At 48.8% G+C, this 72089-nt stretch overlaps 1 protein-coding gene across 1 annotated transcript; it reads right to left on the bottom strand.

Annotated features, from left to right (window-relative positions):
• LOC110432666 (neurofilament medium polypeptide-like) lies at positions 32167 to 68561 on the bottom strand. The gene is made up of 5 exons (XM_021453446.1): positions 68258 to 68561; positions 67995 to 68062; positions 33419 to 33507; positions 32682 to 32758; positions 32167 to 32603 (listed from the first exon to the last, which is right to left on the bottom strand). The coding sequence occupies exons 1-5, from the start codon at positions 68559 to 68561 to the stop codon at positions 32167 to 32169; spliced, it is 975 nt and encodes a 324-aa protein (XP_021309121.1).

Raw genomic sequence — 72089 nt, 5'->3', positions numbered from 1 at the left:
AAATTCGGAAATAGGAATCCAATTTTTACGGAATCGAATACGTCCATGTGGTCTGGGACAGGAATCAGGCAGCAGATGCGTTGTCGAAGATAGGATCATCCCGGGCTCAGATACCGCAAGGTGTTTTCGTCCTAGATATTCACACGCCAAACGTCGGTACAGACCTGGTCGACAGGCCACCCAATGAGGCAATGCTCATAGACGATACTACCCCGACAACTAGCAGCCATGACTGGCGCTCTCCCTTCATCAAGTATCTATCGGACGGTTCGGGGTTTCAAGATAAGACGGAGAACGAGCGCCTTATCCGGCGATCTAAGAATTACATACTGGTCGGTGGCAAACTTATGCGTAAGAACGCAAGTTTAGAAGTATTGCTGAAATGCATATCCCAAGATGATGGCATCAAGCTACTGGATGACATAAACGCTGGGTCCTGTGGCAACCACGCCGCCTCCAGAACGCTGGTCGGGAAAGCCTTCCGAGCAGGTTTTTACTGGCCAACAGCCGTTGCCGACGCCGAGAAAATGGTCCAACATTGTGAAGGATGCCAGTTCTTTGCTAAGCAGACCAACGTACTTGCTCACGAGATCCAGACGATTTCATCATCCTGGCCGTTCACCTGTTGGGGCCTCGACATGATCGGGCCATTCAAGCAGGCCCCCGACAACTTCAAATTCGTGTTCGTACTAATCGACAAATTCTCGAAGTGGATCGAGTACATGCCACTTGTCAGAGCAACTTCCAAGAAGGCCGTGGAGTTCCTTAATCAAATCATACATAGATTCGGGGTTCCAAATAGCATAATCACTAACCTGGGCACTCAGTTCACCGGCACTACATTCTGGGACTTCTGTGATGACAGAGGCATAGTCATAAAGTACGTGTCGGTAGCCCACCCACGGGCCAACGGTCAAGTGGAGCGAGCAAACGGAATGATTATCGATGCTTTGAAGAGAAGGCTGTATACTGAAAACGACAGAGTGCCAGGATGATGGATGAAAGAGTTACTAGCCGTGGTCTGGGGTCTCCGAACATAGGCTAGTCGCAACACGGGTGTATCGCCCTATTTCATAGTCTATGGCTCCGAAGCAGTGCTCCCTTCGGACGTGGTCTTTGGATCTCCAAGAGTCGAACATTTCGACCAGTCTTCGGCTGACCTCGCCAGAGAACTCGAAATCAACTACACAAAAGAAAAGCGCCTGAGCTCGTGCCTTGGAACAGCGAAGTATCTCGAGACTATTAGGCGGTACCACAACAGGAACGTCAAAGACCGTTCCTTCATGGTCGGTGATCTGGTACTCAAATGGAAAACAATCCAGGAAGAAATGCACAACTTGTCTACACCTTGGGAAGGACCCTTTGTGGTCGCCGAAGTCACACGCCCTACATCTTACAGACTGGCGTACCCAGATGGAACACGCTTGCCCAACTCCTGGCACATAGAAAAACTACGACATTTCTATCCCTAAATTCCAGTACATTTCATTTGTAAATCTTTTATGGTGAGTAATAATAAAATTTGTCTTTCTTGCTATATACTTGTTCATACGCGGAATATTCGACAAGTGCTACAATTACTTTCAAGGACAAAGGTCCTCAAAAGCCATCAACTAGACTCAGTGATGCATCACTCAATCAGTATTACAGCGCTCAAAACCATGGTTATGATAAATTGAGCTTTATTACAAACTTTATACACAAAGTTTACAATAAACACCCGCCTGGGCGGTCTCTAGTCTACTCCTACAGACTACTTTAAAGGCCTACTGCTAGGGCTGATCACCCGCACAGCTCTGCTGTCCAGTCGAAAGGGTCGGGGCCACCGGCGTCTGGCTGGTCGAGACCGCAGGCGTCGACCGCCCATCTCCTGCATTGGACGCTCCCAACAACTCCCTGGCTGACCTGTCTGATCCAGGTTGGTTGAGGGGAGTTGATGTCCCACAGAGGTTTATGTCACCGATCACTGTCGATGACAGGTCGAGCAGGCCGACACGAAGGTCATCTGCCTCCTGCGGACCGACCTCCTTGGGATACCCCCTCTCCAGCTGGGACAAGTCGACCAGGGGGTAGTGGGCACATACCATGCTGAGGACGTGCGCCCCAGCAAACTCCCCGGCGTCCTTCACGAACTGCTGAAGCCAGCCCCACGCCTATTGCGCCTTCTCAACCGCGGTCAGCCTCGGTGCGTGGGGCTGGTCTTCGGGGAGCTCGGGGCTGATCAAGTCGAGCACTGGGGCCACTCCTTTCCAGATCTTGATACAGTTGGTCCTCCAAGAGTCCCGATCCTTGACAAGCTCGTCGAGGTGCTTCTTAGTATTAACTTTAAGCACTATGATAGAATTTCCAAAGAATACTGAGCAAGAAGTCAGTATAAACAGGAGAAATGGAACGTTGCGTAGTCAAAAAGGGCGAAACGGCTCTTACCAGCCAACTCTTGACTCTTGTTTTTCAGCTCCTCGCCAGCGTGGCGCCCGGCCTCTAGCGCATCGGCACGCTCCTGGTCGAGCTGCTCCTTTTCTTCTCGGAGGCGCCTAATCTCCTCCTCCAGATCAACAGAAATAATCGCTGGTCAACAAAACCGACCACATAGTTAAATGCAACTGCTCGGAATGCATGACTTACCTTTCTTCTCCCGATCCTTGTCACCTAGTCGAAGATTAAGATCGAGCAGGCGCTCCTCCTGAGCCGCCTTCTCTGTCGCCTTCTCCTCGGCCTCCGACCGAAGGCGATCCACCTCTACGACGAGAGCCTTATTCTCAGCCACGATCCCTTCAATTTGGTCGAAGCACCTTTTACGGTACTTCGCAGTCTTCATTGCGCCCTACAAGAATTATGCGTATTGCGAAGCAAACAAAGAACAATACATACACATTTCGGCAAAACACAAGACCACTTACCTTGACTTCATCGACGAGCCGCTTGGCAGCGCGCTCTACCCTTGCCGCCTCCTCGGTCTCGGCGAGCTCTTCGTGACCGATGAAGTGGTCCCCACGTTGGCGCCACACGAAAACGTGTTGGCAACCATCATGGGGGCACCCTTGGATCTCTTCCACTTCGTCGTCGGAGGCTGCCTGGGCCTCCTCACCCTCCGCGCTCCCCCCAGTCGTGGTCACGGGCATCAACGGACCCTTACCCCGGCCAGGGGAGCCGTTTGGTGAAGAAGCTTCTCCTCGGGGAGGAGTCGGGGTCCTCTTTTCCCCAGCTGGCAGGGAAGTCGAAGCTCTATCTCCCTCCTCCACGATGCTGCTCGGGGGAGGCGTCCTTGCAGCCTCATCATCCCTGATCGGGGTGCTCGCCCCAGTCCTCGCCTGATCCGGGTCCTCCTCGGCAGTCTCCACCACACTCACAACCACGGGCTGCTCCTCGGTTTGTCCCTAGGTGGTCTGCTCGGCAGTGTTTTCAACAACAGCCGCCGGCTCGGCCGTTTTTTGGCTGGTGACGTTGCCCGGATCAACATCCGACGCCACACTGGCAATAGAAGATATCATGCTGATGTCACAACTTGCATCAAAAAAAAGGCAAGTAGGAGGAAGTGCAGAAGACAGGTCGTAGAAGTCACAGGTCGGAGCGCTTGTGCGTCGCCGCGAAGAACCTCCTCCTGGTCCTACCAGTCGCCGCTGCTGCCTGTGCCCCCCCACGTCGCGTCGGCTCGGTGTGCGGGGCTGGAGGATCACTGGTCATCCGACCAGTGGTGATCGGCACAACGTCAGGCCGACTGCACGGTCTCCTGACCAAAGATGGCGCAGCCTCCTCCTCTTCGTCCTCGTCGTCAGCGATCCTCACGAGCCGACGACGCTTCGGAGCCTAGCTGGTCTCCACCGGCAATGCCTCTGTAGGGGATGGCCCTACGGCCATTGGCCTTTTTCCCGCCACCCTGTCCTCGGTGGTCGGTGCCGGTCGGTTTTGCTCTTCTTCGCTGCTGGTGTATTGGGGACACCGAGCAGCATCGTCCACTGGCGGGTCCACCCCAGCAGGCTGGTCCATACCGGGTGCCAGTGATATATACACCGAGCAACGGTCAATGTCTCCAATCTGCAGTAGAACCAACGACAATTCATCAACCAAGAGACAACAGTATTCACATGGCGATACAAATCAATAACAATACTCGTTTACCTTAGGAGCTGGTCGTCCTAGTTTGAAGGCATGCATCCGATCATCGCTTCAAACGAAACTGTCATCAGACAAGTTGAACAACAAGTTCATCAGCTGCTGGAGCTCCGTCTTTTCCGGACCATCCAGGCACATCCTGGTCGGCTCTTGACTCCCCGCATACTCATACACCGAGTGCACCCTCCTCTGGCAGGGCATCACTCGTTGCACAAGGAAGTTCCCGACCATTCCTGGCCCGTCTAAGCAGGACCAATCGATCAGGCTCATCAGCTCTGCCACTTGACCGTTGTACTCTGGACGATCAGTCCAGCTAACCCTCTTCTCGGGGATGTAGCCCACGTCACAGAACGTGGCGCTGCCCGGCTCTTCCCTGATGTAGAACCACTTCTTGTACCATTCACTGAGAGAAGTGTTGCATGGGCAGCTGAGGTACCGGTTCTTCATCCCGTCGCGCAGAATGAGTTATACTCCACCTGCAATCTTGGAGCCTCTAACTGCTCCTTTCTTCCGCAAATAGAAAAGATAGCGAAAGAGGTCAAAGTGCGGCTCTATTCCAACATAGGCTTCGCACAAGTGAATGAAGGTAGAAATGAGGAGAATGGAGTTCGGGATTCCGACGAGGTCGTTGAGGGACCTCGTGCTGCTCCGGGACTTCTGCCACTCCTTGGCCATCAATTCGGCCCTTTTCTTTGAGTCGCTCTTCGCCATTGGCGCAACAGAAAGAACTTTGAACTGGATGTTAAAGATGGCAGTGGAAGTAGGCACCAATGGCAGGAGCAGAAGGCTTGTAGGCAAAGGCTGGGTAAAGAGTATGGATGCCGCATTGACCTTTTTATAACCGCGGCACCACCTCTACCACTTTCCGTGTTATGGGGAAGTGGGCGGATCTTGCGGCGGCCACGGCGTTTCGGTTTTCAATAATTATCGCAGTAAATGTGGTGTTTTATTGGCATGATTGGTGGTTTTCTTTTCTTGGACTACGCAAAGAGCGGCTGCACAGTTACCAGGCGCACCTTTTTACACAACAGCCTGACAATGTGCCAGAATGCCCCGTCACATCATGCATTAATGCGGTGATTTGCTTTTTTCAAAGACAAGTGGGTCTGTTGGAGGAACGAGCATGACATGCTCGGGGACTGGTCGACCAGTCTGTTTATTCGACATTTTGATTGACTGTACCGACCACCGAGCAAGACATGCTCGGGGACTGGTCGACCAGTCTGTTTATTCGACATTTTGATTGACTGTACCGACCACCGAGCAAGACATGCTCGGGGACTGGTCGACCAGTCTGTTTATTCGACATTTTGATTGACTATACCGACCACCGAGCAAGACATGCTTGGGGACTGGTCGACCAGTCTGTTTATTCGACATTTTGATTGACTGTACCGACCACCGAGCAAGACATGCTCGGGGACTGGTTGACCAGTCTGTTTATTCGACATTTTGATTGACTGTACCGACCACCGAGCAAGACATGCTCAGGGACTGGTCGACCAGTCTGTTTATTTGACATTTTGATTGACTGTACCGTCCACCGAGCATGAAATGCTCGAGGACTGGCTGATTAGTACACTCATTTGAAAATCTGGGGACTGGTTGACTAATCTCTATGTCGTGCTCGGGGATTGATTGACCACCGAACACGATTACGTTCCCAACCGTGCTTGAAGAGACATCAATCACTCCCTGTGCTATGCTCAGGACTTGTTTTGATAACTCTCCAGCTACAACTTGGGGATTGGACGGGATAATTTTAACTTTTTAGACCTTGCTACAAGGCTCATACTTCGCCTTGCAGCAAGCTCGGGGACTACATCGGTACGATGCATCTAGCGATGCATCTTAGGGTTAAAGATTTTGAGATCATTTTCTTTTTTAGACCCTGGCACCACGTGCCTACGTCACCTACTACCAGGTTCGGGGACTAAGTGGGCACACTTCACCTTGCGGTGAATGTGCTTGCTTTTTGAAAATTTGTACTTTTCAGAAAAGTAAAGTGGGCACACTTCATCAGGAAGAAAATCTTTTTTCTCAAGAGCACCATGCATTCTTCGAACAACCGGCTTCTTCGATGATGATGTTGGTCAACTGGTTTTCAAGTTTGATCGAAATACCGTTGCAACTGTTTGGGTGATCTTTCCGGTAGTCAAAAAAGTCAAGTCTTGCTGGTCGAAGAAGCTCAAGACGGCGTGTTGCATCATAATATATGGTGCTCGGGGACTAGCTGTAGGGGTATAAACCCCTATACCCTTACGGCTAGACTTGGGCTAGGAGGCTTGGTCCATCACGAAGGCAGTCAGAGGCTTGATCTAACTGCTTGGAGTTTCGGGCAAGGAAACAAGACGTGGAGATCAAGCCGGATTCTAGTCGGTTAGAATAGGAATTGATAGTGTACTATCTATGGCAATTGTAACCGACTAGGATTAGTTTCCAGATCTGTAATCCTACCCTCTGGACTATATAAAGAGAGGCAAGGGACCCCCTAGGATAATTAATATCAACTCAACACAATCCACAGCAATACAATCAGACGCAGGACGTAGGTATTACGCCCACACGGCGGCCAAACCTGGATAAAAACCTTGTCCGTGTCTTGCGTCACCATCAAGTTCGTAGCTTGCGCATCGTCTACCGATAAACTACTACTGTGGGTATACCCCAAGGTAGACTGTCGACTAGCTTTCATCGACATCTAGGATGTTGGGAAACACCCAAGAGTAACAAGAATTCCACAGCAAACTCAAGAATCATGTGCCATTAGATGCAACTCTCAAAGCAATGCACTTGAATCACACTTAATCTCACTAGGATTAGCAAACAAGCAAGGAGATGAGTGGAGGGACTGTTCTCTAGCTCAATGTATGCCTCAAGTAATCAAATGTGCAAGAGTGAACCTCCCAAAGCCGGCCACCTCCTATTTATAAGCCCCCTCAACAAATAGAGCCGTTGGCTCTTTTCACTGGGCTGAAATCGGGGGCACCGAACGCTACCAAGTGAGCACCGGACGCTCAACCCCCTGCGTCCGGTGCTCTGGGGTTGGCCACGTGTCCTCCTTTGAATCTCGCGTGTCGAACTCTAATGGTCACCTGCGGACCACGGGACGTGACTAAGTGGGCACCGGACGTGTCCGGTACTCACCGGTCTCGTGCGTAGAGAGTTTGTCAAACTCACGACCTCAACGGACTCGAGGCATCGGACGGTCCGGTGCTCACCAGACTTATGCACATAGAGGGTTGCAAAACCCCCTCACACCGGACGCACACCATGGGATGCACCCAGAGCGTCCGTTGCTCTCAGTCAGACACCCTTTGCTTAAGTCAGGCCACACCGGACGCACGAACAGGGAACACCCTGCGTCCAGTACAGTGCGTCCGGTGCTCAACTCTAACAGGGCCAAGCACTGACAGCACACCAGATGCTAAAGGCCAGCGTCCGGTGCCTCTACGCACTACGTCCGGCGACTTCCCCAAATTTCCCATCGGTGCAATAGAAAATATACACTTAATTTTCTCAAAAGTGTCCACAACCAAAGTGCATGTGTGTTAGCTTTTCACAAACATTTTACCAAAGGAGTTAGGTTAGCACTTTACTAGATCCTAATGCATATGCTCAAGATATGGACCTAGTAGCACTTGATTCGAGAGATGACCGTGATTTCCCCTCTTGATAGTCGGCTATCTATCCTAAACCCGATCAATCACTTCTCTACTCATCTTAGACCGGCAAAAGTAAAACCCTATGTTTATACCTTTGCCTTGATAATTTTGCTCCTCGTCTAACACCATGATCTTCACTTCATGCTTCATCTCTTTGTAACCATGTGGCCACCTTTCCATGCCACCTTGCACCTTCATCACATGTGTTGCTATGCCTGACTCAAATCACTTAAACACAAGGCATTAGCAACTTGATGTCATTAATTACTAAAACCAAACTTGGGCTTTCAATCTCCCCCTTTTTGGTAATTGATGACAACCATCACAAAGATATGAAATGAAATCATAATGAACTTGAATTGCTTGTCCAAAGCATTTTAATCATGAGACAAGGTTGGACAAACATTTCAATTTTGGTTTTGGTAGTACTAGCTCCCCCTACATATGTGCTTCCATGAGTTTGGTTCAAGCTTGCACATATGCATGAATTAGAGTTTTGGTAGATTTATTACTACCAAAATGATGCTAAGTTATATATAATGGACCTTTGAAGCATGATACCAATTGGAGTTGCCAATATACCATCCTTAGCACCAATGTAGCTAGACATACATAAAAAACTTAAGATACCTCGTTAGATCACATAATATGTCTAGATACCACAAGGAAATAAAACTCTATGCTAGAATTCAAAGCATCATTCAAGTTCTATTTCTAGCAAGCACCAATCAAACAAGAGTAGTATATTTAAACTTGCAATGCAACACCTCATTATGTTAGTGCACATTCAAATTCAACAAGTGGTTCATGAGCTTGCTCCCCCTATTTGTGTGCTCAAGTTTAAAAAGTTTTCTCTTCTTTTCTCTCCCTATCTTTGTTTCTCTCCCCCCCTTTTGACTTTGTCTTTGTTTCTCTCCCCTTTGTCATCAATGACCACAAAGGTTCAAATTTTAGTGAGAATTAAGTTAATCAATGTGAGGGTCAAATTATGGTCCAATCTAGATTGCTTGCCTAGAACATGTAACTCGGTTTGATCCAAGGACAAGCTTTTTCACACCTCATGAAGTATAAGGGTTATCTTGACCATGTTGAATTACACATCATAAGCTCATATTCTAGATTCAACACTAGGCTTGCAAGGTCACCAACATGTCATATGCTACCACTAGATCAATCAAACATAGAAACAATAGTGGTACCATACATACATCAAATCCTATTTGATTTCATGAAGGAGCCTACTGTCATGCAAACATGTCTATATGTTCTAATCATGTCCTTAACAAAGTATGAATGCTATGTCAACCAACTTTACCTTGCTTTGTTGGAGGAGAGGGATGTCATATATAGATGTAGGGGTGCACTCATCTCAAGTTGGAGAAGTCAAGTATATTCAATTCATTTCTCAACTTGCAAAATCTCTTCTCATCAAGTGGCTTTGTGAAGATGTCGGCTAGTTGATCTTCAGTGCCAATGCTTTCAATGCTAATATCACCCTTTTGTTGATGGTCTCTTATGAAATGGTGCCTTATGTCAATGTGCTTGGTTCTTGAATGTTGAACCAGATTTTGTGTCATCTTGATTGCACTCTCATTGTCACATAGCAAAGGCACATTCTTGAATTCGATTCCAAAGTCTTTCAAGGTAGCTTTCATCCAAAGCAATTGTGCACAACAACTACCGGCGCTAATGTATTCGGCCTTGGCAGTTGATAGTGCAACACTATTTTGTTTCTTTGATGACCATGAAACTAGAGACCTTCCTAGCAATTGACAAGTGCCACTTGTGATCATTCTATCAATCTTGCATCCACCATAGTTAAAATCCGAATATCCAATCAATTCAAAGTTAGACCCCTTGGGATACAATAATCAAACATCATGAGTTCCCTTGAGATACCTTAATATTCTTTTGGTTGCCTTCAAGTGACTTTCTCTAGGTGAAGCTTGGTATCTTGCACATTTGCACACACTAAACATTACGTTCGGCCTTGAAGCGGTGACATAGAGCAAACTTCAAATCATGGATCGGTATATCTTTTGATCTACCATGTTGCCACTTGCTGCACTACCTAATTGATCATTTGTGCCCATAGGTGTGCTCATTGGTTTAGCTTCTTGCAACACAAACTTCTTGATCATGTCCTTGGTGTACTTTCCTTGACTCACAAAAGTGCCATCCTTCATTTGCTTGATTTGAAGTCCAAGGAAGTAACTAAGCTCTCCTATCATGGATATCTCAAACTCATTTGCCATCATTTTTCCAAACTCTTCACAAAAGTCTTGATTGGTTGATCCAAAGATGATATCATCAACATAGATTTGCAACACAAACAAGTCATTTCCTAGTTTCTTGGTGAAGAGGGTAGTGTCAACCTTTCCCATCTTGAACCCTTTAGAGTGAAGAAAGTCTCTCAATCTCTTATACCATGCTCTAGGTGCTTGCTTCAAACCATACAATGCCTTCTTGACCTTGTAAATATGGTGTGGTTTCTTGTCATCTTTAAAATCGGGAGGTTGTTCAACATAAACCAACTCATTGATGTATCTATTGAGAAATGCACTCTTCACATCCATTTGATAGAGCTTAATGTTGTGGGCACAAGCATAGGCTAATAAAATTCTAATTGCCTCCAATCTTGCAACCGGTGCATATGTCTCTCCAAAGTCAAGACCTTCAACTTGAGTGTAGCCTTGTGCTACTAATCTTGCTTTGTTTCTCACAACTACACCATCTTGATCTTGCTTGTTTCTAAAGACCCACTTGGTACCAATCACATTGTAGTTCTTTGGCCTCTCAACAAGCTCCCACACTTGATTTCTTGTGAAGTTCTTTAATTCTTCATGCATGGCATTTACCCAATCGGAATCCTTCAATGCATCTTCTATTCTCTTTGGTTCTTCAAATAAGACAAATGAATAGTGCTCACAAAAGGATGCTAGTCTTGATCTTGTTTGTACACCACTTTGAATACCACCAATGACTTGATCCAATGAATTATCCCTTGCTATGCTTGTTGGTTGGAGAATTGGGAGTTGATTGCTTCCACTTGCTTGATTTTGATTTTGATCATCATCATGAGAGCCACTAGTACTTGCTTCATTTGCATCAAATTGCACTTCTTGATTGATCATGTGAATGTCACCATTATCATTAACTTGCCTTGGCCTTATGTCACCAACATCCATGTTCTTCATTGCATTTGCCAATTGATCTCCTCTCACATCATCAATATTTTGAGCTTCATTTGGAGATCCCTCGGTTTCATCAAACTCAACATAATGGACTTCTTCCAATGTGCCACTTGCCAAGTTCCAAACTCTATATGCTTTGCTTGTGGTGGAATAACCAAGTAAGAACCCTTCATCACATTTCTTCTCAAACTTGCTCAACCTAGTGCCTTTCTTGAGAATGTAGCATTTGCAACCAAACACTCTAAAGTATGCAATGTTGGGCTTTCTTCCATTCAATAGCTCATATGGTGTCTTCCCAAGCTTTCCATGGCAATAGAGACGGTTGCTACAATAGCAAGCCGTGTTGATAGCTTCACTCCAAAATGAATGGCTAACATTGTATTCACTAAACATTGATCTAGCCATGTCAATCAATGTTCTATTCTTTCTTTCAACTACACCATTGGATTGAGGAGTGTATGTTGGAGAGAATTGATGTCCAATGCCAATATCATCACATAATTCTTCAATTCTTGTGTTCTTGAATTCACTACCATTGTCACTTCTAATCTTCTTGATAGTGGTTTCTAACTCATTTTGCACCCTCTTGACAAAAGACTTGAATAGATCACAAACATCACTCTTGTCATAGAGAAAGAACACCCAAGTGTATCTAGTGTAGTCATCAACTATCACAAAGCCATACTTGTTGCCACCAATGTTAGTGTATGTTGTTGGCCCAAATAAGTCCATGTGCAATAGCTCAAATGCCTTTGATGTGCTCATTCACTTTTCTTAGTGTTGAGGATATCAATAAGGGGTACCCCAACTGATGTCCATGTCGGGATTATCCATACACAATTCGAGGCCCCACTACTCGACGCTCTGCCCAGTCACACATACGGCCATCGACAACCGCATCCTCGAAGACGGGAAGGGCGTCGAGCGAATCAATCAGGGCTCGAGTGCCGGATTACCGTCGAATACGGAAACAGGCTCGAGCGAATTAGCAGGCGTCGAGCGCAAGGACGCCGCCCGCCGCCTGACACGGGCACGGGAACCAGGGCATTTAATGTGCCTGTCGTGTTCTCACCTAACATGCCAGTCACGGGAAGCGTGATAGGGAACAGGCACCCGTCCCGTCATTCTTTTTGCAGCCTTCCCCACCAAATAACCCAGAGCGTGTCAGGATGCAGGAAGCATGGTCGGAACGTCTAATCAAGACCCCCCCGAGACATCCAAGGTCAGCGCTTGGGCAAACAAGGCGTTGCACGGCAACCGACCCTCGACCAGACACGTTTCCTTCCTGGGGAAGGGTTGGGCATCGAATGACAACACCACAGCCGCTCCGACGTATCCGCCGCCGTGATGTACAGGCGTGCAGCAGACAAACCAGCCCAAGACGGCGTACAGAGCGGAATACAGGGGCACGCGTAATCATCATCAAGCTACCAGGACGGGACGGCTCGAGGCCATGCCGGTACCGAGGCCTCGAGTAGGTCAGCACGCCATGCCCCTATCGACCTCTACACCAACGCCTACACATGTACCCTAGGCCCCTCCTTGGAACTATAAAAGGGGAGGCCTGGGAGCGATCAGGGGACACAACACTCACACGTAGTTGTAAGTGCAATCAAGCCTATTGTGGGTTTTGGCGTTGATGACCACCGAATTAGGGAACTAATGAGTTTTGCTGAGATGACAAGCAGGGAATATAGCAAAGAGGTTGTTGAATACCATGGAGGATCCCCCATTTCTAAAGGATGGTTTTCCTAGCTCCAAAGGAGGTTTAATTCATTTTCGGTTTGAATTTGAGTATAGGAAAAGCCGTACTATAAAGAGGGACTCCAAGGTTGTTGATCAAATTGTGAACCAAATGCTCAAAAGCTCATCAACATCCTCAGACCCAAGCCTAACCAGCATATCTTTCTCTCTACACTTTGGTGTTTTCAGGCTGGTTCAGGCAAGGGCGGCACTGCCGCCCTCTAAGGGCGGCACTGCCACCCTACCCTGTGACAGTTGGAGAGCTGGGTATAAATACCCTTTTAGACCGTCTCAAACGGTAACCTGCTCTTCTTCCTCGCTCCCAACCGTTGCAAACAGACTAGAGCTCACTTCTCTCTCCCTCCATTGTTGCTCCTCAAGCCCCCAAGCCAATCCTTGATTCCAACCATCAAAACTTGAGGGAAAAGGTAGCAAACTTCGATTGGAGAGCAGATCCATTGTTTCCCACTGTCAAAAAGAGCTTTTGGTTCACGTTTGGCTGGCAGCCTTGAGTTTGTTACTCTTGGAGCTTGCTCCTAGCCGGCTAGGCGTCGCCCTAGAGCTTGCCAACTTGTGTGGCAGCCAAGGGAAGGTTTGTAAGGTTACCCTTGCAGCTAATACATTCTTCACTCTTTGCAAGGGGTAAAATCCTTGCTTTGAGAACGAGGAGAAGGTAAGCCTGTGTGGCTAAGCCGGTCCTAGTGTGGGCGCCTCAACAACGTGGAGTAGGCCAAGCCTTTTTGTGGCAATAGCTGAACCACGGTAAAAATCGTGTGTCTTGTGTGCTTTCACTTGTGTATGAGTTTGTGTTAGGATTTGAGGCCGATCTACTTGGTGGGGAGGCTCCAGCACATTCTAGCTACATACTCGTGCTCTACGATCTTGCAGGAAGCTTGGAAATTTAGTTGATCTAAATTTCTCTGGGTAAACTTTGAATTAATTCAGTTAAGCTTCTGTTTGTTTTTCTGCTGAGGCCGGCAGTGCCGCCCTGGGAGGGCCTCACTGCCGCCCTTGCCTGTGTGACTGATAAAATTTGCTGAAAAAGTTTGAACAGGCCTATTCACCCCCCCTCTAGGCCACTTCCTGTACGTCCAGAGATCCTACAAGTGGTATCAAAGCCAAGTTGCTTCGTATACGCTTCACCGCGTGAAGTATGGAAGTTGCGGGAAGCTCGGGGGCGAAGGATAAGTCCATTCCAGCTGCACAAGCTGAGGATGTGCTGGTTGAGAGTGATAGCAGTGAGCTATCAGTCTCAACAGCCAGCAACTCCACCCTCAAGCCTGATGGTGGTATGACTACCGACCCCGAGAGAAGGCAAAGGAGGCAAGCAAGAAGAGAAGCTAAAGCAAAAAGAAAAGAAGATGAAAAGCTAGCTGCCAAGAAGAAGAGAAAAGAAGAAAGAAAAGCCAAAAGAGAAGAGCAAGCCAAAAGAAGGGCAGCAAAGAAAGAAGAAGAGAAGAAGAAAGAAAAGGAGGTGTATGATGCATCATCAAGTGAGATATCATCTAGTACGGATGATGGTGATGATGATGAATCATATAACCGCTCCAAGAAGGACAAGAAGGGCAAATCAACGAAGGAGGACAACAGCAGCAAAAAGAAATACTCTGCTGTATCCTTTAACTATTCTTATTTGTCTAACCGAGACAAGAAGTGTCTTGTCAATGTGCCCGCTGGCAAGTTGCCTCATTTCGATGGGACCGACTTTGCTAAGTGGAAGCATTTGATGAGTCGCTATCTAGGAGCTCTTCACCCCGGTCTTTGGGATGTTGTTTGTGATGGATTTCAGGAACCTGCAGATCTAGAGAATCCAACAAATGAAGAAATGATTGCTGTCCACTTCAATAATCAAGCCACAAGCATTCTCCTAAGTGCTCTCAATGGAAATGAGTACAACCGAGTGATGAATGTGAATGTGGCCAAGCAGATTTGGGATACTTTGGTTTTAGCTCATGAAGGTGTTGACAAAGTGAGGAAGGCCAAAATTGATTTGATGATGGCCAAGCTCAATAGGTTTGTGATTGTTGGTGATGAAGGGCCACAAGAAATGTTTGATAGGTTGATGGTGCTAGTTGGAAAAATTAGAGGCTATGGTGGTGACCTTGATGACCATAAAGTTGTGAAAGTAATGTTGGAAGCATACTCACCGAGGAATGAGACCGTGGTCACTCTCATTAGAGACAAGAAGAATTTCGAGCACTTCACCCCAAGTGATGTGCTTGGAAGATTGTTGACATTTGACATGCAAAGAGAAGAGGCTAATGAGAGAAGAAAGCTTGGCGAGCTGCAAGCCAAGTTAGAAGGCATGAAGGTCAATGATATAGCACTCAAGGCAAAGCAATCAAACAAGCAAGGTGGCTGTAGCAAATCCAAGAGCAGCAAGCAAGTATCAACAAGTCAGCCCAAGAAAGCAAAGCAAGTTCAAGAATGTGATCCATCTTCATCCTCTAGTGATAGTGATGGTGATGATGGTGATTATGAGAAGATAGATGATATTGCTCTCTTCATAAGCAAGCATAGACGAGGGCTGAAGCAACATGGATTCAAGTTCACTCCAAGGAAGTTCCAAAACAAGAAGAAGAGATTGTGCTTTAACTGTGGTAGCACCGAGCATCTTGTTGCAGAATGTCCAGAGGCAAAGAAAAATAAGAAACAAAGGCATGACAACAAGAGAAATTACAAGAGGGTTGGAGAAGCACATATCGGGCATGAATGGGACTCAACTCAAGAGACCTCAAGTGGAGATGAGAAGGTGGCTACCATGGTTGTCCTCAAGTCAACATCTTCACCAAGGCTCTTCGACAACATGACCGATGATGAGCAAGATGGCAGCCCCCACATTTGTCTTATGGCAAAGTGTGGGAAGGTACAAATCAAATCCAAATCTTCTCCAATCCCCAAAGAAATCTCTAGTAGTGAACTAAGTGACTCCTCTAGTGATGATGACTCTAGTGATGATGAATTTAATGAAATGACTAAAAAGTGTGATCATAAAACTAAAGTCTACATCTCTAGGCTAATGAAGGAAGTACTAGATCTCAATAATGAAATTGATTTAAGAAATGATGACATCAAGGAGCAAGCTAAGAAAAATCTGGCTCAAATTAAAGAAATTGACTCATTGGAGAGTGAGGTGGCTGCACTAAAGAAAAGTATAAAGAAAGAAAAAGAAAGCCACACTCTCACAAAAAGGAAGTAGATGCACTCAAGCAAAAGTATTATGGCTTAGATGAAAAGCATAAAAGTCTTGAGCAACAATACAATCTTCTTTGGGAGAGTACCTCACAGTCCTCTAAGTCAAATGAGACTAGTACTCCCTCCATTAGTGAAAGTTGTGGAAAATGCAATAATCTTGACTTAAACATGTATTCCACAAATCTTGCAAACATGGAGGCTATGAAAAAGGAGATCACGAGGCTCACACATCTGTTGAACACCAAGTGTGAGAACAAACCACAAGGTAAAGAAGTTCAGCAAAATAGGCCAAACTACAAGGATGGGAGAAATCCCAAAGTCAAGGATGGACTTGGCCACACAAAACGAGGAAAGACCAATGGAAGAGACCTGGTGAATGGCATTGAGTGTGTTAAATTCAGGAGCAAAGGCAAGGTTGGTGTAGAGCAGCCTGCACAGAAGGGGGTACAAAAGCAGTCCCGAGCCCACTGGCCAGCCAAGGGCGGCAGTGCCGCCCTCCCCAGACAAGGGAAGGCTACCAACCACAAACCTGAGCCTGTGAAAGCACAAAAGAAGGTATGCCAGCCTCAGGGGGAGTCCCAGCAACCCAGAAAGCAGAACAGGGGGACTCCAAAGAAAAGTTTCTATCAACCAAAGGCAAAGACACAAAGCCCAATTGTGAATACTTCCTTTGTGTTGAAAAATAACAGCAAAGGGGAAGTGATTGCCAAATATGTTGGCAAGGGCAGAAATGTGTATCTTAACACTTCCATTTGGGTTCCTAAAATTTTTGTGACTAACATGCAAGGCCCCAACAAAGATTGAGGACCTAAACCAAGGAACTAAACTTGTTTTGCAGGCATACTCCTCCGGTGGGTCAAGTTGGGTGCTTGACAGCGGCTGTACAAATCATATGACTGGAGAGAAGAGTATGTTCTCAACGTATTCCCCAACTACAAATTCAAAAGAATCTATAATTTTTGGTGATAACTCCAAGGGGGAAGTTGTCGGTCTTGGTAAGGTTGCTATCACAACAAATTCTTCCATTTCAAATGTCTTGCATGTGGATCCGTTGGGATACAACTTGTTATCAGTTTCACAATTGTGTGAGGCTGGTTACAATTGTCTCTTTACGGAGAAAGGTGTGGAAGTCTTTAAGAGGGAGGATTCCTCTATTGTCTTTACGGGTCGCTTGAAGGGCAAGCTTTACCTAGTTGATTTCAACAAAGGTAAGGCCAAGCTTGAGACCTGTTTAATGGCAAAATCTAGCGTGGGCTGGTTATGGCATCGCCGTCTAGCACACGTTGGCATGAGGAACTTGGCCAAACTCCAAAAGGACAACCACATCATTGGACTAACAAATGTTGAATTTGAGAAAGACAGGATATGTGGTGCTTGCCAAGCCGGGAAACAAGTAGGTGTATCACACCCACCAAAGAGTATCATGACGACCACTCAACCATTGGAGTTGATACATATGGACCTCTTTAGACCGGTCGCCTACCTAAGCATCGGGGGTAACAAATATGGATTAGTTATTGTTGATGATTATTCTCGCTTCACTTAGGTATTCTTTGTCTTTGAGAAATCTCAGGTACAAGAGAAAGTAAAGATCTTTGTGAGAAGAGCACAAAGGGAGTTTGGGCTGCCCATCAAGAAAATAAGAAGTGATAATGGCAGCGAGTTCAAAAACACCCAAGTAGAAGAATTTCTTGATGATGAAGGCATCAAGCATGAGTTTTCCACTCCATACACCCCTCAGCAAAATGGTGTAGTAGAGAGGAAGAATAGAACACTCATTGACATGGCAAGAACAATGCTTGATGAATATAAGACTTCGGACCTATTTTGGTGCGAAGCAATCAACACCGCTTGCCATGCAATCAACCGCCTCTACCTACACAAGAAACTCAAGAAGACTTCATATGAGCTGCTAACCGGTAACAAACCAAAGGTGTCATACTTTAGAGTGTTTGGGTGCAAGTGTTTCATACTCAATAAAAGGCCCAAAACCTCTAAGTTTGCACCTAAAGTTGATAAAGGGATTCTTCTTGGTTATGGAACAAATGAGCATGCCTACCGCATCTACAACAAAACCTCTGGTAGAGTTGAAGTTGTTGTAGATGTCTCATTTGATGAGTCTAACGGCTCTCAAGTAGAGCATATTGATGAAAGTGTTGCAGAAAAGGAGGATCCACCATGTGAGGCAATCAAGCAATTGGCTCTTGGTGACATAAGGCCACAAGAAGAAAAAGCCACTGCTCAGGAGGATCCCCAAGATGCTGCTGACAAGTCTTCCGCTGATGCACTCGATGCAAATGTGTCAGCCACACCTGCTGCTCAGCAACAGGGCGGCAGTGAGGCTGTCCAGGGCGGCAGTGTCCCCCCTCCCTCAGCAGCAGCAACCTCCTCAACACCTCAAGGGCTGGATCTTGCACCAGTTTTTGAGCTTGAAGCTGATGAAGAGTTAGATGAAGAACAAGACGGTGTTGAGCATCCAAGACTACGCCAAACAATTCAAAGAGATCATCCCGCCGACAACATCCTTGGAAGTCTTCGAAAGGGAGTGTTGACACGTTCACATTTAGCAAGTTTCTGTCAAAATTTCTCTTTTGTGTCTTCCATTGAACCAGATAAGGTAGAGAAGGCGTTGGCGGATGAGGACTGGGTCTTGGCCATGCAAGAAGAGCTCAACAACTTCGAGAGAAACCAAGTGTGGACTCTCGTTGAAAGGCCCAATACCAATATGATTGGCACCAAATGGGTCTTTCGCAACAAGCAAGATGAGAATGGCGTGGTGACAAGGAACAAGGCAAGATTGGTGGCTCAAGGTTACACTCAAGTACAGGGCTTGGACTTTGAAGAGACCTTTGCACCGGTGGCAAGGCTTGAAGCAATTCGAATGCTTTTAGCCTTTGCTGCCCATCACGACTTCAAGCTATTCCAAATGGATGTCAAGAGTGCATTCCTCAATGGCCCTATACAAGAGTTGGTGTATGCTGAGCAGCCACCAGGTTTTGAAGATCCCAAGTTTCCAAACCATGTCTATAAACTCCAAAAGGCGCTCTATGGGCTTAAGCAAGCACCAAGAGCATGGTATGAATGCCTTAAGGATTTCTTGCTCAAGAAAGGCTTTGAAATAGGCAAAGCTGATTCTACACTCTTCACTCGTAAAATTGGCAATGATATATTTGTGTGCCAAATATATGTCGATGACATAATATTTGGTAGTACTAATCAAGTGTTTTGCGAGGAATTTAGTAGGATCATGACAAAAAGATTTGAGATGTCCATGATGGGTGAGCTGAAGTACTTCCTCGGGTTTCAAATCAAGCAATTGAAGGAAGGGACCTTCATAAGTCAAACCAAGTACACCCTTGATAAGCTGAAGAAGTTTGACATGGAGAAAGCGAAGCCTATCAATACTCCCATGCCAACTAATGGACATCTTGATCTTGATGATAAAGGGAAGGCCTGGACATCAAGGTATACCGCTCCATGATCGGCTCTTTACTTTATCTGTGCGCATCTAGGCCTGATATTATGCTTAGTGTGTGCATGTGTGCTAGATTTCAAGCTAATCCGAAAGAATGTCACTTAGTGGCTGTTAAGAGAATCTTGAGATATTTAGTACACACTCCTAACCTTGGCTTGTGGTATCCTAAGGGCTCCAAGTTCAATCTACTTGGCTATTCAGATTCTGATTATGCCGGTTGCAAAGTAGATAGAAAAAGCACTTCGGGGACATGTCAATTCCTTGGACAGTCCTCAGTGTCTTGGAGTTCTAAAAAGCAAAATTGTGTAGCCCTTTCCACAGCTGAGGCCGAGTATATTGCAGCCGGTGCATGCTGCGCTCAATTACTTTGGATGAGGCAAACCCTTCGTGATTTCGGATGTCAATTCACCAAAATCCCACTTTTGTGCAACAATGAAAGTGCCATAAAACTTGCAAACAACCCTGTAAGTCACTCAAGAACCAAGCACATAGACGTCCGACATCACTTCTTGAGAGACCACGAAGCCAAAGGAGATATCGAAATTCGCCATGTGAGCACCGAAAAGCAACTAGCCGATATCTTCACTAAGCCTCTAGACGAGACAAGGTTTTGTGCTTTGCGTAGTGAATTGAATATCCTGGATTCTCGTAACGTGGTTTGAACTCCAGCACACACCTTGTTTGATTAACTAGTATGCATAGGAGAAAATACTTGAAAAGATTTAATTATGTCTTTCAAAACCTCTTAAAAATTTGTCTCAAATATCATGACTATAGTTTGATTGTTTCCTTGTGTCTAGTCATGGTGTTTCGGCTGTATGTGTTCATATCTAAAGCAATAGAGAAAAGTTAATTTCTCTTAAATCCCTCTGCTGTCAAGGAGGGCGGCAGTGCCGCCCTAAGCGGTTCAGGCTAAATTGCCTTGGACTGGTTCTCACGGGCCCACTTTTTCTTTCCTTCTCTAATCGTGCCCGTGGTCTCTCTCCCCTCTCCTCCTCATTGCGCCGCCTCTCTCTCTCTCTCCCTCACGCAAGGCTCCAGGGAACTTCTCCCCTTCGGCCACCTCTCTGCCGTGAGGAAGAAGGAGAAAGGGGAAGGCCTCCTTGGTCTTCTCCAGTGGTGCATTGGGTGTGCTGCTCCCTCTCCAAGGAGGGGCATTCTTCTCTCATCCTCTCAATCCAAGGAAGCAAAGCAAGGTGAAACCCTAATCTATCCCGATCTATGCAATGTCTCTTTTTGGGCAAAAGTTTCAGTTTCTAGGGGATGGATGATGAATTAGGAAGAGGTTTAGTGGATGGATTTGAACGGATTTGATTTCTCTCGACATATTGAAAGATGCCCTCCGGCAGTGCCGGAGCTTAAGGTCGGCAGTGCCGGCCTTGGCAACTGCTTCTCTGCAGTTTCAATATGTTGAAGGGAAAGTGAATCGATTAAAGTTCATAGATTGAATCTATCCTAGTTTGTTTGTCCATCCTTTTTAAGCTCATGCTCATCTAGACTCAGTCTGCTTATGAACTGTCTTAGAGATTGTATGATGGACAGTAGGGCACATGTGTATAAGTTGAATAAGTGATGAAGTGTGGAGTAGGGACTGCAGAAACTCTGCAGGGCGGCAGTGCCGCCCTCACCTGACCAGTTTGGTTAGGGGGAGTTCCCACAGTCCATATTCTACACATCTCACTTGATCAATTGACTCTACATATGCTCTACTATATGCCAGATGTACAGTTTCTAATTTGGCTCATTTTTGGCATAGATGGACCGAGGAAAGAGGAAAATAACCACCAAGCAACAAGTTCGCAGAGGCAGGGGTAGAGGCAGCAGCTCTGGAGTATTCTTTGGAGATGATAGAGCAGCAAGGCAGCAGTATATTCAGCAAGAAGAAATGTTGCAGCAGGCTGGTTTCACCATCTCTCCCATAGGTTGTCCTAGTACTCCCCTGCACATTATAGAGTTTGATGACAGCTATATGAGAGACAGCACTGATGAGTTTGAACTCATGGCACCAAATGACACAGTGGATCATCCCTTAGTCAATTATGCAGCAAGCTGGAAAGCTGTGGAGGAAGCTAGAGAGATGGATCCCTATGCTCACAGCAAGATAAGTGGTGTTGATTATCGTTTCTGGAATGTTTTTCATTCAAATTTCTATGCCACTGCTATCCTACCAGCTAGAAAGGGAAAGATTTGTGAGGAGCCTGATTTTGATGCTGCAATTAAAGTATGTGATAAGTTTGAGCTGTCCACTCTCATGTCCTTTAAATATGACTGGAATAGAGAGATACTTGCCCAGTTTCATGCTACCTACTTCTGGAACAGAGACAATGATGAGGTTCATTGGATGACAGATGGTACACATTATAGGATTGATTTCATTACCTTCTGCAGGATATTGGGTTTTGGAAATGACCATAGAACCTACTCTCGAATTCACAATGAGAGAAGGTTTGAGCCACAAGAGGTGAGTTTTATGTGGGAGGATCCAACCCAAGTGAACAACAGGAGGACTGGGTTGAAGAGTTTCTATTATGTGATGAACAATCTTATCGAAATGACACTCAACCCAAAGGACAATGCCACTAATCTAAATGGCCATATTACTAATGTGCTGTCCAGATTTCCAGAAGGGGATAAATTTAATATCCCAAGGTTCATATGGGTAGAGCTGGCATATGCTATGGATGATGGGAGGAGGTCACTTCCTTATGCTCCTTATCTGATGTTTATGATTGAGAGAGTGACTGGAATCAGATATCCTAAGGATTGTAGCCACACTGTGTGTAACATCAAGAAAACTAAAGGTGGTAAAACAGCTCCACCTCCTGCAGTAGAGAGCTCATACCATAGTGAGGGAGGCCACAGTGTGCCACAGAGGAGAGACGGAAGGAAGAAGAAGCGCTTTCAGAAGTTGGCAGAATGGGTGAAGGCTATTTTTGGCACTTGCTCTTACATGGCACAAAATCAGTATGATGACAGGATGGAGAGCAGGCATGCAATAAATGCAGCTAGAGAGGTTCAGGGTCTACCTCTTCTTCCACCCGTGGCTCCACCTCCTCAGTTTCCAGACCTTCCTCACCTATCTGACACGGAGTCTGATGAAGTACATGGCAGCTATGATGAGCACTAGGGATATGATGATGATCCAGATCTTCAGGAGACACTAGGCAGTGTCTATCGGCAGTTCAGGGATGATGCTAGACAGCGGTGGGCTAGTACTTCAGCGGCTGCTCCTCAATGTTCCACGCGTGCCTCTCGCTTCACAGCTACTACTCATAGGGCTGGTCATGCCGTGGTTTCCAGTGACGATGACGACGATGATGAGTGAGTTGTTCTCTCTTCTTTCTCTTTTCTTTTCTCTTTTTGGTACTTGATGCCAAAGGGGGAGAAAATTAGAGAAATTAGAGGGGTCAATTCTTTTCGACTGGACTTCGTTACTGCAGCTGCAGATCTTCATGTTCAGATCCGATGAGAGTGTTAGTTGTTAGTTTGTGAGCATGAGTGCTTCTTCAAAAACTATTTTTAAGTTGTAATAATGCTACTTACTTGTCTCTATTTGCTTCGGATGTGAACATGTACTTGTGAACTGCTTGTTAGGCTTAATTATTAGTTTAAATTCTGTTGGTTAACCTGTTTGTGTGGTGTAATGCTTTTTGAAATTTCTGTCAGCTTGCTGGTGTAGCAAGGGCAGCAGTGGCGCCCTACCAGGGCGGCAGTGAGGCCCTCTACTACAATAGCATGTTGTCCTGCTTGTATAAACTGTCATATGCATACACGGTTATTTTGTGACACAGTTTGTTGCACCCCACAGAGGTCATGGACATAGGGAGAGGTCCTCCATCACTTGCTAAATGTATGAAGCTTGAACTTCATGTCAAGTTTGAGTATTCAAAACTCCAATCATACATTTAGGGGGAGCTCCTATGCCCATGACCATTTAAATCTCAGTTATGATTATTATCTTTTGTAAGCTCTAATTTGGTTGTCATCAATCACCAAAAAGGGGGAGATTGTAAGTGCAATCAAGCCTATTGTGGGTTTTGGCGTTGATGACCACCGAATTAGGGAACTAATAAGTTTTGCTGAGATGACAAGTAGGGAATATAGCAAAGAGGTTGTTGAATACCATGGAGGATCCCCCATTTCTAAAGGATGGTTTTCCTAGCTCCAAAGGAGGTTTAATTCATTTTCGGTTTGAATTTGAGTATAGGAAAAGCCGTACTATAAAGAGGGACTCCAAGGTTGCTGATCAAATTGTGAACCAAAGGCTCAAAAGCTCATCAACATCGTCAGACCCAAGCCTAACCAGCATATCTTTCTCTCTACACTTTGGTGTTTTCAGGCTGGTTCAGGCAAGGGCGGCACTGCCGCCCTACCCTGTGACAGTTGGAGAGCTGGGTATAAATACCCTTTCAGACCGTCTCAAACGGTAACCTGCTCTTCTTCCTCGCTCCCAACCGTTGCAAACAGACTAGAGCTCACTTCTCTCTCCCTCCATTGTTGCTCCTCAAGCCCCCAAGCCAATCCTTGATTCCAACCATCAAAACTTGAGGGAAAAGGCAGCAAACTTCGATTGGAGAGCAGATCCATTGTTTCCCACTGTCAAAAAGAGCTTTTGGTTCACGTTTGGCCGGCAGCCTTGAGTTTGTTACTCTTGGAGCTTGCTCCTAGCCAGCTAGGCGTCGCCCTAGAGCTTGCCAACTTGTGTGGCAGCCAAGGGAAGGTTTGTAAGGTTACCCTTGCAGCTAATATATTCTTCACTCTTTGCAAGGGGTAAAATCCTTGCTTTGAGAATGAGGAGAAGGTAAGCCTGTGTGGCTAAGCCGGTCCTAGTGTGGGCGCCTTAACAATGTGGAGTAGGCCAAGCCTTTTTGTGGCAACAACTGAACCACGGTAAAAATCGTGTGTCTTGTGTGCTTTCACTTGTGTATGAGTTTGTGTTAGGATTTGAGGCCGATCTACTTGGTGGGGAGGCTCCAGCACATTCTAGCTACATACTCGTGCTCTACGATCTTGCAGGAAGCTTGGAAATTTAGTTGATCTAAATTTCTCTGGGTAAACTTTGAATTAATTCAGTTAAGCTTCTGTTTGTTTTTCTGCTGAGGCCGGCAGTGCCGCCCTGGGAGGGCCTCACTGCCGCCCTTGCCTGTGTGACTGATAAACTTTGCTGAAAAAGTTTGAACAGGCCTATTCACCCCCCCTCTAGGCCACTTCCTGTACGTCCAGAGATCCTACAGTAGTAGAGCTTCCATACTCCATCTCCCTCCATACCACACTTGTATTCACCCCTGTACAAGTACTTAGGTGCAAAATAATACAAACTTCCCCCCGCTGGATGTAGGGCCTTCTCTTGCCTGAACCATGATAAATCTTTGTGTCTTTTTGCATCACCATCTGGAAACGGGAGCACGCATACAAATTCACTCGTTGGTGTGACCCCCCGTGGGGAAAACACCGACAGTTGGCGCACCAGGTAGGGGTCCTGCGTGTTTTTCACCGATTTCCCATTCTTTTCCAGATGGCCACTCTCACTTCGCCGATTCCGCGCTCCACGGTGATATGATCTTTCCCATTCTTTTCCAGATGGCCACTCTCACTTCGTCTCGAGTTCATGTCTACTGGCCCCGGCTATGATATGATCTTGCTCTCGATCAAAGGACCGGGAGGAGCCCGCGTCGCACCAGTACGATCGAGGGCCCCGAGACGTCCTCGCCATCACGCCTGCCCACCCAAGAAGAGGCGTGGACACCACCGCCGTAGCCTTTCTGCCTCGTCACGACCAACAGTTCGTGCCAGGCAGGAGGAGACACGGGAGCCGACAGCACTGCACGCCAGAACCGTGGGCATGATGGCTCAGCGCCGCGAGGATCACGCGACGACAGGAGGTGACGCGCCCCGCGCGCTCTCCCCCACCGCCAGGCTACTTCCACACAGGCTGTTCGCCCCAGGAAGAGCATTGCCATTCGGCTTGGACAATACCACGGCGTCGCTCGCCAGGACAATATGTCCAAACGCCCAGACGTACGTGGAAAGACCAATGGTCCTCCCGCGTGCCCCTGGAGCACAGCGACCGACGTCTAAGCTGCCGGATTTCTCCTAGGTGCGAGGCCTCCGCCACCTAGGCCCTGGGCAATACACGATTACCTCTCTCAGGCAGCGGCTGCTGGAGGAAGGACGTGGATGCTTCTACGCTGCCGAACTGGACTCCTGCTCGGAATCTGACAGCTATGACCCTACAAGGGAGTGCTTCCATGTCGACGGGGCGGTGGAGACCACCGACGAGACACAGGACGCTATTGCAGGCAGTCGAGCCCCTGCAGCAAGGGAAGACCCCAGGACGCCTGGGAACGACGGGCAGGTCGACCCACCTCCACAGGAAGAAAGAGCCGTGCAACTTGCGCAGCTACGAGAGCTCAAGACAAAACTTGACGAAGATCTTGAGCGCCTCGTCCTACTCGAACAGATCCTTGAGCAGGACCTGCCTTACCCGCCTGGTGGAAGTGTCCGCAGAAGGGCTCGAGAGGTGCATCAACAGATCGTCGGGGACGGGGAGCCAGAACAACCTGTCAGCCGCTTCCCTCGAGCAGGCCAAAATATTGTGGCAGCAACGATTCATGTTGCGCAACATGCCCGAGCCCTCGAACTCCCAAGCACGGCGCATCCGAGACGAGGTGCAGACTCTACTCCAGGTGGTGGCGGTTCAGCAAGCAGAGAGCTCGGCCTCCCGACATCGAGGGGCAGCTACTGAAAAGCCCAACTACACCTACCTGAAGCTGAAGATGCCCAGTCCCTGGGGCGTCATCACCGTCAGCTCCTCTTCCGAGCACGCATACGAGTGCGACGTCGAATGCGTCGAGTATAGGGAGGCGGTCGAGAGGTTCACCGAGCTCGTCTCGAAGCTCGAGGTCCTAGCCGCTGAGGCTCCAGAGCCCAAGCGCCACGCGGGCAGCTTCGAGCCGGCAGAAGGAACCAAGAAGATCCCGCTCGACCCCAACAACTCTGACGGCAAGGCGCTGACGATCAGCGCCGACCTCGACCCCAAATAGGAAGCTGTGCTCGTCAACTTTCTCTGTGCAAACGCCGACATGTTTGCATGGAGTCCCTCGGACATGCCGAGCATACCGAGGGAAGTCGCCGAGCACTCCTTGGAAATTCGAGCCGGTTCCAAGCCAGTGAAGCAACGGTTGCGCCGATTCGACGAGGAGAAGCGCAAGATCATTGGCGAGGAGATCCACAAGCTTTTGATGGCTGGATTCATCAATGAGGTTCACCATCCCGACTGGTTAGCAAACCCTATACTAGTTAAGAAAAAGAATGGGAAAATGAGGATGTCCGAAAGTTCCTTTTCCATTACCACGTATCGATCAAATTGATGATTCTACTGTGGGATGTGAAAACCTATATTTCCTTGATGCATATTCTGGTTACCATCAAATAAAAATGAAAGAGTACGACCAGCTCACGACATCTTTCATTACGCCTTTTGGGATGTATTGTTATGTAACCATGCCGTTCGGGCTTCGAAACGCGGGAGCTACATATCAGGGTTGCATGCTCCACATGTTTGGCGAGCACATAGGGTTGACGGTCGAAGCCTATGTCGACGACATCGTCGTTAAATCAAAGCGACGGGGAGACCTGATTCAGGACCTCGAGATCGCTTTCAGTTGCCTACGCGCCAACCAGATCAAGCTCAATCCCGAGAAGTGCGTTTTTGGCGTGTCTCGAGGTATGCTCCTAGGTTACATTGTTTCCCAGCGCGGCATTGAGGCTAATCCCGAGAAAGTCTTGGCCATTACAAGAATGGGGCCAATCCGAGACGTCAAGGGCATGCAGAGAGTCACGGGATGCTTAGCGGCGCTAAGTCGCTTTATCTCAAGATTGGGAGAAAAGGCATTGCCACTATATCGACTTCTGAAGAAAGTCGAGCGTTTCTCCTGGACTCCAGAGGCCAAGGAAGCCCTCGATAACTTGAACAAAAACGCTAACCTCTGCACCAGTCCTAGTCCCGCCTCAACCCGCAGAACCTCTGATTCTGTATGTCGCCTCGACGACCTAGGTCATCAGTGCAGCGGTAGTGGTCGAGAGGCAGGAGGAGGGGCACACGCTGCCAGTCCAGAGGTCGGTCTATTTCGTCAGCGAGGTGCTCTCGGAGACCAAGACGCATTACCCACAAATCCAGAAGCTAATCTACGCCATAATCCTCGCCCGACGCAAGCTGCAGCATTACTTCCTCGGCCACCCTATCACGGTGGTCTCGTCTTTCCCCTTGGGCGAGATCATCCAGAATCGGGAGGCTACGAGAAGAATCGCCAAGTGGTTGGTCGAGCTCATGAGTGAGACCGTCACCTATGCGCCCCGAAAAGCTATCAAATCACAAGCCCTGGTGGACTTCGTCGCGAAATGGACAGACTCCTAGCTCCCCCCGGCTCAGGTCCAGTCAGAGCTGTGGACGGTGTACTTCGACGGGTCTCTCATGAAGACGTGGGCTCGGGTGGGCCTGCTATTCATCTCGCCCCTGGGTGTTCATATGAGGTATATTATCAGGATTCGTTTTGCCGCATCCAACAACGTCGTGGAGTACGAGGCCCTTGTCAACAGCCTGAAAATCGCCATCGAGCTAGGAGTCCGACGCCTCGATGTTCGAGGCGACTCCCAGCTCGTCATCGACCAAGTGATAAAGACCTCGAGCTGCCATGACCCGAAAATGGAGGCGTACTGCAAGGAGGTCTGTCGACTCGAGGACAAGTTCCATAGCCTCGAACTCGTCCATGTCGCCCGACGCTACAACGAGGCGGCCGACGAACTCGCCAAGATTGCGTCGACTCGTGGAACGGTCCCACCTGACGCGTTTTCAAGAGATCTACATGAGCCTTCCATCGACTTGGGCCCGGGGGCTGGTGTCGAAGCCGCTCCTGCCCAGCAGACCGACGCCATCGAAGCGCTACTAATGGCAGCTGAGGTAATGGGGGCGGAGCAGCGGCCCAGTCGACCGTTCGACTGGCGCACGCCGTTCCTCGATTGCCTGATCCGCTGCGAGCTACCAGAGGATCAATCCAAGGCCCGCCGTGTCGCTCGAAGGGCCAAATCATATGTGATCTACAGCAAGGACAACGAGCTATACCGACGGAGCCCAACAGGGATCTTGCAGTGTTGCATCACCATAGAAGGAGGCCGAAAACTCCTCGAGGATCTACACTCGGGGGCTTGTGGCCACCATGCTGCCCCACGAACCCTCGTTGGGAACACCTTCCGACAAGGCCTCTACTAGCCAACGGCCGTAGCTAACGCCATCGAGCTCGTGTGCTCATGCCATGGGTGCCAATTCTACGCAAAGCAGACGCATCTGCCCGCCCACGCTCTCCAAATGATCCCCATCACGTGGCCGTTTGCGGTGTGGGGACTCGACCTAGTAGGACCTCTACAGAAGGAAAAAGGAGGGTACACCCATTTGTTGGTAGCCATCGACAAATTCTCCAAATGGATCGAGGCTCGACCCATCACCAACATCCGCTCCGAGCAGGCCGTCCTTTTCTTTACCGACATCATCCACCGGTTTGGGATCCCCAATGTCATCATCACCGACAATGGCACTCAGTTCACCGGCAGAAAGTTCTTGGACTTCTGCGATCGGCATCACATCCGTGTGAACTGGTCTGCAGTGGCTCACCCTCGAACTAACGGCCAGGTCGAGCGTGCCAACAGCATGATTTTATAGGGGCTCAAACCAAGGATCTACAACCGCTTGAAGAAATTCGGCAAGAAGTGGGTCGAGGAGCTTTCTTCGGTCCTATGGAGCTTAAGAACGATGCCGAGCAGGGCCACAAAATACACCCCATTCTTCATGATCTATGGCTCTAAGGCCGTGCTCCCAACGGACCTCGAGTATGGATCCCCTCGACTCAAAGCTTACAACGAGCAATCAAATAAAGAAACTCAAGAGAATACTGTCGACCAACTCGAGGAAGCTCGAGACATGGCCCTCCTTAACTCCGCCGGACACCAGTAGAAGCTTCGACGCTACCACGACAAGCACGTACGCAAGAGAGATCTGAACATGGGCGACCTCGTCCTACGGCGGCGGCAAAGCAATCAAGGACGCAACAAGCTAACTCCACCTTGGGAGTGCACATACGTGGTGGCCGAGGTCCTGAAGTCGGGGACATACAAGCTCGCGGACGAAAAAGGGGCAATCTTCACCAACGCATGGAACATCGAACAGCTACGTTGATTCTACCCCTAGAATTTCAGAGCTTTATGTTCCCATGTACTTTCTGTACCAAGTCTTTATGAATGAGTGCGTGAATGAATGAGATCTTTCCCTCGAGTAATTTATTTTTTCATGACGTTAGAAGGGAGTACCAACTATGACCCATCATAGTCGATACCCCCTCGGGGGCTAGCAGGGGGGTGCCCCCCCTCCCAATATCGAAAAAAATCAAATAATCCTTTCGTTCCTATCTGTAGACTTCATACGGTCGAATAGTAGAGGCACCTCGAGCCCCTTAGGGGCCGAGAGACTACGAGCCTGAGAACTCCTATGCCCCCGGGCTACAGAAACTCTACTCGCGTCCTCACCCTTGAGGCTATCGAGGTCGCCTTAAGCAAAAGACCAAACGAGGAATACAAACATAGGCGCAAAAGGAAAAAGAGCCTCGAGTGGAAAGACGCGCAAACATTCACAAGATCTCTTAAGTCACTTAAAAACACAATATTACATAAGACAGAATGACAAAATACTATACAAAGGGGCCTAAGCGCCCAGAAAAGGCTCACAGGCCTCAGTCCGCGTCTCGGCCCTCGCCACCGCCACCCGTGCCCGTGCTAGTCTCGGGGGGAAGTACTTCTAGCTCGAACAGCTTAGCCAACCTTTCTCCAGGGACCTCTACGTCATCGATCAAGGCGTGGAGCCTCTCCTTGTTCTCTGCATCAGTCTTAGAGATGCCGGTGACAAAGCCGTGGGACACCACCTCCATGTCGTACGAAAAGCCCGAGCAGACTACCGCCATCGCCCGCTTCATGCCGATATGAAGAGCGTCCCGCACTCGATCCCTCAGCGCCGCGCCTAGATAGCACAGTTGATCGACCAGTGCGTCGCCTCAAGCTTCCTCCGTCGATTCGTCCATAGGCTCGACCTCCCAAGAGGTCGAGAGATCGCTTATCGCCGTCCGCAGCCGGCGGTTCAGAGCGACCTCCCCCTCGAGCTGACCCTTGGCGGAGCGAGCCTCGACTTGGGCGGCCAGCAGCTCGTCCTTAAGCCCTGCAAAGACCAACACGAGGAAATTAGCTAACGACCAACACACCTCGAAATGAAAACTCAATAGTAGAAACATACCGCGGATGCTCTCCTCCAGAGCCGTGTTCTCGCCAACCAAGTTGGTGTTGGCCCTCTCGACCTCCCTGTTGGAGCGCGCCAGCTTGGTGTTGGCGACACGAAGATCTTTGATCACCTTGCCGGCTGGCGCAATGGCCCCATCTTTTTCCAGCAGTGCCCTCTTCAGACGATCAACGTCGTCAGAAAAGCTGCGGGATCGAGCCCGCTCCACCTCGAGATCTTCGAGGGCCTTCCTCTTTGCCTCCTCAGCGGCGCTCCTGGCAATCTCGCTGTTCACACACTCCACCTTCATCCTTTGAAAGGTTTCCCGGGCAGAGGCGAGTTCAGTCTGGAGGAGGCCCTTCTCCTTACCTAGGTCAGCAGCCGCGCTCTTGTAGGTCAGGGCCTCATCCCGGGCTTTGGACGCAGCTTCCTCGACCGTCATAGCCCGCTCCCTCAGCAGCGCAGCCTCTTCCACCGCCTTCCTCGAGGCCTCTCGAGCCTCGACCAGGGCAGCCTCCCTCTCCTTCTCCTTCTCAAGTGCCAAGAGCTCCTTATAGGCCTTGAGGAGTTTCTCCTGCGACTCTAGGAGTTTGTCCTTGAGGATGGGGAGCTGCTCCCAGCCGCCTCTCGTGGCATGGATGAAGCTCGACTTGATGTGGGAAGTTTCTTTCAGGTCCTGCGAGCCGGTGATCGAGCAGTTAGGACACAAAACCTATTGTTCTATAAGGATTAAGGACTGAAAACACTTACCAAGTATGCCGGTGCGAGCCCTTTGTTAACCATGTCAGACAGGAGCCCCACCGTGTGCTTCATCCACAGGCGAAGCTCCTCAACGTGCTCCCACTTCTCGGCCTCCTTCCGGTCGTCCAAAAAGATATTGGGTTCGGATGGATCGGTGGAAGCCTGGATGCGGATCCGGTCGGGACACCAGTTCTCCATCTCCTAGTCGGTGCGCGCCTTGACACCTCAGATGAGCTCCTCGACAGTTTCGAGAGACCCCCCGTGGCGCAGGAACTCGTCGACGAGAGAGGGGAACCGCCCGTCATCATCCACCGTCTTCCACGTCCCAGTCTCGCTACCGCCACCGCCTTCCGACATCCCGATCTCGTCTTCCTTGGAGGGGACGCGCTCCTCCCACGATCGACGCCCCCGGAGGAACCCCGGAGCATTTCCGTCCATACCGTGGATCGTCCTCCTGATCTCAGAATCGGGGTCGGCGGGAGTACGCATCATGCAGGCGAGCGCCACCACGCCGTCCGCCCGCCCCGACTCCGCTGGGATCGTGGCAGGCGCCCCCGGACGGAGCCACGCCGGGGTTGGAGGACCGAAAACTGGCAGTCCCTCCTCCTGGTTCCCGGGCTCCTGCGGCGCCGGTGGTACCGGTTGGGGCAGACTGTGAGGAGGAGGCTCGAGCAGTTCCTCCAACTGCTGGGCCCTCTGCTGCTACTCCTGGGGCTCCCGCGGCTCCTAGCGACGGTCCTGCTCCAACAGCTCCTCGAGCTGGGGATCTGCTGACGGCTGCCCCACTTCTCCTTCCTTCAGGTGCAGCTGTTGTTCCTCCTGCGGCTGTTGCCGTGTCTTCTGCTCGCGCTCTCTTTCTTCTTTCCTCCTCTGCTCTTCGATAGAGTGGACCCCGATGGGCCAAGGCGTCCGCTTCGCGATGGGAAAGGCCTCGACCTCCTCGTCCATAGGGCAGGCGTCCCTCGAGGACCCGTCGCCGCCTGACCCGTCACTTATAGTGATAGGATCGGCCTCAACCCCCGATCGGGGAGGCTCGGGGGCTCCCTCCTGCCCTTGAGGGTGATTCGCATCGACCCGCTTTGGCGACGACGGGGCAGACTCACCCGCTAGGGGACGAGGCGGGGCGCTCTCAGCACCGGTCGGCGGACGAGGGTCGGAGGAGCCTGAAGTACACACATAAGCAAAGGTCAGTCGTCACTAGAGTGACATAACTCCCATAGCAATGGGAATAAGCCACTAACCCGAATCTCTGGAGGCCGCGCCCGCTTTAAGCCTTTTCTCCATTGAAGGTTGGGCCTGCTCAAGCGTCCGCTTCAACCTGAGGAAAGAGAAATGGACATAAGGGAGACTGTTATACAAGAAAACACAAAGAAACAGGAGAATGAAAGTCACAGCGTCGAAGAACTTACCCCACAGGGAGAACAGCTCTCCTGCCGGTGCCTCGACCGGCAGGCCTCGAGCTGCCCCATGTCAAGGCTCCGGACCCCTCACGGGCAGGCGCAGGCCTTGGTCCAGTATCTCCCACCTGGCGAGCACCGGTGCTAGCGCTCCTACGGCCAGTTTCTCCCTTCTCGGAGGCTGCGGCGCGGCCACGGGTCAACAGCCCCGTCGCCTGGGGCTTAGCCCGGCCACCCGCCTTGGGTGCAGGGGGAGGTTGGGGTGCGGGACGGCCCGACTTGGCGCAGGCACGGGAGGGGTGTCAGCGCGGGGGCGGTGAGATCCACCCGGCCCCTCCTTGGGCGCTCCCGTCTGCGGGGCGTCGACGTCGCCTCGAGGCTGAGCCTCGAGGATCCGGTCGAGGCGAGACGCCATCCCCTCGGAGTCGTCGCTGTCATCATCACCGTCTCCGCCGTCGTCCTCACTGGGGGATTCTTCCTCAGGCTCTCCCCTTTGCCTGGACTTGGCTCGACGCGGCTCTAACGATTGGCGATCGAGATTCTTCTTCTTCTTCTCTTTCTTTTCTGAGTCCTTTGCGGACTTCTGCTTTTCCGCGGATTGCCGCCGCTTGTCACGGTCGACCCCGTCCTCCTTTACTGGAGGCCTTGAGGACTGAACGTCGATCGGTCCCTGCGAGAGCGAAAGACAGTCTTAAAGAGGGATCAAAGGAAACCCATGATCGAAACCATGTACAGTAAGAGAACTTACCAGATTGACTGACCCCTCATCAGGCCTCATGGGGAAGCCATTGACGTGCTCTGCCTAGAAGTCACCGGCGACGGCCGCCCGGACCCGGGCCGCAACCTCGTCATCTGCCGGAGCCTCGTTGGACATCCAGCACGCCTCGAGGTCCCGAGATGAGACACCAGGACCCATCTCGTCCATCCTTAGCGGCCGAGGCATCAACGGAAGAACCCTCCGATGATGGACGGCCGAGAGGATGAGAGCGGCGATCAGGCCTTCCACGCGCAACTTCTTCAAGGCATCAAGGAGGGGGTCGAGCCGCGACTGATGAACTTGGACGACGCCGTATGTCTAGTTCTCCAGGCGCTCCGTGATCAGGCGACCGTTGTAGGCAGGGAGGAGATCGTCGTCATTCCTCAGGTAGAACCACTGGGAGTCCCATCCAGCGTGTCATTCAATGCCCAACCCTTCCACAGAAAGACATCCAAGGTCAGCGCTTGGGCTAGCAAGGCGTTGCATGGCAACCGACCCTCGACCAGACACGTTTCCTTCCTGTGGAAGGGTTGGGCATTGAATGACAACACCACAGCCGCTCCAACGTATCCACCGTCGTGACGTACAGGCGTGCAACAGACAAACCAGCCCAAGACGGCGTACAGAGCAGAATACAGGGGCACGCGTAATCATCATCAAGCTACCAGGACAGGACGGCTCGAGGCCACGCCGGTACGGAGGCCTCGAGTAGGTCAGCGCGCCATGCCCCTATCGACCTCTACACCAACGCCTACACATGTACCCTAGGCGCCTCCTTGGAACTATAAAAGGGGAGGCCTAGGAGCGATCAGGGGACACAACACTCACACGTAGTAGAGCTTCCATACTCCACCTCCCTCCATACCACACTTGTATTCACCCCTGTACAAGTACTTAGGTGAAAAATAATACAAACTTCCCCCCCGCTGGATGTAGGGCCTTCTCTTGCCCGAACCAGGATAAATCTTTGTGTCTTTTTGCATCACCATCTGGAAACGGGAGCACGCATACAAATTCACTCATTGGTGTGACCCCCCGTGGGGAAAACACCGACAGTTGGCGCGCCAGGTAGGGGTCCTCCGTGTTTTTCACCGATTTCCCATTCTTTTCCAGATGGCCACTCCCACTTTGCCGATTCCGCGCTCCACGATGATTTGGTTTGGGAGTCTCGAGTTCATGTCTACTGGCTCTGGCTATGGCATGATCTTGCTCTCGATCAAAGGACTGGGAGGAGCCCGCGTCGCACCAGTACGATCGAGGGCCCCGAGACGTCCTCGCCATCACGCCTCCCCACCCAAGAAGAGGCGTGGACACCACCGCCGTAGCCTTTCTGCCTCGTCACGACCAATAGTTCGTGCCAGGCAGGAGGAGACACGGGAGCCGATAGCACCGCACGCCGGAACTGTGGGCATGACGGCTCAGCGCCGCGAGGATCACGCGACAACAGGAGGTGACGCGCCCCGCGCGCTCTCCCCCACCGCCAGGCTACTTCCACATGGGCTGTTCGCCCCAGGAAGAGCATTGTCGTTCGGCTTGGACAATACCGCGGCGTCGCTCGCCAGGACAATATGTCCAAACGCCCAAACGTACGTGGAAAGACCAATGGTCCTCCCGCGCGCCCCTGGAGCACAGCGACCGACGTCTGAGCTGCCGGATTTCTCACAGGTGCGAGGCCTCCGCCGCCTAGGCCCTGGCTGATACACGATTACCTCTCTCAGGCAGCGGCTGCTGGAGGAAGGACGCAGATGCTTCTACGCTGCCAAACCGGACTCCGGCTCAGAATCTGACAGCTATGACCCTACAAGGGAGTGCTTCCATGTCGACGGGGCGGTGGAGACCACCGACGAGACATAGGACGCTATTGCAGGTGGTCGAGCCCCTGCAGCAAGGGAAGACCCCAGGACGCCTGGGAACGACGGACAGGTCGACCCACCTCCACAGGAAGACAAAGCCGCACAACTTGCGCAGCTATGAGAGCTCAAGACAAAACTTGACGAAGATCGTGAGCGCCTCGTCCTGCTCGAACAGATCCTTGAGCAGGACCTGCCTTACCCGCCTGGCGAAAGTGTCCGCAGAAGGGCTCGAGAGGTGTATCGAAAGATCGTCGAGGACGGGGAGCCAGAACAACCTGTCAACCGCTTCCCTCGAGCGGGCCAGAATGTTGTGGCAGCAACGATGCTGTTGCGCAACATGCCCGAGCCCTCGAACTCCCAAGCACGGCGCATCCGAGATGAGGTGCAGACTCTGCTCCAGGTGGCGGTGGTTCCGAAAGTAGAGAGCTCGGCCTCCCGACGTCGAGGGGCAGCTATTGAAAAGCGCGACGAGCCAGCCCAAAACGAAATGGAGGTGTCGGTCCATCAGCAGCCACCCCCTCGAGGGAAAAAGACCACACTCGTCCTCCCCGTTGACAACCAACGTCAACACGACGCACGACGTGACACCGACGAAAATCGACGCCGTCGGTATGGGGACGCAGAGGAGCGCGGTTACAGCGCCCATCGCGGCGGGAGGTATGACAGCGATGAGGACCGGATGGCACCAGAGCTGCCAGGCCCGCGGGTGTTCAGCAGGGCAATCCGTAGCACGCCGCTGCCCAGCCCGTTCCGACCCCCGACCAGCATTGCAAAGTACAACGGCGAGACCAAGCCAGAGCTGTGGCTGGCAGATTTCAGGCTGGCCTGTCAGCTTGGGGGCGCTCGAGGGGACGATCGAGCCATCATCAGACAGCTGCCACTCTTCCTCTCCGACACCGCCCGCAGGTGGCTCGAGGAGCTTCCGACCAACTAGATTTACGATTGGGCCGATTTGGTCAAGGTATTCGAAGGCAACTTCAAAGCAACCTACATACGACCCGGCAACTCGTGGGACCTCAGCAAATGCAAGCAGAAGTCGGGAGAAACCCTCCGAGAGTATGCTCGATGCTTCTCGAAGCAGCGCACCGAGCTGCCACATATCCTCGACCATGACGTCATCCTGGCCTTTGTCTCTGGTACCACCAGTCGTGACTTGGTGCGGGAATTGGGACGGAATCGCCCTCAGACCGTCGACGAGCTGATGGACGTAGTGGCAAACTATGCGGCAAGGGAAGAAGCGGTCGGCGCCTTCTTCAGCTGTGAAGGAAGGAAAGGCAAGCCGCCCACCGATGACGACGAGGGTCCCAGTTGAGGACCCAAGAAGAACAAAAAGAAGAAGAAAACACGGCCGTTCCAACGGGAAGATTTCGACGACGATCTCGTTGCCGCCATGGAACGCAAAAGGCCTCGAGGCCCTCCGGAAGGAGGCATCTTCGATAAAATGCTAGAGGAGCCATGCCCTTACCATAAGGGGGGAGCCAACCACAACCTCAAGGACTGTCGTATGCTAAAAAAGCATTTCGACGGTCTGAGGTTTAAGAAGGACGCACGCGACGACCCAAAGAAGGAGAAGGGCGGCGACAAGGAGGACAACAAAGACGACAACGGTTTCCCAGCCGTCCACGACTACTATATGATCTATGGCGGGCCCTCGACACAGTTGACAGTGAGGCAGTGCAAGAGGGAACGCCGTGAGGTCTTCGCGGCAAGAATGGCGGTGCCCTAGTACCTCAGCTGGTCGAGCACCCCCATCACCTTCGATCGAGAGGACCACCCCGACAAGGTAGTTGCCCCTAGCGTCTACCCGCTCGTCATTGACCCCATCATCATCAACACCCGGCTCTCAAAGCTGCTGATGGATGGCGGCAGCAGCCTCAACATCATCTACCTCGAGACCCTCGACCTCCTAGGCATCAATAGCGCGCGGCTCCAGCCAAGCGCCGGTGGCTTCCATGGTGTCGTACCAAGGAAGAAGGCGTTGCCAGTGGGTCGAGTCGACCTACCGGTCTGCTTTGGCACGGCGGCCAACTTCAGAAAGGAGACCCTCACATTTGAAGTGGTGGGGTTTCGGGGCACGTACCACGCCATCATTGGACGCCCAGGTTACGCCAAATTCATGGCTATCCCCAACTACACCTACCTGAAGCTGAAGATGCCCGGTCCCAAGGGCGTCATCACCGTTAGCTCCTCTTTCGAGCACGCGTACGAATGCATCGAGTATGGGGAGGCGGTCGAGAGTTCCACCGAGCTCGTCTCAAAGCTCGAGGCCCTAGCCGCTGAGGCTCCAGAGCCCAAGCGCCACGCGGGCAGCTTCGAGCCGGCGGAAGGAACCAAGAACATCCCGCTCGACCCCAACAACTCTGACGGCAAGGCGCTGACGATCAGCGCTGACCTCGACCCCAAATAGGAAGCTGTGCTCATCGACTTTCTTCGTGCAAACGCCGACATGTTTGCATGGAGTCCCTCGGACATGCCGGGCATACCGAGGGAAGTCGCCGAGCACTCCTTGGAAATTCGAGCCGGTTCCAAGCCAGTGAAGCAACGGTTGCGCCGATTCGATGAGGAGAAGCGCAAGATCATTGGCGAGGATGTTGACGGTCCTTAATGCTCACATTTAACCATCAACTAATCATGGAAAAGGATCCAAATGCAACCAACACCTAGACTTAGGGTTTTATCTGACAGAATTCCACGAGTTTTGGTGTTTGTCTATTTCTGCAGGGGGTTATCAGGAAATACGGAAGAAAGGCCCACACGTCGGGTTTACATAGAGATATTAACGTGCCGCGCAATTTTCTAGCATCTAGAAGACTCCAGAAGCCACGGGAGCGAACAGGAGACGTAACGGAGCCGGGCACTGGGCGCCCGCCCTCCCTTACTGGGCGCCCGCCCTCCCCCCTGGACCAATCAGGGTGAAGTTCGGGGATCATGCTCCACCGACCTAATACTTCAAGGAAAACCACACGATCAATGTCGGTTTGATCCGATGGCCCAGATTCACTTGAAGGGACTACAAACCAGACCCCCCTGGCCCCTGGAGATCATACCTCTTCTACAGAATCAAAGCTAGGGTTTCATTTCTTCATCCAAGTAGAGAGGATCCCTCTAGTTCTTCTAGTTCTACCTCTAGTTCATCTAGATCTAGTTCTAGTTCATCTAGTTCTAGTTCTAGTTCCTCTAGTTCTAGTTCTAGTTAGTTCTAGTTGTAATCTAGAAAATAGGGAGAGAGAAGAGGAGAGCGGAGGAGGAGCCGGATCTGTCGGATCTTCCTCAACATTATACTTTTGCAGCATCTGGTTTGTTCTTCATCGTTCTCCAGGTTCTTCAATTCATAACTCCTGAGTTCTCTAATTACTTTTATTTACATTCAAGTTATTTATTGGATTCCCGCTTGCATCAAGTGCTCTAGTCTTTATAACGCTAGAGTAGTAATTAATAGATTAGACGTGGTGTTTAGTCTTGCGATTACCTGGAATTGCACCCAATCCTGCGGATTGTTGTGGTAGCCTTAGGGTAGTGACAGCCCTAACGGTCGACGTATTCCACCACGTTCGGATCGGTGTTTGTAGAACCGTAGTCAGACCTTCCTAGCCCCCTTCTCATCTCTTTCTGTGGTTAGTGCTCTGATGTCCCGATATAGATAATCTTGAAGTAATTCTTGATTCTTAGATCAACTAGAGAACTCTCAGGAAACTTCCTCTCTTCCACCAAAAAATAATTATATAGTTATCCTTGGGCGATCTTGAATCTTAATTAGTACACTCACGTTCCCTGTGGAAAATCGATACTCTGGAATACTCCCGGGTGAAAGCTACATCGGTATCCGTGCGCTTGCGGATTTTTCTGTTTGCGTTTAAAATACCCAACAAGCTTTCTGGCGCCGTTGCCGGGGAACGGTAGCTGTGCTAGTTTCGAACCAAGTCGTTCGTGTATCCTTTTTCTTTTCCTTTTTTACCACACTCACCTTATCATTTTCACCATACCACATGGATTTCACTCTAAGCATTAATGAGCATGGAATTTATTTCATAGCCACTTCATTTACTCCATGCTCATATGCAACATCTTTACAATCCATTGGTCTCTCCAACATCACCACATTCGAGATCTCCAACCCCCACTTCCTTGCTATTTATAAAAACTTTAAAAGGGCGGTTGTCGATGCATATGTCTATAATAAATTTTGCAGATCTCGTTAAGTTGATCTTGATATAGGTCAGCGTTGGAGGAGAAACCACTTCGCTGACATAAATTGATGGTTTCCCAAGGACAAGCTTAGTGTCCTAAAACAAGCACTGATCAGATCATAACATGAGCTTTTAATTATTTGCAACATTACCTTGTGTGTTGAGCATATAAGTATAATTGTAAAAATATTCCTTCGGGTATTCTTGTCACTAACCTTTCCAGGATTGGAGCAAGAAGATCGGATGAATGACAAGCACAAGGTATGTACAACCAATCATCATACAACATTGAATTAAATTCATCCAAACTTGAATTTTGCAAAATTCAAGCTTGGGGGAGTACTTTACATAAAAACATCCTTTGCCATGTTGCTATGTTGGTTGTCCCTACCTTTGAGACATGCTCAATTTGTTAAATACTAATCACACTACTTCATCTCCACTTGAGTAGATCTCTATAAATGCTCTCATAGTACCTTTATTTGCTTAAGTATATGTCTAGGTTGGAGTAGTTTCATTTATCTCTTAATTAAGCATGGTGCTTAGTTTAGGAATGATGATCTTATTTCGAAAGGATTTTAAATTAAGCATGATGCTTAGGTTAAAATTTCCTCCTAAATCAAATTAGACATGGTGTCTAGGTTGATCTTTGAGCCGATAGTATGCTATAGTAGATATTGGATATTTTGTTGGACTAACCCCTACAGGAAAACTTTCAATATCGACCTGGGAAGTCCTGAGATAAACTCACATTGGAGACAAAGAGAGAGACACATGAAGTTTAACAATTTGCACGAGGAAGGCATAGCTCACAAGAGATGATCCATGGAGGGTGCCACAAACACGATGCACAACCGCTAAGAGAGGAAAGCTTCCACAAGGTGATACTGTACCATCACTCTTCAAGTAAGGTAACATCTTAAGGTACTTGACTATCACTTCTAAAAGCTTCTCCTTATTTCTGGCATTCACATGAGTAAAAGAGACAAACATGTAAGATTTACAACTCTAGATTAACCAACCCAATCGATTCAATATGTTTAGTCCTTCCACCTTTGTGATCCCACACTCCTAATCATATGAGCTAAAATGTTGCACACTCAATCTTTGGAAGATATATATAAAAAAAAAATAAGTATAGATAGATTATCTTTCCATTAGGTTGAGTGATGTGATCTGACAAATATTTTAAACGCTACACTCATGATCTTATTATCCATCAACTGTGTCTTGCTCACTATGCTTAAGGATAGAGGAGCAAATACACTTTTGGTTCTATTGGTGTTTTCCACCAACAGGGCCCATGCACTTGATCTCTGCCTTGTCTCTATGAGCAGGTACACTTTGAGCAAAATATGAAGGACTTTTGTAACTCCCAGACTCCACCAAGTGAAGAACCTAGATCTACGAGCACAAACACACTAGAGATACTGGACACTCAGGCAATCACTGCCCTGAGATGCTTGAGGACGTAACTACTGGAGTAACCCCGTTGTGGAAGTAATTACTGACCTTCTGCCGGTCAAGAGAGACAACCCAGGACGCCCCGTTATCCCGATCTCCATCGGCATGGTGGACTTCCTAGAAGCACTCTGCGACTTTGGCTCCAGCGTCAACATTATGCTCAGGGTACTCTATGAAAATTTCTTTACACATCCTTTATTAGAAACAACCATGTGTTTGCAGCTTGCAGATCAGACACTAAGTTTCCCAAAGGGGATATTGAAGAACCTCTGCGTCCGAGTTGGTACCTTATACGCTCCAGCAGACTTCGTGGTAATAGAGACTGGTACTGATGAGAGGGCACCCATCATCCTAGGGAGGCCATTCCTGAACACCTCAGGAGTTGTCATCTACGCTAGTGCTGCCAAGATCAGTTTCTACATCAAGGGGAAGAAGAAGACGTTTACCTTCAAGAACAAGACTACACAAATCTCAGAGCAATCCCGACATGAACCAAGGAAGAGGACCAACAGGAGGAACAAGAACAAGCAAATGTGTACCGAGTCAGCTAAGATGGTCACTACAGCTCAAGGAGGTCAAGATCGTCGACTTAAGTCACCATTCCTGACCAAAAAGGACGACCCAAGCATACCAACCATCCAGTGCTCCATTAATAGATACAACTTTCAGAAGACACTCTACGACACTGGATCTGACGTCAACATAATGGCCGCAGTCACTTATCAGCTCCTGCACGGAACCATGCCCCTAAAACCGACATACATTCAGCTCCAGATGATTTTAAGGTTATTGACATGGGAGAAGACAAGTACGATACACCCATCATCCTTGGAAGACCGTTCCTCAGCACTGTTAAAGCAATCATCTACATTGGAACCGGAGAAGTCCACATGCACTTTCCCTCTGAGAAGGTACGCTGCTATTTTACTGACCTTAACTATATAGTTAAAGACTCTAAGCAGGTCAGGACAAGAAGAAGACGACGCAACCGCAACCAGAGAAGGCAAATCATCAAGGACGGATAGGCGGACTACGAAGGAGAAGTGGTAATGTCTAAAGACATACAGCTTGAACAGAACAGTCTTGAGGAGACCGTAGCACCGAGTTAGGTGTGGAAAGAGAAGATAGTTATACATGAAGAGCAGACGCTGCTGGAACCACCGACTACGCCATCCAGCGAATCCCAGGACGACTGAGAAAATGGAGAGTCCCGTTCGGAGGACTTAAAAACACCGAATGCCTTGCCAAGAGGTAAACTTGGTAGTTATCTTTTTCCTTTCAATTATTTTAAAATAGTTTGCTTAGTTAATCAGGTTCACATCATATTGAAAAGAAAATAAAAATGTTAAAAATAGTAAGCCCCATGTGAGTATGCTCATGGCATAAAACCCATAAGTACATTCACTGTGGTGGCGTAAAAATAAATATATATATTCCTGTCCTATAAAAATGAAAATATAAAAATAAATTTATGATCCTACTAAAGAGAGTAACATTTATTGAGGAGGCTCAACATGATAAAGGCTAGATATTTATGCTAACACTTAACTAGTTCCACAAAGCTTTGTTGTCTATTTGAGCTCCACAGAATTAAAGGATCAAAGAAGACTAGTAGACGGAGGACATCCTAATCAATGTCAGGGTGCTGCCGACATTCAAATACACCTCCGCCACCTGCTACATCAAAAGGAATTACGTCAAAATCCAGCTTGGGGGAGAGCACCTCCATTTATCCAGCTAAGTGTTTCTACTCACATTTATACTTTACTTAAATAATAAAAAGATGCATAATCATAAAAACCCAAATAAAGATTTTGTGCTTATATATGTCTTTGCTTAGCTTGCTAAATAAATAAATAAATATAGTTTGCTATGAACCCTCATGATAAGCTCTCACATGGAAATGATGAATTGTTGGTCTGCCATGACTAGTTCTCAAAATTGAAATCTCTCTCAAGTTTAGGCATCACTGTTATGAATTAAGGTTTGCTCTAAACCTGAACTTGTGGGGAGAGTACTTGATCTAAAGTCTAAGTTGTTAACGGATATGATATGGGAAGGTTGAGCTGCTATTTATCTGTTCCTAGAGATGCTAGAATTCTGGAGAATTTTATCTTTGAAAATCTTTAAAATGTTGCATGATGAGTTCCCGTATGATGAGAGTTTAAATTCCTACCACAGCCATATATACATGCTTGTTAGACTATGAGCCACACATTTACTTTTTACTACTTATGAGCATTGAGTGTGGTCAAGCTGTGTAGACCCTTAGGAGCTTGTCATGTGGTTAAATCAAGATTCACTTGCACGTTCACTCATACATGCTACTTCTACTTTGGAAGTACGCATCCACATATATCCATCCATTTTCATCTCCAGAACCACCCAAAAATATTCTACTCCTAATCCGGGAGAGAATAGCCAAAAATATTTCTATTTTTCCCCTGTGAAATAAATGCTCAAGTTATCTTGTTACTACCACTTGCTATATTATCTCATTAGATGAGTGCTCTAAAAAAAAGAAAAAAAAGAGAGAGAAAAAAAAGATACGAGGAAATAAAAAGGGGCAAGTGCCCGGAACCTCGAAAGAAAAAAAAAGTGAGACGAGAGGTAAAAATGGACAAGTGTCCGACAGTAGAATTAGGGGTACAAGATACCCACCTGAGAGAAGAAAAAGAAAATATAGAGCATCTCATTCTCCTCAAAAAGTTTCAAAAGAGCAAGGAAGGTATGTATCCCCTCAAAAGAGCAAAAGTAGAATTAGACTTTCACCATTGTTATCACCATCATCACCATACACCATTCATTCGCCACACATGCACATCTTGATTTGACTTATTGACTTGTTCTTCTGGATCCATGGTTTGACTATGCAATAAATGTCTTATAAGTATGTATTAGCTGTCTCCCACCTATGAGCTCCAGATATCAAAACCTTATTAGAGTAGGGTGAGAGAGAAGGCAATGCCACTATGCCTTATACCACAAATACCACATACTTTGAGAGAAGGCATATACCATCACTGCCTTGGTAAGGATCCAGAAATACCACAAAAGAGAGACTAGAGAGAGTCATACAAGGAATCTCTGAGTTTTATTTGAAAATCTGCAAAAACTCCAGAGCTATAGCTGATCAAGAATAAGAGACATGGTGCTTGACTAGACCGTTCTATCTTTTAACTGCTCAAGACAGAAGTAACGGTTACAAGTCCCATGGTGAAAGGTAAATTGAGTAAGTTTAAATTTTAACAGTTTACCCTAACCCAGAGATGAGATATTGTTTGAACCCATGTGTATTTTTAAGGCATAAAACCACTGCAGAAACTCTTGAGTTCATCTTTGCTAAGGGACGAGCAAAGGTTAAGCTTGGGGGAGCTTGTTGACGGTCCTTAATGCTCACATTTAACCATCAACTAATCATGGAAAAGGATCCAAATGCAACCAACACCTAGACTTAGGGTTTTATCTGACAGAATTCCACGAGTTTTGGTGTTTGTCTATTTCTGCAGGGGGTTATCAGGAAATACGGAAGAAAGGCCCACACGTCGGGTTTACATAGAGATATTAACGTGCCGCGCAATTTTCTAGCATCTAGAAGACTCCAGAAGCCACGGGAGCGAACGGGAGACGTAACGGAGCCGGGCACTGGGCGCCCGCCCTCCCTTACTGGGCGCCCGCCCTCCCCCCTGGACCAATCAGGGTGAAATTCGGGGATCATGCTCCACCGACCTAATACTTCAAGGAAAACCACACGATCAATGTCGGTTTGATCCGATGGCCCAGATTCACTTGAAGGGACTATAAAACCAGACCCCCTGGCCCCTGGAGATCATACCTCTTCTACAGAATCAAAGCTAGGGTTTCAATTCTTCATCCAAGTAGAGAGGATCCCTCTAGTTCTTCTAGTTCTACCTCTAGTTCATCTAGATCTAGTTCTAGTTCATCTAGTTCTAGTTCTAGTTCCTCTAGTTCTAGTTCTAGTTAGTTCTAGTTGTAATCTAGAAAATAGGGAGAGAGAAGAGGAGAGCGGAGGAGGAGCCGGATCTGTCGGATCTTCCTCAACATTATACTTTTGCAGCATCTGGTTTGTTCTTCATCGTTCTCCAGGTTCTTCAATTCATAACTCCTGAGTTCTCTAATTACTTTTATTTACATTCAAGTTATTTATTGGATTCCCGCTTGCATCAAGTGCTCTAGTCTTTATAACGCTAGAGTAGTAATTAATAGATTAGACGTGGTGTTTAGTCTTGCGATTACCTGGAATTGCACCCAATCCTGCGGATTGTTGTGGTAGCCTTAGGGTAGTGACAGCCCTAACGGTCGACGTATTCCACCATGTTCGGATCGGTGTTTGTAGGACCGTAGTCAGACCTTCCTAGCCCCCTTCTCATCTCTTTCTGTGGTTAGTGCTCTGATGTCCCGATATAGATAATCTTGAAGTAATTCTTGATTCTTAGATCAACTAGAGAACTCTCAGGAAACTTTCTCTCTTCCCACCAAAAATAATTATATAGTTATCCTTGGGCGATCTTGAATCTTAATTAGTACACTCACGTTCCCTGTGGAAAATCGATACTCTGGAATACTCCCGGGTGAAAGCTACATCGGTATCCGTGCGCTTGCGGATTTTTCTGTTTGCGTTTAAAATACCCAACAGAGGAGATCCACAAGCTTTTGACGGCCGGATTCATTAAGGAGGTTCACCATCCCGACTGGTTAGCAAACCCCGTACTAGTTAAGAAAAAGAATGGGAAAATGAGGATGTGTGTTGATTATACCAGTTTAAATAAAGCATGTCCGAAAGTTCCTTTTCCATTACCACGTATCGATCAAATTGTTGATTCAACTGCGAGATGTGAAACCCTATCTTTCCTTGATACATATTCTGGCTACCATCAAATAAAAATGTAAGAGTCCGACCAGCTCGCGACATCTTTCATTACGCCTTTTGGGATGTATTGTTATGTAACCATGCCGTTCGAGCTTCGAAATGCGAGAGCTACATATCAGCGCTGCATGCTCCATGTGTTTGGCGAGCACATAGGGTCGATGGTCGAAGCCTATGTCGACGACATCGTCGTCAAATCAAAGCGACGGGGAGACCTAATTCAGGACCTCGAGATCGCTTTCAGTTGCCTACGCGCCAACCAGATCAAGCTCAATCCCGAGAAGTGTGTTTTCGGTGTGCCTCGAGGTATGCTCCTGGGTTACATCGTTTCCCAGCGCGGCATCGAGGCGAATCCCGAGAAAGTCTCGGCCATTACAAGAATGGGGCCAATCTGAGACGTCAAGGGCGTGCAGAGAGTCACGGGATGCTTAGCGGCGCTAAGTCGCTTTATCTCAAGATTGGGAGAAAAGGCATTGCCACTATATCGACTTCTGAAGAAAGTCGAGCGTTTCTCCTGGACTCCAGAGGCCAAGGAAGCCCTCGATAACTTGAACAAAAACCCTAACCTCTGCACCAGTCCTAGTCCCGCCTCAACCCGCAGAACCTCTGCTTCTGTACGTCGCCTCGACGACCCAGGTCGTCAGTGCAGCGGTAGTGGTCGAGAGGCAGGAGGAGGGGCACACGCTGCCAGTCCAGAGGTCGGTCTATTTCATCAACGAGGTGCTCTCGGAGACCAAGACGCGTTACCCACAAATCCAGAAGCTAATCTACGCCATAATCCTCGCCCGACGTTAGCTGCAGCATTACTTCCTCGGCCACCCTATCACGTGGTCTCGTCTTTCCCCTTGGGCGAGATCATCTAGAATCGGGAGGCCACGGGAAGAATCGCCAAGTGGTCGGTCGAGCTCATGAGTGAGACCGTCACCTATGCGCCCCGAAAAGCTATCAAATCACAAGCCCTGGTGGACTTCGTTGCGGAATGGACAGACTCCCAGCTCCCCCCGGCTCAGGTCCAGTCAGAGCTGTGGACGATGTACTTCGACGGGTCTCTCATGAAGACGGGTGTAACACCCCAGTGTTATGGTTGCATAAATCATATGCATAGCATGAGCATCATCATCTATTCAAGCATATCATGATCATCATCTATCTTGAGCCATGTCATTCCATGCAAATATGTGATTTAAATTGTTTAAGTAGTCTTCCTATGCTTATGCTTGAGTGAACCATGCTTGTGTTTATGCTCTATGCCTTGGTACTTAGTTTATCTATGCTTAACTCAACCTTGGGAACAATGTTCATGTTGATCACTTCTCCAAAATAATCACATAAGTCATACTTATACAAATAGGCTCTAGAAATCTCTTTTGCTTAGGCTTTTAAAAAGTGTTTCATAAAATGTTTGCATGTCAAAACTTTCTACAGAAAAGTTGTAGCAAATTTTATAAGGAACAAAAGTTGTTTTATAGCCATCTCATGAAAATGATCACATCTAGCTCAAAATTGACCCACAAGGCAGATTTGGGGCTGTTTCCAACACTTAGGAAATTTTTCTAAGTCCTGGAATGAAAACAGTTTGCTCGATCGGTTTTGAAAACTCTATATCTCTCAATCCAGGCCGATCTGGCTTTTGCTCTAGTTGACAATGTTGTAGAACTCGATTGGAACTCCAACTTTGTCAACTGCATCATCTTCTAACTTGGGCTGGTTTGGGAGTTATTAGTTGCAAAAGTCGCTCTGTCAGTCGGTCATCGTGTTCAATGAATTAGACGCGAGCTCACCGACGTGGCCGACCAGCGACAGAGCAACGGCGACATTTGGCGCCTGTACGCCGCTCCTGGCCCCGCTCGTCAGCTTCCAGCGCGCGCATGTCCTCCACGGCGACGCCCCGAGCAGAGTGGACGCGTCCATTTCCTCTCTGCCTCGCCCCTCTCGCCAGAAGCGCGCCCGTCGCGAGCTCACTCCGGCGAGCTCGTGTGCGCTCCTCGCTGCATCGCAGTCCACCAAACTCCACCCATAGCTCCGCCGTGAGCCGCTCTCCACTCTCCACCCTCTAGCTCGCCGCGAAACCCACCGGTGAGCCGCCATTTCCTTCTTCCCCCAAATCAGGTCGCCGTGACCATCCTTTCCGGCGAACTCAATGCTGGGCTCCTCGGAGCCTCCCATCTCGTTTGGTTTGGTTCTAGAGGTAGCTTAGGTCCTTAGCTAGCGGTTGCACCTCTTGGTGGACGCTCTACCGCACCCACCGTCGCCGGACACGATGCGCAGTGCCGCCGTGTTTCTGCCGGAGTTGGGGTCTTCCGTGGCCAGCACGTTCCACGACATTTCAAGCCAAGCCGCGTACCTAGGAAGCTTTGCCGTAGTCCGCTGGTGCTGTAGGAAACTCTAGGTCACGCTCTACCGGCCTGAGGGCTCCGGCGTAACGCCGAGCACCTCCGCCGAGCCGCCATGATCGACGGCGAGCCATTTCCGGTGGCTCCGCCGTGGGGAAAAGGGGGTCAATCGAGTCGCTAGAGTCTGGGGATCACAATGGTGCCCTTGGTTTGGCCGGAGACCTCGCCGTCGCAGAGAAATTGCCGGCGAGAGTCGCCTCGGCGGTGAGGAAGATGACCCTGACATGCGGGGTCCACTGTCAGTGTCACCTCACTTCCCTCCTTTTCTTTTATTCAAATCCTGATTTTTGGCTTTCTTACAAAAATCATATCTCCAGTTTCTGAGATCCAAAAATTGTGAAACCAATTTTGTGGTATTCCTTGAGATGGATAGTTTTTAATAAAAATATAAAATGAACCATGTTTTCTGAGAAAAATATTTATTAGGATTTAATCTTGTTATTCATGAGTAAATTCATATCTCTTGTTATACTGCTTATTTTACTATAAAATTTTTATGGTAGTCTCTGTGTGGTACTAGAAGGCTTTGATAAATATTTCATGATTTTTGGAGTAATGCAGCTTTGATATGTAATTTATGTTTGAGATTTGGCTTGTTTCCTTAATTAAATCATATAAAATAATTGGTGCTTATGCTGGTGCTCGACTTTGGTAGTAAACTTGTTTACGGTATTCTTAATACGTAAATAATCTGAAATCTTTTGTTTGGCACAATGTAAGTCATGTTTCTGAATTTATGAAATACACACCTTGTCACATATTAAATGCATATCTCTAATTTGGTATGTGCAATTGCTTTGAAATTTTTATGGGAATGTCACAATGCTATACATGTGCTTCTGTAAGTTTTGCAGATTTTTCTGAGCACATTTGCTAGTATCTTATAATTAAGTCCTTTTATAGAATTAAATGGTTAAATGCATCATTATTAAATATTTAGGGGTTAACATATGTTGATCTGGTAACCTTGCGATATGCTTGTGCTTATAAGTCATGTGGTTGACACTGTTTATGCTTTGGCTATGTCTTTAAATAATTAATTGGTGGGTTAAAGGCTGTTCTGGACAGCAAGGGAGTAATTCAACTTTTACTTATTGATATCTGAGTTTTCTGGGAAACTTGTCTAAATCAAAGTTGTTGTAAACTTTATGAACTAGCTGTGGTTTAAATTTGGGATCAATTGGTCCAGTAGTTTGAAAGTTATGGCTGTTCCAAGTTGGGTTCCAGAAATGGGTACTCTTTGTTTTTCTGGGACAGAACCTGGAACTTTGTTTAAATGGCTTCTTTAACTTATGAATCTTGCTGTGATGTTTAAAGATGATTTGTAGACAATTTCATGAGCTTTCCATAATGTCTTCACTCATGTTTGTTGGATCTGCCTAGCACTAGTTATGACCTGTTTACTGAGCTAATCCTGTTATGTGATGCTTGCTGTTCTAGTACTTGGTACATTCTGATCAGTTAACTTACTACCTTGTGTGAACTGTTATAACCGTTACTCCGTAAATGCGTGTCCAGTGAGTTTATTTATGTGTCAAGCATTCATCCTCTTTTATGCATCATCTTATTAGTTGAGCATGCAATAGGTGCATCGGACGCGACCGCTTCCTTCGAGCTCCAAGCGAACCCCGAAGGCCAGGAGGGCAGCCAGGAGGTGGAGGTCCAGCCAGTCGGACTTGAGGAGCCCGAAGAAGAAGTTGAGTGCTCGAACCACGAGCCAGCCTCGTTCATGAAAGGCAAGCCCCGGAGCATCCTAAGTCTCCCTTTACTTTCAAAAGTTTACTTGAATATGTTATATTTATTGATGCATTAAGTATAGGAGTTGTGATGAAACTTTTGCTGCACTTTACTCCATCCTTGTCCAGATAACTTATCCTACCCTGGTTGTAGAGTTAGGATCGAGTAGCAGCTTAGCCATACTTAATCGGTAGAAGTCGGGTGATTTCCTGTCACCTGCGCGATATAGGGTTGTGTCGGATCACGATGGACTATATGTGCTATCGTGGGTGGAACCGGATTAATTTGACTTAAGCCGGGCGGAGTTTTGCAAGGTTGTAGTAACTCCGTCTGTGGCAGCTAAGGACCGACCGTTGTACGTCCTCTTGTCATGTTGAACGCATGCCTGACACTTAGTTGGCCGGATAACTCGTTCCGACCGCGAAGCCGAGTAATATGACTCAGGCCGGAAGACCGGCAAGTATAAAGTGCGCACTACCGGAGGAAGTGCGGTGTGCGGGGGACCATTGGCGTAAGCCCAAAGGCAGGTGAGTTAAAATTCCTGACCTCCCTGGCAGAGTGGTAGCCCTGGGAGTGCGGCGCTGATCAGAGCCGCGATTCCTGAGTCGTACCAAAGGTGACCCATTGGCTCTCCGACGGGGGATGCTTGGGTGAGTGCTAGGAATACCCCTCCAGCTGGATAGGAATTCGATTCGAATCGCCGTCTCTCACGGTCAGTGAGAACTTGACAGAGCCGCGGCAAACGTAGCATTCACTACGAACTTGGTTCATGATAATGATGATAGCAAGGAAGAACATATGATGAACTTGATATGGTTATTATTGCTTGTAATAATAAAGTGAAGTGCTTTAGTACAGGTGCTAATCTAGTGGTAGGCTGATATTGAATAAATATGGGGCTCTCATAATAACTTAGTTATAATGTAAGCTTTTGGCAAATGTTGAGTCAACCAACTCCACTTGATGTTAGCCTTGCATGATCCTTGGTGTCTTTTATCTTTTTACTAGACGGGTTAGTCTAGCTGAGTACATTCTCGTACTCAGGGTTATTCCCACCTGTTGCAGATGACATCTTTTATGACGGCTTCTGCAAGACCTGTCTCCATCCCGCTGGGGATGAGGACTAACCGTTGGGCACGGTTCTCTAACAAACTCATACCTGCTGCTTTTGGATGGATGGCATGAGACTCTGGCAATAACAAGAACTTGTGAACTAAACTTTGAACAAGTGTGTGTAATTATTTTGCTTCCGCTACTTCGAACATGTGTTGTAATAACTTAATAGCTCCGATGTGGTGCCGCTTCGACGGCAATGAATGACTATGTAACATTCGCTGTGTTGTGCTGAATTATTACGATCTTGGTTTGTTGCAAGTTGGTTTGAAGTCCTTCATGATTTCGATTGACTACCGGGATTATATGGGCTCAAGTTTGGAAACTTGATTGCTGGCCGATCGTTTCTACACTTGAACTCTTATAATTTGGTCGGTTCTGTGACAGCTGGCATCGGAGCAAGTTCAGCATTATAAATGCAGTGGTTGTGTATTTAAAAAGAAAACAAAAGAGTTTCTAAATAAAATGGTAAAACAATACTTAAGTTATGCCAGTGGTCGAATCCTCCTTGCCCATATAAGCACTATAGGTGGCTATTTAAGTACTGACTTGGGGGGGTTTATTTTTGCATCTCCGGCAGTACTCAGGTATGGATGTGTGATGACCACACTACGCTACCCTGTGGTCTAATGGTGGAGGTAGCCTTCATATGTGAATTAGCCACATATGTCGCTAGATTTAAATTATGCAACGTCGCACCTACGCTCTGGTAAGTGAAAGCTGTGAGAGCATGATCGTCCAAACGGCGATCTAGGGGAGTGTTCGCAGTGGTCTTCTGGAGTGGTTACATGTCAAAACCATGGAACCATGAAAGAAACTTAATTGGGGAGTATTTAATTTCTCGGGTAGCTGTGGTGCCATTGTTTGTGCATGTTGGACATGTCCAAGCAATGTACACTTAGTTTACTGCTTTCTTGAGTGATATATTGGGAACTGTTGGGCTGAAATGAAGTTTTCTGCAGGTACTCTAACAGCGCACGTGTAAATCGCTAGTTATCGTATCGAGAGACGAATGTATGCCACCGTATATCCGTTAGAATATTAATTTTCTAAGTTTGTGAGGACGTACGGTTCGTGCATGCATCATGTCGCATTCATACATACATTCTGTCTACTCCTTCCCTTACAATGTCATCCCTTTTAATTAAATAAATGTTGCTTAAACTAATCCTCTTTCACCCATGGTATTCCTATTCTTTTCCACAGATAGACGCACCTGCTTCACCCCGTCCCAGTGACACTTTCTTGAGCGAGTTTGGCACTCCTACCTTGCTCTGGAGAGTGCTACAGTCGGTAGGGTATACTGAGCCACCTCAGTATTCTTGGTGGGAGTTGGATATGACAGGAGAGTTGCAATGGTTTGCTGTGCAGGGAGTTGTCCCTCCACATGGGGGCAAGCCTGCATGGACAGGGTGGACCTGTAGCTCAGACGGGCAGACTCCTTAGGAGGCAGCTCAGGTTGCAGCCCAGACTATCCTACTCGATATCTGTCAGAGGTGTGGCGATGAGCTGACAGGAGGACCAGCGGCCTCCATTCCCCGTGCTGACCCATCAGCAGCGGAGTGGAAACAGGCTGATGGTTGTGCTTTGGTCCGAGGCAGGGGAGAGCGAGCTGAGAGTTCTAGTCCTGCTATGAGTGCTATGATGGCTGTGCTCAAGCTGATCAGTCAGCGAGAGCGCACCTATGCACAGGTGATGGTGGCTGTTCGCTAGGCTCAGGAGATGCAACGAAAGGCTGAAAAGCGTGCTCACAAGTTTCGCAAGCAAGCTAGACTCCTGGAGAAAGCTCAGAAGGACCGCAATGACTGGGAAGACATTGCAGAGTACCGTAGGCAGGAGTGGGTGAAGGCCATTAGCTTGATGACTCAGTTGGCTCGAGAGAGGGAGACAGTGCAGGAGCGCTTGGTGCAGATCACTCGTGAGAGGGACACTGCACTCCGCGTGTCGGAGAACAGGCGCCGGGCATGGGAGATGCACCGGATTCAGTCTCTTGAGCGAGAGAACTATCTGCAGGATCAGATTGAGGCTGGTCTTGTGGAGATTCACCGTCTCAACAACTTGCTACACCCTATTCCTCGCCCTATACCCGTGTATCCAGAGGTGGGACCTCAGGTGATTGTGGCCGATGATGATGGTATGGAGGTCGATGGACCAGCAGCGGCTGCACCACCCTTGCACGAGGACGTGGAGGACGAGGAGCTTGAGCCAGTTAGCGACGAGGATGGAGAGGCGATCTTCGACGCTGACTCGGACGACGAGCCTGGAGTGTAGGGAGTAGTGGGTAGTGTTATGTGAGGATCTTCTGTAGTCTGGCAGCTAGCTGTGATGCTTTTGTACCCATGTTGTAATCCGGAACTTTGACCTTGACTCATGGCATGTGCTGTGATGGTGTAATAACTTTATGGACCCAATGTGCAATCTTAACATGTTCGTTATGTTATGACGATGTTTTCCATTGTGGTGCATATTGCGGATATCTCTATCATGTGTTGGATTGGTGATGTTGTTTTGTGGAATTGAATTATTGTGCCTTTTCTGTAAAGCTATTCTCTCGAATACTTTCAGGCATAAATATAAGTTCTTCTGCGGCAAATCTTGTCATCATCAATGCCCACTGACTGTGTCTTTATAGATGTCTCGTGGCACCCGAGGTGCGGAACAGCGTGCAAACATGAATCCACCCTCTCCTCCTCCACCACCAAATCTAGCTGAGCTAATGCAAATGATGGTGGAAAATCAGAGGATGCTCAATGAGACCATCAATCGGATGGCGAATCCAGGTGGTCGTAATGCACATGAAGGGCCAGCTCCTAACCAGTACAGTAGCTTCAAGGACTTCATGGATACGAAGCCCCCACCTTTTAGAGAAGCTGAAGAACCCCTTCAAGCTGAAGAATGGCTGAACACGGTGGAACAAAAGTTCTGCTTGCTTCAGTTGACGGAAGGTTTGAAGGCAGAGTATGCAGCTCATCAACTGCAAGGTCCAGCAGGCATCTAGTGGAATCAGTATTGGGAAGCTCTTCTAGCCGACACTGTGCTTGACTGGAATATTTTCCGTGAGGCTTTCAAGGGGCATTTCATTCCTCCTAGTGTCATGGAGATGAAGCATACCAAGTTTATGCAGTTGACTCAGGGCAACAAAACTATGAAGGAGTATTTGCATGCTTTCAATCATTTGTCAAGATACGCTTCTGAGTTTGTGAACACTGAGGCGAAGAAGATTGCTAGCTTCAAACGGGGTCTTTGCCCCAAGTTGCTGAAGACTATGGGCCGCACTAAGTGTGCAACTTTCAATGAGTTTGTCAGTGATGCTCTTACCCAAGAGAACTATAATACTGTGTACACTGCGACCAAGACTCGCAAGAGGGCTTTTGAAGCCGGGGCAGGGGCATCTCAGTCCAAGACTCCAGTGGTAGCTAGACCACCGATCCGTGCTCCAACCCCTAACCAGCGGTATCGCCCACCTGTGGAGAAGAATCAGGCAAAGACGGGTTTCCGCAAGGGTTACTCCATTGCTCTTCCTAGGGGTAACACGGGTCCCAACTATGCCAAGACTCCACCTGCCAACCGTCCGTGCTGGAACTGCAATCAGACCGGGCATTGGCAGAGCAACTATCCTTACCCGCCAAAGAAGGTCAATCAAGGGAACGTCCGTCAGGGGCGTGTTCACTACACCACTGTGGAAGCAATCCCTGCTGGTGAGGTAGTTACGGCTGGTAAGTTTCTGGTTAACCAATGTGATGCACTTGTGCTTTTTGATTCAGGAGCATCGCATTCTTTTGTGAGTTCCGAATTTGTGTCTAAGCATAATCTCAAGGCATTTACACTTGATAAGAGAAGTTATTGTATTAGTGTTGACGGTGGATATACCATAGAAATCCACATACAAAACACCGTCAACATGCCTCGGTTGCAAGGGGAAATGACATGACATGAACATATTTTATCCATAACTAGTTCCACTTGTACTCTTAGCTTGTTTATGCAGGAACAACAAATTCAAGACATTTATTCTGAACATAGTTTAGAGCTGCTATAATATTATTCTAAGCATGCATGATTATCAGAGATTTATTCTTAAAATGATCAAAACCTTAATTGTTCCTCAAGGGTGATGAATTCCTACCACAGCTATATCTACTTTACATGATTGCAACCTTTCCACATAAGCTATTTGCTTTGTGTTGAGTGTCGTCAAGTCTTGTTGACCCCTGTTAAGAGACTTTTCATGCTCCTAAGATCAAGATCACGTACACACCACATATATATATGCTGCTTCTACACTGGAAGTACGCAACCACATGTATTTCGCATCCACTAAATAGGTTGCTCCATACTCTAAATGTTAGAATATCTCTCTCTAAGCATTATTTGGTAAATGAGACATCAAAAGCCTAGGCAAAATGAAATAAAAAGATGGACATGTGCAAGTCCACAAAAAAAAATGAGCACATAAAGCTCGAAGAAAAAGAAAATGCTAGCCATGTCTCAATATACAAGTAGAGAGAGTGTAGCAAATAAAGGAGCAACCTAGTCCACCATATATCACACTTGCACATCTTGATCTGGGAGTATGACACTTCTCTTCAAGGATCCGAGCTTTGACTTCGCAACACATGCAAAGTAAGTATGCTATCTCCTTTCATCCCTACCTTAAGCTCCACATAAGCCTTTTAGAAATAGGATGAAATAGAGAAGGCAACTCTATCATATGCCTTGGTGAGGAATTATACACCATTTGAGTGACATGAGAGAACCATATGAGGAACATTTAAGTTTTCTTTTGAAAATATCACAAAACCTCTGATATGAAACTTGCTAAGAATGAGAAAGTTAGTGCTGAAGTCAAACTGTTTTGTCTTTCAACCACCTAAGACAAAGGAAAAGCCATAAGCCCCATAAGGGACTAAGGTAATATGGGTAAGTTTACATAGCTAAATTTTTCATGCAAAGAGAAGAACTTTGTTGTACACATGGTACTCTTGAAATGTGAACATAGTAACAATACCTGATCCACCGAGGCTAAGTTTGATTGTTTGCTCGGGACGAGCAAAGGTTAAGCTTGGGGGATCTTGTTGACGGTGGATATACCATAGAAATCCACATACAAAACACCGTCAACATGCCTCGGTTGCAAGGGGAAATGACATGACATGAACATATTTTATCCATAACTAGTTCCACTTGTACTCTTAGCTTGTTTATGCAGGAACAACAAATTCAAGACATTATTTGACAAAGCCAATATCAGAATCATCAAGAGGAGATCGAGGGGACAACAGGTGACACCCTGGGCCCACAGGGAGGGGGTCGCCCGACCCCTCTTTGGTGGGACCCAGGTGTGCCACCTACTCCACCGACATAAGGGACCATTGTGGACACTGCTGGTGGGCCCAGGTGGTCAGGAGTGGGGTCGCCCGACCCCACATGTAAGGCGGTTTCAGGGTCGGTGGCCTCCCACCGACCTTCCCCACATGTCTCACGTGTTGGTTTGCCCCTGCCGTTGATCAAATGGCGGTTGTGAAGTCGGTTTGATCCAAGGGTGGAGAGGCATGATCACACGGATCGATGACGTGGCGGTGGAGTAGCCCCTACTCCACCTCTCCCTATAAATAGAGGCTGATTTCACCCTTCCAAGGCATGATGAATTCAAGGTTCAAGTGATCCAAGCTAGATACAAGTGAGTAGTAGTAGTAGTAGTCTAGTGTGGGAGTTAGAGTTGAGTCGAGCGAAGCTCGGGGTCTCCGGAGTCGTCTTCTGGAGAGTCTGGTATAGCTCTTGTATCTTTTCTCCTGTAAGACTTGTTTTCTTAATATATTCTCTTTCTACTTTTCTAAGTATTACTTTGTGCAATATTATTCTTGCAATAGTATTGTAGTGTTCTATCTTGTCCTTTATTAGTTACATATTAGATTGTGATCCTGTAACAAGCTCGTGGCTGTTTCCCATCGCCTTTAGCAAGGTGCTATAGTTGTTTGATCGCAGCTAGAGTAGTGAGAGTTAGCGTAAGCGCGGTGCTTAGGCTAGGTCTTGCCTTTGGGTGTCGCTGGCTCGGACGGAAAGTAGGGGCGCACTCCCTAGTAGGTGACAGATCGTGGGCGGCATTAGGTTCTCCTCACGTACGAGCTAGTTCTTAAAAGATAAGGCGTCCATAAGCCCAATAGTCGCTTTCGGTAAGGGGTTAGGTGAAAAACCTTTTAAGCGTCTTACCAGCTCGGCTATCCCTGGCAGCCATTAGTAAGGTATCAATCTAGTGTGTCTCTGCTATTTGATTAAGATTAGTTCACGAGAGTAGAATTAGATATCCTAGGAACCTGTACTCACTCGTTGTCCTCCCACCTAGCTACTCTACTCTAGTTATCTTGTAGTTATCCTTTTTGATTATCTCTGGATCATCATCATCCCTTCCTTCACCTTTCGTTACCACCTCTCTGCACTAGTTGTAACTAAGTTGAGATAGGATCTCTTTTCTTACAAGCATTTCTAGCTATTGCTTTCCCTTGGGAAAATATAAATTACGATACCTTGGAATACTCCCGGGTGAAGTGCTACAGCGGTACCTTCTGTGCGCTTGCGGAATTATCCAATAGTTAATAGAGTTACCACACCAGGCACTTCTGGCGCCATCACCGATATCCGGTGGTTGCGTTAAGAAGTGCCAACAATTAGTGCTGCTGGAAATGATATTTCCACCAATCAAGTGGTTTTGGGGGCAACTCTGGAAATAGGAGGCCGTCAGTTTCTTGCTGATTTGGTTGTTCTACCTCGTGTGGGCATAGATGTAATTCTGGGGATGAAGTGGATGAGTGGTAATGGAGTTCTTATCGACACCACCACTCGTGTAGTGATGTTGAAAGACCCGAATACCAAGGAGGCATTTCTAGTGCAACTCCCTCGTGATATTCAAATCCGTAGCACTGTGAATGCAGTTACATCTAAGGCTATTCAGGACATTCCGGTGGTGTGTGAGTTCCTGGATGTATTTCCTAATGATTTGCCCGGGCTTCCTCCGGATTGGGATGTGGAGTTCAAAATTGAATTGATTCTAGGTACCGCTCCTATCTCTAGAAGACCTTATAGAATGCCACCCAATGAGCTAGCTGAGCTTAAGACCCAGCTGAATGAGTTGTTGAAGAAGGGTCTTATCTGTCCTAGTTCTTCCCCATGGGGTTGTCCGGCTATCTTAGTGAAGAAGAAGGATCAATCTTTGCGCATGTGTGTGGACTATCGTCCCCTAAATGTGGTGACCATCAAGAATAAATACCCTCTTCCTCGCATTGATATTTTGTTTGATCAGTTGTCTAAAGCCAAGGTATTCTCCAAGATTGATTTGCGATCTGGGTACCATCAGATCAAGATCCGTCCTGAAGATGTACTTAAGACAGCTTTCTCGACGAGGTATGGGTTGTATGAGTATCTCGTCATGTCCTTCGGTCTTACAAATGCACCTGCTCATTTCATGTATCTCATGAATTCGGTGTTCATGCCCGAATTGGACAACTTTGTGGTAGTCTTCATGGATGATATCTTAATATATTCTTGCAATGAAGAGGAGCATGCAGAGCATCTGCGTATAGTGTTGTCGCGTTTGCGTGAGCATCAGCTTTATGCCAAGTTCAGCAAATGCGAGTTTTGGCTGAAGAAAGTACCTTTCTTGGGCCATGTCTTATCTGAAGAAGGCATATCAGTGGATCCAGCTAAGGTGCAAGAAGTGCTGGATTGGAAGGTTCCAACTTCGGTACACGAGGTTCGGAGTTTTCTCGGTCTGGCTGGGTATTATCGTCGATTCATTCCGGAATTTTCAAAAATATCCAAGCCTATGACTCGTCTACTTCAAAAAGATGAGAAGTTTGTGTGGACGCCTGAGTGTGAGGAGGCATTCCACAAGTTGAGGACATTGCTGACATCAGCTCCTGTCCTAGCTCAACCTGATATCGAAAAGCCCTTCGATGTCTTTTGTGACGCGTCAGGCATTGGTCTAGGCTGTGTGTTGATGCAAGAAGGTCACGTTATCGTGTATGCCTCACGCCAACTTCGAAAGCATGAGGTCAATTACCCTACTCATGACTTAGAATTGGCAGCAGTTGTTCATGCTTTGAAAATCTGGAGGCACTATTTGCTGGGTAATCTGTGTAATATCTACACCGATCATAAGAGCCTCAAGTATATCTTCACTCAACCTGAACTGAACATGCGGCAATGACGGTGGCTTGAGTTGATTAAAGATTACAATCTACAAGTGCACTATCATCTGGGCAAGGCAAACGTGGTGGCGGATGCTCTGAGTTGGAAAGCGCACTGCCACTCTATCCAAGTGGAAGATCCATTGTTGTCACATCTTATGCATCCACTTGTGCTCAACCAGATTTCTCTGGAGAGTACTCTTCGCAATCGAGTCATCGAATTGCAGCAAACAGATGTAGGCATCCACCATATAAAGAGAAAAATAAAGGAAGATGAAACCAAGCATTTCAGGGCCGATGAGAACGGAATTCTTTGGTTCAAGGATCGACTAGTGGTCCCAAAAGACCGTCAGCTACGAAATCAGATCTTATCTGAAGCTCATTTATCCAAATTGTCTATCCATCCTGGTAGTAGCAAGATGTATCAGGATCTGAAACCTTTGTTTTGGTGGACAAAGATGAAAAAGGAGATTGCTGCTTTTGTCGCTCGTTGTGACAATTGTTGTCGTGTGAAGGCCGTTCACATGAAAGCTGGTTTGCTTCAACCCTTGTCAATTCCTGGATGGAAATGGGAAGAAGTCAGCATGGATTTCATCGTTGGACTCCCAACTTCTGTTAAGGGTTACGACTCTATCTGGGTGATTGTAGATCGTTTGACCAAGGTTGCTCGTTTTATTCCAGTTCGAACTGACTATCGTCCACATCAATATGCGGAGTTGTATTTCGAAAACATTGTTCGTCAGTATGGTGTGCCTCGAACTATCATATCAGATCGTGGACCACAGTTCACTGCTCGTTTTTGGGAATGTCTGCATGAGCAGATTGGCACTCATTTAGTCCGTAGCTCTGCTTATCATCCCCAAACAGCAGGTCAAACTAAAAGGGTCAACCAAATCCTAGAAGATATGTTGAGGGCGTGTGGTCTTTCTTCTAAAGGTTCTTGGGTTAAGTGGTTGCCATTAGCTGAGTTCTCTTATAACAACAGTTATCAGGAGAGTATCAAGATGGCTCCATTTGAAGCCCTGTACGGTCGAAAGTGTCGAACCCCGTTGAATTGGGTAGAAGCCGGAGAACGAAGGTATTATGTCATCGATTTCATGAACAAAGCAGAGCAGCAAGTCCGTACCATCCAGCAACATCTGGAAGCTGCTCAAGCTCGTCAGAAAAGTTATGCCGACAAAAGAAGGAAGCCGATTGAGTTTTCAGTTGGTGACCATGTGTATATCAAGGTGTCTCCGATGAAGGGTGGTTCAGAGTCAAGCGAAAGCTTGCACCTCGTTATCTGGGACCTTATCGGATTCTCGAAAGGAAAGGGAATGTGGTGTACAAAGTTCAACTTCCAGTTGCGCTTCGAGCTATTTTCCCTGTCTTCCACGTATCACAGCTAAAGAAGTGCGTTCGTGTTCCGGAGGAAAGAGTGGAAGTTCGGGATATCAAGTTGAAGTCGGACTTGGTGTATGAAGAAAAACCTATAGCGGTTCTTGACCGCAGGGAACGGGTGACTCATAATCGTGTGGTTAAATTCTACAAAGTGTTGTGGAGTAACCACGAGGAAGAAGATGCCACTTGGGAAACCGAGGATTATTTGAAAGAAGTTTACAAAATCTTCTTCGAAAATCAGTAAGCTTTCAAATCTCGGGACGAGATTTTTGTAAAGGGGGAGGGCTGTAACACCACAGTGTTATGGTTGCATAAATCATATGCATAGCATGAGCATCATCATCTATTCAAGCATATCATGATCATCATCTATCTTGAGCCATGTCATTCCATGCAAATATGTGATTTAAATTGTTTAAGTAGTCTTCCTATGCTTATGCTTGAGTGAACCATGCTTGTGTTTATGCTCTATGCCTTGGTACTTAGTTTATCTATGCTTAACTCAACCTTGGGAACAATGTTCATGTTGATCACTTCTCCAAAATAATCACATAAGTCATACTTATACAAATAGGCTCTAGAAACCTCTTTTGCTTAGGATTTTAAAAAGTGTTTCATAAAATGTTTCCATGTCAAAACTTTCTACAGCAAAGTTGTTGCAAATTTTATAAGGAACAAAAGTTGTTTTATAGCCATCTCATGAAAATGATCACATCTAGCTCAAAATTGACCTACAAGGCAGATTTGGGGCTGTTTCCAACACTTAGGAAATTTTTCTAAGTCCTGGAATGAAAACAGTTTGCTCGATCGGTTTTGAAAACTCTATATCTCTCAATCCAGGCCGATCTGGCTTTTGCTCTAGTTGACAATGTTGTAGAACTCGATTGGAACTCCAACTTTGTCAACTGCATCATCTTCTAACTTGGGCTGGTTTGGGAGTTATTCGTTGCTAAATTCGCTCTGTCAGTCGGTCATCGTGTTCTCTGAATCAGACGCGAGCTCGCCGACGTGGCCGACCGGCGACAGAGCAACGACGACATTTGGCGCCCGTACGCCGCTCCTAGCCCCGCTCATCAGCTTCCAGCGCGCGCATGTCCTCCACGGTGACGCCCCGAGCGGAGTGGACGCATCCATTTCCTCTCTGCCTCGCCTCTCTCGCCGGAAGCGCGCCCGCAGCAAGCTCACCGTCGCGAGCTCACTCCGGCGAGCTCGTGTGCGCTCCTCGCTGCATCGTAGTCCACCAAACTCCACCAATAGCTCCGCCGTGAGCCGCTCTCCACTCTCCACCCTCTAGCTCACCGCGAAACCCACCGGTGAGCTGCCATTTCCTTCTTCCCCAAAATCGGGTCGCCGTGACCATCTTTTCCGGCGAACTCAATGCTGGGCTCCTCGGAGCCTCCCATCTCCTTTGGTTAGGTTCTAGAGGTAGCTTAGGTCCTTAGCTAGCGGTTGCACCTCTCGGTGGACGCTCTACCGCACCCACCCTCGCCGGACACGATGCGCAGCGCCGCCGTGTTTCCGCCGGAGTTGGGGTCTTCCATGGCCAGCACGTTCCACGACGTTTCAAGCCAAGCCGCGTACCTAGGAAGCTTCGCTGTAGTCCGCTGGTGCTGTAGGAAACCCTAGGTCACGCTGTACCGGCCTGAGGGCTCCGGCGTAACGCCGAGCACCTCCGTCGAGCCGCCATGATCGACGGCGAGCCATTTCCGGTGGCTCCACCATGGGGAAAAGGGGGTCAATCGAGTCGCTAGAGTCTGGGGATCACAATGGTGCCCTTGGTTTGGCCGGAGACCTCGCCGTCGCGGAGAAATCGCCGGCGAGAGTCGCCTCGGCGGTGAGGAAGATGACCCTGACATGCGGGGTCCACTGTCAGTGTCACCTCACTTCCCTCCTTTTCTTTTATTCAAATCCTGATTTTTGGCATTCTTACAAAACTCATATCTCCAGTTTTTGAGATCTAAAAATTGTGAAACCAATTTTGTGGTATTCCTTGAGATGGATAGTTTTTAATAAAAATATAAAATGAACCATGTTTTCTGAGAAAAATATTTATTAGGATTTAATCTTGTTATTCATGAGTAAATTCATATCTCTTGTTATACTGCTTATTTTACTATAAAATTTTTATGGTAGTCTCTGTACTAGAAGGCTTTGATAAATATTTCATGATTTTTGGAGTAATGCAGCTTTGATATGTAATTTATGTTTGAGATTTGGCTTGTTTCCTTAATTAAATCATATAAAATAATTGGTGCTTATGCTGGTGCTCTACTTTGGTAGTAAACTTGTTTACGGTATTCTTAATACGTAAATAATCTGAAATCTTTTGTTTGGCGCAATGTAAGTCATGTTTCTGAATTTATGAAATACACACCTTGTCACATATTAAATGCATATCTCTAATTTGGTATGCGCAATTGCTTTGAAATTTTTATGGGAATGTCACAATGCTATACATGTGCTTCTGTAAGTTTTGTAGATCTGTGTCTTTAAATAATTAATTGGTGGGTTAAAGGCTGTTCTGGACAGCAAGGGAGTAATTCAACTTTTACTTATTGATATCTGAGTTTTCTGGGAAACTTGTCTAAATCAAAGTTGTTGCAAACTTTATGAACTAGCTGTGGTTTAAATTTGGGATCAATTGGTCCAGTAGTTTGAAAGTTATGGCTGTTCCAAGTTGGGTTCCAGAAATGGGTACTCTCTGTTTTTCTGGGACAGAACCTGGAACTTTGTTTAAATGGCTTCTTTAACTTATGAATCTTGCTGTGATGTTTAAAGATGATTTGTAGACAATTTCATGAGCTTTCCAGAATGTCTTCACTCATGTTTGTTGGATCTGCCTAGCACTAGTTATGACCTGTTTACTGAGCTAATCCTGTTATGTGATGCTTGCTGTTCTAGTACTTGGTAGATTCTGATCAGTTAACTTACTACCTTGTGTGAACTGTTATAACCGTTACTCCGTAAATGCGTGTCCAATGAGTTTATTTATGTGTCAAGCATTCATCCTCTTTTATGCATCATCTTATTAGTTGAGCATGCAATAGGTGCATCGGACGCGACCGCTTCCTTCGAGCTCCAAGCAAACCCCGAAGGCCAGGAAGGCAGCCAGGAGGTGGAGGTCCAGCCAGTCGGACTCGAGGAGCCCGAAGAAGAAGTTGAGTGCCCGAACCACGAGCCAGCCTCGTTCGTGAAAGGCAAGCCCCGGAGCATCCAAAGTCTCCCTTTACTTTCAAAAGGTTACTTGAATATGTTATATTTATTGATGCATTAAGTATAGGAGTTGTGATGAAACCTTTGCTGCACTTTACTCCATCCTTGTCAAGATAACTTACCCTACCCTGGTTGTAGAGTTAGGATTGAGTAGCAGCTTAGCCATGCTTAATCGGTAGAAGTCGGGTGATTTCATGTCACCTGCGCGATATAGGGTTGTGTCGGATCACGATGGACTATATGTTCTATCGTGGGTGGAACCGGATTAATTTGACTTAAGCCGGGCAGAGTTTTGCAAGGTTGTAGTAACTCCGTTTGTGGCAGCTAAGGACCGACCGTTTTACGTCCTCTTGTCATGTTGAACGCATGCCTGACACTTAGTTGGCCGGATAACTCGTTCCGACCGCGAAGCCGAGTAATATGACTCAGGCCGGAAGACCGGCAAGTATAAAGTGCGCACTACCGGAGGAAGTGCGGTGTGCGGGGGACCATTGGCGTAAGCCCAAAGGCAGGTGAGTTAAAATTCCTGACCTCCCTAGCAGAGTGGTGGCCCTGGAAGTGCGGCGCTGATCGGAGCCGCGATTCCTGAGTCGTACCAAAGGTGGCCCATTGGCTCTCCGACGGGGGATGCTTGGGTGAGTGCTAGGAATACCCCTCCAGCTGGATAGGAATTCGATTCGAATCGCCATCTCTCCTGGTCAGTGAGAACTGGACAGAGCAACGGCAAACATAGCATTCACTAATGAACTTGGTTCATGATAATGATGATAGCAAGGAAGAACATATGATGAACTTGATATGGTTATTATTGCTTGTAATAATAAAGTGAAGTGCTTTAGTACAGGTGCTAATCTAGTGGTAGGCTGATATTGAATAAATATGGGGCTCTCACAATAACTTAGTTATAATGTAAGCTTTTGGCAAATGTTGAGTCAACCAACTCCACTTGATGTTAGCCTTGCATGATCCTTGGCGTCTTTTATGTTTTTACTAGACGGGTAAGTCTAGCTGAGTACATTCTCGTACTCAGGGTTATTCCCACCTATTGCAAATGACATCTTTTATGACATTCTCGTACTCAGGGGCTCTCACAATGAATGACTATGTAACATTCGCTGTGTTGTGCTGAATTATTACGATCTTGGTTTGTTGCAAGTTGGTTTGAAGTCCTTCGTGATTTCGATTGACTACCGGGATTATATGGGCTCAAGTTTGGTAACTTGATTGCTGGCCGATCGTTTCTACACTTGAACTCTTATAATTTGGTCGGTTCTGTGACAACAGGGGCTAGGGCAGGCCTGCTATTCATCTCGCCCCTAGGCGTTCATATGAGGTATATTATCAGGATTCATTTTGCCGCATCCAACAATGTCACGGAGGACGAGGCCCTTGTCAACAGCCTGAAAACCGCCATCGAGCTAGGAGTCCGACGCCTCGACGTTCGAGGCGACTCCCAGCTCGTCATTGACCAAGTGATGAAGACCTCGAGTAGCCACGACCCGAAAATGGAGGCGTACTGCAAGGAGGTCCGTCGACTCAAGGACAAGTTCCACAGCCTCGAACTCGTCCACGTCGCCCGACGCTACAACGAGGCGGCCGACGAACTCGCCAAGATTGCGTCGACTCGAGGCACGGTCCCGCCTGACGCGTTTTCAAGAGATCTACATGAGCCTTCCGTCGACTTGGGCCCGGAGGCTGGTGTCGAAGCCGCTCCTGCCCAGCAGACCGACGCCATCGAAGCGCTACTAATGGCAGCTGAGGTAATGGGGGCGGAGCAGTGGCCCAGTCGACCGTTCGACTGGCGCACGCCATTCCTCGATTGCCTGATCCGCTATGAGCTACCAGAGGATCGATCCGAGGCCCGCCGTGTCGCTCGAAGGGCCAAATCATATGTGATCTACGGCAAGGACAACGAGCTGTACCGACGGAGCCCAACAGGGATCTTGCAGCGTTGCATCACCATAGAAGAAGGCCGAAAACTCCTCGAGGATCTACACTCGGGGGCTTGCGGCCACCATGCTGCCCCACGAACCCTCGTTGGGAATGCCTTGCGACAAGGCTTCTACTGGCCAACGGCCGTAGCTGACGCCATCGAGCTCGTGCGCTCATGCCATGGGTGCCAATTCTACGCCAAGCAGACGCATCTGCCCGCCCACGCTCTCCAAATGATCCCCATCACGTGGCCGTTTGCGGTGTGGGGACTCGACCTAGTAGGACCTCTACAGAAGGCAAAAGGAGGGTACACCCATTTGTTGGTAGCCATCGACAAATTCTCCAAATGGATCGAGGCTCAACCCATCACCAACATCCGCTCCGAGCAGGCCGTCCTTTTCTTCACCGACATCATCCACCGGTTTGGGATCCCCAATGTCATCATCACCGACAACGGCACTCAGTTCACCGGCAGAAAGTTCTTGGACTTCTGCGATCGGCATCACATCCGTGTGAACTGGTCTGCAGTGGCTCACCCTCGAACTAACGGCTAGGTCGAGCGTGCCAACGGCATGATTTTACAGGGGCTCAAACCAAGGATCTACAACCGCTTGAAGAAATTCAGCAAGAAGTGGGTCGAGGAGCTTTCTTTGGTCCTATGGAGCTTAAGAACGACGCCGAGCAGGGCCACAAAATACTCCCCATTCTTCATGATCTATGGCTCTGAGGCCGTGCTCCCAACGGACCTTGAGTATGGATCCCCTCGACTCAAAGCATACAATGAGAAATCAAATAAAGAAACTCAAGAGAATACTGTCGACCAACTCGAGGAAGCTCGAGACATGGCCCTCCTTAACTCCGCCAGATACCAGCAGAAGCTTCGACGCTACCACGACAAGCACGTATGCAAGAGAGATCTGAACGTGGGTGACCTCGTCCTACGGCAGCGGCAAAGCAATCAAGGACGCAACAAGCTGACTCCACCTTGGGAGGGCCCATACGTGGTGACCGAGGTCCTGAAGCCGGGGACATACAAGCTCGCGGACGAAAAAGGGGCAATCTTCACCAACGCGTGGAACATCGAATAGCTACGTCGATTCTACCCCTAGAACTTCAGAGCTTTATGTTCCCATGTACTTTCTGTACCAAGTCTTTATGAATGAGAGCGTGAATGAATGAGATCTTTCCCTCGAGTAATTTATTTTTTCACGACGTTAGAAGGGAGTACCAACTATGACCCATCATAGTCGATACCCCCTCGGGGGCTAGCAGGGGGGTGCCCCCCTCCCAATATCGAAAAAAATCAAATAATTCTTTTGTTCCTATCTGTAGACTTCATACGGTCAAATAGTAGAGGCACCTCGAGCCCCTTAGGGGCCGAGAGACAACGAGCCTGAGAACTCCTACGCCCCCGGGCTACGGAAACTCTACAAGCGTCCTCACCCTTGAGGCTATCGAGGTCGCCTTAAGCAAAAGACCAAACGAGGAATACAAACATAGGCGCAAAAGGAAAAAGAGCGTCGAGCGGAAAGACGCGCAAACATTCACAAGATCTCATAAGTTACTTAAAAACACAATATTACATAAGACAGAACGACAAAATACTATACAAAGGGGCCTAAGCGCCCAGAAAAGGCTCACAGGCCTCAGTCCGCGTCTCGGCCCTCGCCACCGCCACCCGCGCCCGGGCTAGTCTCGGGGGGAAGTACTTCCGGCTCGAACAGCTTAGCCAACCTTTCTCCAGGGACCTCTGCGTCGTCGATCAAGGCGTGGAGCCTCTCCTCGTTCTCCGCATCAGTCTTGGAGATGTCGGTGACAAAGCCGTCGGACACCACCTCCATGTCATATGAAAAGCCCGAGCAGACTACCACCATCGCCCGCTTCACGCCGATATGAAGAGCGTCCCGCACTCGATCCCTCAGCGCCGCGCCTAGATAGCACAGTTGATCGACCAGTGCGTCGGCTCGAGCTTCCTCCCTCGATTCGTCCATAGGCTCGACCTCCCAAGAGGTCGAGAGATCGCTTATCGCCGTCCGCAGCCGACGGTTCAGAGCGACCTCCCCCTCGAGCTGACGCTTGGCGGAGCGAGCCTCAACTTGGGCAGCCAGCAGCTCGTCCTTAAGCCCTGCAAAGACCAACACGAGGAAATTAGATAACGACCAACACACCTCGAAAAGAAAACTCAATAGTAGAAACATACCGCGGATGCTCTCCTCCAGAGCCGTGTTCTCGCTAACCAAGTTGGTGTTGGCCCTCTCGACCTCCCTGTTGGAGCGCGCCAACTCGGTGTTGGCGACACGAAGATCTTCGATCACCTTGCCGGCTTGCACAATGGCCCCATCTTTTTCCAGCAGTGCCCTCTTCAGACGATCAACGTCGTCAGAAAAGCTGCGGGATCGAGCCCGCTCCACCTCGAGATCTTCGAGAGCCTTCCTCCTGGCCTCCTCAGCGGCGCTCCTGGCAATCTCGCTGTTCACGCACTCCACCTTCATCCTTTGAAAGGTTTCCCGGGCAGAGGCGAGTTCAGTCTGGAGGAGGCCCTTCTCCTTACCAAGGTCAGCAGCCGCGCTCTTGTAGGTCAGGGCCTCATCCCGGGCTTTGGACGTAGCTTCCTCGACCGTCATAGCCCGCTCCCTTAGCAGCGCAGCCTCTTCCACTGCCTTCCTCGAGGCCTCTCGAGCCTCGACCAGGGCAGCCTCCCTCTCCTTCTTCTCCTCCTCAAGTGCCAAGAGCTCCTTATAGGCCTTGAGGAGTTTCTCCTGCGACTCCAGGAGTTTGTCCTTGAGGATGGGGAGCTGCTCCCAGCCGCCTCTCGTGGCGTGGATGAAGCTCGACTTGATGTGGGAAGTTTCTTTCAGGTCCTGCGAGCCGGTGATCGAGCAGTTAAGACACAAAACCTGTTGTTCTATAAGGATTAAGGACTGAAAAACACTTACTTAGTAGGCCGGTGCGAGCCCTTGTTAACCACGTCAAACAGGAGCCCCACCGTGTGCTTCATCCACAGGCGAAGCTCCTCAACGTGCTCCCACTTCTCGGCATCCTTCCGGTCGTCCAAAAAGATATTGGGTTCGGACGGATCGGTGGAAGCCCGGATGCGGATCCGGTCGGGAGACCACTTCTCCATCCCATGGTCGGTGCGCGCCTTGACGCCTCGGATGAGCTCCTCGACGGTTTCGAGAGACCCCCCGTGGCGCAGGAACAGGTCGACGAGACAGGGGAACCGCCTGTCATCATCCACTATCTTCCACATCCTAGTCTCGCTGCCACCACCGCCTTCTGACGTCCTGATCTCGTCTTCCTCGAAGGGGACGCGCTCCCACGATCGACGCCCCCGGAGGAACCCCGGAGCGAGTTCCGTCCATACCGTAGATCGTCCTCCTGATCTCAGAATCGGGGTCGGCGGGAGTACGCATCATGCAGGCGAGTGCCACCACGCCGTCCGCCCGCCCTGACTCGGCTGGGATCGCGGCAGGCGCCCCCGGATGGAGCCACGCCGGGGTTGGAGGACCAAAAACTGGCAGTCCCTCCTCCTGGTTCCTGGGCTCATGCGGCACCGGTGGTACCGGTTGGGGCGGACTGTGAGGAGGAGGCTCGAGCGGTTCCTCCAACGGCTGGCCCCTCTGCTGCTGCTGCTCCTGGGGCTCCCGCGGCTCCTGGCGACGGTCCTGCTCCAGCAGCTCCTCGAGCTAGGGATCTGCTGACGGCTGCCCCACTTCTCCTTCCTTCGGCTGCAGCTGTTGTTCCTCCTATGGCTATTGCCGCATCTTCTGCTCGCGCTCTCTTTCCTCTTTCCTCCTCTGCTCTTCGACAGAGTGGAGCCCAATGGGCCAAGGCGTCCGCTTCGCGGTGGGAAAGGCCTCGACCTCCTCGTCCATAGGGCGGGCGTCCCTCGAGGACCCGTCGCCGCCTGACCTGTCACTTATAGTGATAGGATCGGCCTCAACCCCCGATCGGGGAGGCTCGGGGGTTCCCTCCTGCCCTTGAGGGTGAGGCGCCTCGACCCGCTTTGGCGACGACGGGGCAGACTCACCCGCCAGGGGACGAGGCGGGGCGCTCTCAGCACCGGTCGGCGGACGAGGGTCGGAGGAGCCTGAAGTACACACATAAGCAAAGGTCAGTCGTCACCAGAGTGACATAACTCCCATAGCAATGGGAATAAGCCACTAACCCATTCCTCTGGAGGCCGCGCCCGCTTTAAGCCTTTTCGCCATTGAAGGCTGGGCCTGCTCAAGCGTCCGCTTCAACCTGAGGAAAGAGAAATGGACATAAGGGAGACTGTTATACAAGAAAACATAAAGAAACAGGAGAATGAAAGTCACAGCGTCAAAGAACTTACAACACAGGGAGAACAGCTCGCCTGCAGGTGCCTCGACCGGCAGGCCTCGAGCTGCCCCGCGTCAAGGCTCCGGACCCCTCACGGGCAGGCGTAGGCCTTGGTCCAGTATCTCCCACCTGGCGAGCACTGGGGCTAGCGCTCCTGTGGCCAGTTTCTCCCTTCTCGGAGGCTGCGGCGTGGCCACGGGTCAACGGCCCCGTCGCCTGGGGCTTAGCCCGGCCACCCGCCTTGGGTGCAGGGGGAGGTTGGGGTGCGGGACGGCTCGACTTGGCGCAGGCGCGGGAGGAGTGTCAGCGCGGGGGCGGTGAGATCCACCCGGCCCCTCCTTAGGCGCTCCCGTCCGTGGGGCGTCGACGTCGCCTCGAGGCGGACCCTCGAGGATCCGGTCGAGGCGAGACGCCATCCCCTCGGAGTCGTCGCTATCGTCATCGCCGTCTCCGCCGTCGTCCTCGCTGGGGGATTCATCCTCAGGCTCGCCCCTTTGCCTGGACTTGGCTCAACGCGCCTCTAACGATTGGCGATCGAGATTCTTCTTTTTCTTCTCTTTCTTTTGTGAGTCCTTTGCGGACTTCTGCTTTTCCGCGGATTGCCGCCGCTTGTCACGGTCGACCCCGTCCTCCTTTACTGGAGGCCTCGAGGACCGAACGTAAATCGGTCCCTGCGAGAGCGAAAGACAGTCTTAAAGAGGGATCAAAGGAAACCCAGGATCGAAACCATGTACAGAAAGAGAACTTACCAGATCGACTGACCCCTCATCAGGCCTCATGGGGAAGCCATTGATGTGCTCCGCCTGGAAGTCGCCGGCGACGGCCGCCCGGACCCAGGCCGCAACCTCGTCGTCCGCCGGAGCCTCGTTGGACATCCGGCACGCCTCAAGGTCCCGAGACGAGACACCAGGACCCATCTCGTCCATCCTCAGCGGCCGAGACATCAACGGAAGAACCCTCCGATGATGGACGGCCGAGAGGACGAGAGTGGCGGTCAGGCCTTCCATGCGCAACTTCTTTAAGGCGTCGAGGAGGGGGTCGAGCCGCGACTGATGAACTTGGACAACGCCGTATGTCCAGTTCTCCGGGCGCTCCGTGATCCGGCGACCGGTGTAGGCAGGGAGGAGATCGTCGTCATTCCTCAGGTAGAACCACTGGGAGTCCCATCCAGTGTGGTTCGATGACAACCCCACCGGGATGTACTCGCGTGGCCTCTCCGTCTTCCCCGTCTTTAGCACCAGGTTGAGGCACCCGGCCCGCTCGGGTTTCCTCACGCCTGTAGTCCCAGTGGGGGCGTTGAAGAGCTCGCCCCTGTTGAGGTGGAGCCACAGCTCCCAGTGGGGCATCATCCCCAAATAGCCCTCACACACCGCAACAAAGACCGCCGCGACGGTGATAGCATTTGGGGAGAAGTGCTGAAGCTCCACCCCGTAATGGTGGCAGAGCGCCCGCATGAAGCGGCTCAGAGGAGCGCCCAGGCCGTGGCGATGGAACTTGGCAAAATAGACCACATAGCCAGTGGGCGGCCTAGGCTCCCGGTGGTCCGCCGCCGGCGCGATCCACTCCGGCCGCGACGATGAAGTACGGGGGCGTAGAAGCCCCTCCCTCTCGAGCTCCAGCAGCAGGCGCTCCGTCATCGACGATGGGCGCCAGTCGTCAGCGGCGACGAGTCTCACAGGCATCCTTGGGTGGGAGGAAGGCGGATTCGCTACTGCTCGAGGGTGCGCGCGTGCGTGAGATGGCAATGGAGCAAAGGCAAGAATGAAGGCAGAAAGCAGAAGGGAGAACGGCAACTGGACCACAAGATATTTATAGACGGCAACCACCAA

The sequence above is a fragment of the Sorghum bicolor genome, chromosome 2, assembly GCF_000003195.3.
Source record: "Sorghum bicolor cultivar BTx623 chromosome 2, Sorghum_bicolor_NCBIv3, whole genome shotgun sequence".
NCBI classification, from domain to species: domain Eukaryota; kingdom Viridiplantae; phylum Streptophyta; class Magnoliopsida; order Poales; family Poaceae; genus Sorghum; species Sorghum bicolor.
The sequence above is the reverse complement of the archived record's forward strand: the minus strand, read 5'-3'. Positions and strand labels throughout refer to the sequence as shown.

Coding starts and splice junctions, on each gene's coding strand:
- LOC110432666 (XM_021453446.1), bottom strand. CDS start 68,561: ATGACGGTCGAGGAAGCTACGTCCAAAGCCCGGGATGAGGCCCTGACC. Junction 32,759..33,418: donor CAATCCGCGGAAAAGCAGAA/GTCCGCAAAGGA, acceptor CTCTTTCCTCAG/GTTGAAGCGGACGCTTGAGC. Junction 32,604..32,681: donor CGCGGCCTCCAGAGATTCGG/GTTAGTGGCTTA, acceptor TGTGTACTTCAG/GCTCCTCCGACCCTCGTCCG.